This window comes from Gracilinanus agilis, chromosome 1, assembly GCF_016433145.1.
Source record: "Gracilinanus agilis isolate LMUSP501 chromosome 1, AgileGrace, whole genome shotgun sequence".
In the NCBI taxonomy this organism is placed as follows: domain Eukaryota; kingdom Metazoa; phylum Chordata; class Mammalia; order Didelphimorphia; family Didelphidae; genus Gracilinanus; species Gracilinanus agilis.
This window is the reverse complement of record NC_058130.1, coordinates 361,990,983-362,063,071: the sequence shown is the minus strand read 5'-3', so window position 1 is coordinate 362,063,071 and position 72,089 is coordinate 361,990,983. Positions and strand designations below refer to the sequence as shown.

Genomic DNA, 72,089 nt, shown 5'->3' with positions numbered 1-72,089 from the left:
GGGGTCCTAAATCTTGCTGCTCTCAGGAACAGGCTCCGGAGCTGCCAATGACTCTATGGGTGCCCCAAACTTGCTCTATTTCTTTTTAGCTGGCTTCGGAGCTATAGGTGGTGTGTGTGGAGGGGCTTGGGGTGGGGTGGTTGCTCAGCCCTCGATTTAGTGAGAGCTGTTTCACCCCTTTATAGCATGGAAATGCCTCGATTCCACGTACCTTCCACGCTGTGCCCTGTTGTGGGGTTCCTCCATTCATTTGGACTTGTTTTTATGTCTCCTTGAGGAGTTTTGTGTGTTTCAGTCAGGAGAGGTTAAGAGCTGCTTCTTACTCTGCCGCCATCTTAACCCGGAACTCTTCAACGAGCATTTTTTAATGACTTAATGGATGGACATTCAACAACAAAAGTGAACCAGCCCCTTAACACTATGCCTGGCACACAGGAGTCAAATAGAAGGCAACATACTTAGAGTAGGAGGACATTCCAGGCAGGAGCCACAGCTCTCTCCTTGGGTGTCATCCCCTCCTTCATGTGCCTTGTGAATCATTCTCTTAGCACACAATCGTGACCCTTGAGCAAAGCTCTCCTTCCTAGATATTTGGTCTAGTCGCAGTTCTTTTCCTATCTTTGTCCTCTTTAGTCCCATTTCTGCCCTGTCCAGATCCACATCTGGGTCAGTGATATTTGGGTCCAAGTGTGGTGGCTCTCCTCGTATTTGATGTGACACCAAAGGACTGAGGGCTGCTTTGGATTTTTCTTTGGTGTCATGGATGCCATGGCCAATGAAACATTACCAAGGCCAGCCATGAGCTTAAAACATCAAAAGAACATACCTTAGCAGAGATTGGTGGTGTAGAAGCACAGATTGGGACATGAGTTCTCAAAGATAGTGAATGTGGTAATTTCTTTTCCCAGACTATATTTACCATAAGAGAGGACTCTATTTGGGAGGAGGGAGAACTTGGTAAGTAGTAATAGATATGTTAAAAAGGAGAAAAGAGCTTCAGTAAAACATTACATTGAGGAAGGCAGCTAGGTGGCTCAGTGGATTGAGAGTCAGGCCTAGAGATGGGAGGTCCTAGATTCAAATGTAGCCTCAGAAACTTCCTAACCATGTGACCCCATTGCCTAGCCCTTACTGTTCCTCTGCCTTGGAAAAAATACACAGTTATAATTCTAAGACAAAAGGTTAAGGGTTTAAAGAAAAAAAAATTTTTTTAATACATAGAGGAAGAGATTGAGAGCCAGACCCAGAGATGGGAAGTCCTGAGTTCAAATCCAGCTTCAGAAACTTCCTAGTTGTGTGATCCTGGGCAAGTCACTTAACTCCCATTGCCTAGCCCTTACCACTCTTCTGCCTTAGAACTATTACTCATTATTGATTCTAAGATGGAAGGTAAGAGTTTTGTTTATTTGTTTTTTTAATACATAGAGGAAAGGAAGGTGGTCAGAAGGGGACATAGACAAGCAGGATAGTTTTGTTACTGCCAGATTAAATTCAACATGTTCTCTTAAACCCAAATTGTATATAACTGAACCCAAATTGTATATAAATCCCAACTTTTATTCAAACAGTACATAACAAAAGTTCACAAAAATTTTTTTGTTTATCTTTTTATATTGAAATATTTTTACTGGTTAATTTTTTTAGTTTACAATTAAAAATTTTTTAAATTAAAGCAAAACACATATACAGAAAGAACTCACCACAGACTGACTAGTCAGCCTACTGGTAATAACCATCTCCATGTTTACTAAACTGTTGAAGGGATCATGCATATATCATCATGAGAGAAGGGAACAGCATTTATTAAGTGCCTACTATGGGCCACACACTGTGCAAACACTTTGCAAATATTGTCTCATTTGATACTCCCAACAACCCCACCTTCTTTCCAGGTAACGGGTGAGCAGCTGTCTTTATAACTGTTCAGAATTCTGTTTTGTCTAATTAGGAGATATGCTACATTTTTTTTTTTAGATCAGCAAGAATATGCCTTCTTTCTCTCCCAGTCCAAACCTCTCCTCACAAATGGAAGAAAAACTAAGCTGACTCTAAATATGTACTCCTGCTCTAAATATGTACCAGTCAAGCAAAACAAATTTCCCCATTGGGTGGGTCAAAAAAAAGATTTGTCTTATTTCTGCACTCTGAAGCCCTTACCTCTCTCAGGAGGTGGGAAGCATATTTCATCAAGAGTCTTTTGGAATCATAGTTTGTGATTACACTCCCCAGAGTTCCTAATGCTTTCGAAGTTGTCTTTACCATATTTTTGTCACTGTAGAAATTGTTCTCGAGGTTCTATTCACTTTGATGGGCCACATTTACAAGAAAGAAATGAGAAGCAATAATTCAGTGGGTAAAATTAAAGAAATATGAAATGTTTCAGGTGGTTCCACCAGGGGAAGGTTGCCCAAGCAAGTGGTGATGTCAGCTGAGGAGCTTTCAGGATGCCTTCTACTTCTTCTCACACTGTACCACCCAGCAGTGATGTTTGCAAAGAGTAACACTAGCCTGAAAAAAGGTTTAATAATGAACACGAATGGCACTTCCTTTGTCTAAAAAATTCTAACAACCCTACTTCTTTTATTCTGTCTCCCCCGCCCCCAAAAAGGGGAATAGGGGAAGACTAGAATACTTGGTGTGACAGTTAAAAACACAACTTAGCCAGGGAAACTAATTAACTTTTTGTGAGTCCTTTGGGGTTATATTGAGACAACAGGAAATAACATTAAGGGATTTTAATAATGAATAAGGTGAGGCAAGTGGGTAATGGGGCAAACCATTCTTAACAGCTACTGGAGGGAAGAAACAGGGGTTTAGGTGGTTCAGGAAATCAGGGCAGGGAAGATAAAACTAATACTGCACTATACTAGGCTAAATACAAGTTTGACAGGGTTTGGGGATCACACTGCTTTCTCCAACGATGTTCTCTGCTGTCCCAGGGTCCAGGGTGTTGGTATGGTCCACAAACTCCACTGGGTCACTCCAATAGGCTGTCACAGGCCTGGAGGTCCACCCTCCAAAGCTGCTGATCCAGACCTATTTTGTAGTTCTTCAAGTGGGGTTTCTCCAGTGAGATCAGGGCACAAGCTCCTCCACCAGTGGCAAACCTCCCAACTGTCCCAGAGTTCACAAGCTCTGTGCCCTTTCTGCCACTTTCCAAAAGCCCTTAGAATGTTCAACTCGAGCTTGCATTTTCCAATATACTTTTCTAAATTTTACATTTATCTACCTTGCCTTATTCCTTATTACACCCCAAAGCAGATGGTATTTATTAAAAACAAAATAAAACAAAGAAGCAAAGTATTTTAAACAAGGTCGAACCAAGTGTTCCTGCACCCATTCCTAAACTGATAGCTTCTTTCCTGTATCTGTTTCCTTGGTGAGGAAGTGCTCCCAGAGGAGTGTTGGTCGAATGTCGGTAGCCACAGCATTATGGAGCGCCTGGGGTCTCAGTTCCCCAAGATAAAGAGCATTGCTTTCCCCAAGCTGCTTTCTTGTCCACTAGCCCCATTCCTCCTGGTCAGCTTGCCTCCCTGTTAGGGGCTGGCTGTAGACAGCCTGGTTCCTTTGGGTTTGGGCGGGCTGACTTTCTGTGGATGGCTTGTTCATCTGGTGCCGTTTTGTGGTCCTTGTGTAAATAATGGGATGTCCAGGAGATGGCAGCAGAGCAAACTGTTTCTGCAATCTGCCTGGAGTACATAAAATCTCAACGTGTTGCTAGTGCAACAGATTTGGGGCTGGAAGAGCTTAAGATTATTTAGCCCAACCACCACCACTTCCCCTACCCTCCTTTGGGCCTTTTTATTTTTACAGATAGAGAAAATCCAGAGGGACTCAGTGATCAGATAACAAGGGTAGTAGGCAGAAGAAACTGGATTCAAACCCAGGACCCCTAACTCCAAATGAAATCTGTCAATCAATCAATCAGCATTTATTAAGCATCTGTGATGTGCCGGATCCTGCACTGGGGAGACAAAAACAAAAATAAAAGCAATCCCTGTTCTCAAGGAGTTTATTTTCTATCAGGGGAGACCACGTATATCTGTGAGTAAAAATATAGAGTAGTTCTATAAAAATACAGGGTAGAGCAAGAGGGCACTAGTTTTGAGGGCATGGTATAGATAAGAATATGATTTTTAAAGATGGCAATGCTTGTGGGGCAGCTGGGTGGCTCAGTGGATTGAGATCCAGGCAGGTCCTGGGTTCAAATTTGACCTCAGACACTTCCTAGCTGGGTGATCCTGGGCAAGTCACTTAACCCCCATTGCCTAGCCCTTACCACTCTTCTGCCTTGGAACACAGTTTTGATTCTAAATCAGAAAGTAAGGGTTAAAAAAAAAAAAAGATGGTAATGCTTGAGGTGGGTGACAAGGTGGCACATTGGTTAGAACAATGGGTTTGGTGTCAGGAAAACTCATCTTCCCGTGTTCCATCTAGCCTCAGATACTTCCTAGCTATGTGACTCTGAATAGGTCACTTAACCCTGTTTGCCTCAGTTTCCTCATCTGTAAAATGAGTTGGAAAAGGAAATGGCAAACCACTCCAGCATCTTTGCAAGAAAACTCCAAATGAGGTCACAAAGAGTTAGATGGGATTAAACAAAAATGCCAGAGTAGCTTCTTGAAGGAAAAGAGGGATTCCTTAGGGTACCAGGATGCATTTCAGATCTGAAATGTAGTACCAAGGCATGGGGATAGAAGGAGTGTCGTATGTGAGGAAGAGAGAGAAAGACCAGTTTGGCTGGAAGGAGGAATCTAGGAAGGAGAATAATGAATCATGAGCCTGGAAAAATAGGTTGGGGCCAGGCCATGAAGAACTTAAAAAGACAAACAGAAAAGTTTATCATTTTTTGAGACAATAAAGAGGGAGCCATTGGTATTGATGAGGGGAGTGCTATGATCATCAGATGTGAGTTTAAGGAAATCACTTTGGCAGATGTGCCAGAGCAAAGAATGGAATTCAGAGAGCCTGGAGTCAACCCTGGAGACAAATCCCACCCTATTCTCTCCCTTTTTTTTTTTTTTTTGGAAAAACAACTCAGAACTAGAAAGAAAAGATATATCTTCATTTATTTTTATCATTTATTATTTATTTTATTACTCCTTTATTTTACAGATGAGGAAACTGAGTCAAAGAAATAAAATGATACCTCCAAGATTTGAAGACAGATCCTTCAATGCCAAAGCCAGAATTTTTTTTTGCCTTTCTTCATTTTTAATCCTGACTTTTTTCTTCTCTAATAGATGATAAGTTCCTTAGATCCTAGGATCATAGATTTAGAAGGAGCAGAAAGAGACTATAAAAGTCTACTTCCTTCACTTTAAAAAGGATTCACTCACCTAGGGTAACATAGGTTTTAAGTAGCAGAACTGGAACTACAAACCCCTGGGTCATAGTTTTACACAGAGTATGCATAATAATGTATATAATATAATAATTGTTGGAATTGAATGTCAGTCACATCTATGACAACGTCAAAGTCCAGATGCCACGCCTATTCAAAGAACCCATAGGTTGTGGTACTTTGAGAGTGACCTGGATAGGACGAAAGACCAGAGCCTATGATTTCTAATTGTCTTTCCCCTTTCTGGCTTCCAGAGTAAAAGGGCTTGGGCAAATGAGCAAAACTGATGTTCCCCCAAAGACGCTTTGGATAGGTTTTAAAAGCCTGGATATTAGCATTTCTCTGCCTCTATAAACAGATGATTTCAAGTTGCTAGTCATCACAGGGACCAATAGGTGGTACAATGAATGGAGACCAGACCTAGAGTCCAGAAGAAATGAGTTCAAATCCAGTCTCAGACATTTACTACCTGTATTATCCTGGGCAAGTCGTTTAACTCTGCCTCAGTTTTCTCATCTGGTAAAGGAAATGGCAAGCCATTCCAGGAACTTTGCCAAGAAAATCCCAAATAGAGTCATGAAGAGTCAGAGTGAAATGACCAAACAAAAAGAAGAAAATCTCAGAGCAAATTTTAGCCTGAAGAATATTTTAATGATCCCAGAGAGTCTATACATGTGAACTTATCCCATTGCAGATCACACTCTCTCTTACCTCTGCCACTGTCTCGCTTCTCCTAGAATGTGTTGCTTTAATTTCTTTGGGCCTGAGTTTTTTCCTTTTTCAAATGGGAAGATCCAACTTGAATACATCTGAGCTCCCTTCCAGCTCTAAATCTTATTCTATGTTCTTTATCCTATTCAAGATGAAAGGATCATAAATCTCTCCCACACTATTTGTCTCCTATTCTAGCTTTACTTTTCTCCCTCCCATCTTTGGCTCTATAGTTACCATTTGTCAATTGTCAATCACTAGTGAATGTATATCTTGCTCCTTGACAAAGGGGCACTTTCCTTAGAGCTCTGAGCGGTTTTGTCAAAAAATAAAAAGGGAGTAGTGGGGTGGGATTTGTTTCCTGGTTGATGGCCAGGCTCTCTGAATTCTAGTCTACACTGACACATTTGGGAAAGTGATTTCCTTAAACTGAAGTCAAATGATCACAGAACATAGCACAATTCCAATTCTGTTGTTCTCATTCTATCAGTCCCCAACCTTTGAACACCTCCACCTTCTGCTTTCTTTCCCCTTACTCTTATACTACAAAGAACATCTGGAAAAAGTCACAAAATGAGACTAAATTACATGTGCATTCTTGTTACTTCTTGAACTCTACCAAACTCTCACTGAGGCAAGATAATCCTTTAATTCATCTCTGATTGACTCTTCTTAGCAATAGTTCCAGATCTTTCTTCTCAACCTCCGATTTCCACTTTCCCCATCCCCAGCAGGAGACTTTACCTCTTACTTAGTAGGGACAATTAAGACCATTTGTCCTAAGTGTTGGGAGTACCCTCATCTTCTCATCCCTTCCACATCTCAAAACCTCTGTATATCCGTTACTCAAGCTTGTCTCTTACTCTGAAGCAGGTGCTGAGGCAATGTTTCATGGGGAAGAGGTTGGGGAGTCTGCTTCCAGAAAAGTAGAATACTCTGTAATGGAAGTGACTTGTAGAGGCCATAATTATCTATTCTATAGAAAAGAGGGAAAAAATACACAAAAGAAACAGGGGGAATGAGAGCTCATTGTCTGTCACCTTATCCATAGACTCACAGCAGTCTCTTTTACTAGGAAAAAAAGGGACCTATAAACCAAGAAAGGGGTGGTTCAACCTTTACTATATGTGAATTTAGTTTTATTCCACTGTTAGTCCTTCTAGCTAGAAAACCAATTAGAAAACTCCTCATCATTGCATAGGACAAGCCCTTCAGTTACTCATGGCTGTCAATAGGTTTACTAAGCCTCCATGGGTTGTACTGAAGCCAGAATTTCTTTAGCCAGTCCCCAATTACACATTCTCTCTCAGTCTCTCTCTTTTCCCCTTCAAGTATATGTATACACACACCTACAGGTATCCCTTCCACATGGGAGTGGGGTGGGGAGTGGGAGGATTAGGGGGTCTGGTACCCCCATAATCTGGAAAATCCACATAAAAATTTTGGCCCTCTCCATCCCAGAGAAAGCAGTCTGATTTTCCTTTTTTCTTTTATAGGGTACAAACCTAGAGTATCTACAAACCTAGTAGTGGTTTTGCTGGTTTGAACCTCAAAGAGATAAAAAAAAATGGGGATGGATCTATTTGCACAAAAATATTCATAGCCACACTTTTTGTGGTGGCAACAAAAAATTGGTAAATGAGGGGTTGTCCCTTGACTGAAATGGCTGAATAAATTGTGGTATATGATGGTGATGGCACATTATTGTGCTAAAAGGAATGATTAACTGCTTGATTTCTTTAAGAACTGAAAAGACCTCCATGAACTGATGCGCAGTGAAATAAGTAGCACCAGAACATTGTATACAGTAACTGAAACATTGTGGGATGATCAAATGCAATAAACTTTGCTACTAAAAGCAATGCAACAATCCAGAACAGTTCTAAGGGATTTATGAGAAAGAATGCACTCCACACCTAAAGAAAGAACTATGGGAGTAGAAATTCAGATGAAAACATAAGATTTATCACTTGTTTATATGGGTATATGATTTAGGGTTTTATTTTTGAAAGATTACTCGATTACAAAAATAAATAATATGGAAATAGGTTTTGAGTGATAATACATGTATAACTCAGTGGAATTGGGGAAAGGGAAGGGAAACAACATGAATCATGTAATCATAGGGAGGGAAAGGAAAAAAATAGATAATTAACATCATGTGTAAGCAGAAGGTAAGAGTTTTTTAAAAAAAAGAGAAAGTTCTTCAGGTAGGATTGACAAGGTCAGGTTTATGCTTTAGAAATATCAACTGCTAGACTCAATCAAGGTGATCCTCTTGATTGGAGCCCATTCCCTTCTCAATTTGTCTTTCAGAATTCTTAATCTTCCTTCAGTTCTCAGCCCAGGTGCCAACTCCTCACCAAACTCTTTTCTAATTATCCTTCCCCCACCACCACTTAAGTTAGTGCTCACTATATCATCTAATTACCTTGCATTAATACATGCCTGTGCGTCAGCTCTGGGAGGGGCAAGAAAAGAAGGGAGGGAGACAATTTGGATTATATAACTTTGGAAAACTAATGTGGAAATTTATTAAAATTTAAAAAGTTAAAATATATATGCCTTTGCTTTCCACATCTCCCTAGTAGAATGTTAGTTTCCTGAAGTCAGAAACTTGTCATTTTTGTCTCAATAACCTGCAGCATCTAGCATAATTCCTTGCATATACTAGGTATTGACTCATTGTGTTTATTTATTGTTAAAATAAAGGGCCTGAAGACTGACAGTCTAGGAAATGAAATTCTTACCACTTCTATAATGGTGGAAGAAGATTCAGGTCTAAGGAGAAGAGCTAGAGGAAAAGGATAATAAGGGAGAAATTAAGATCAGCTTAACAGAAAGCCTAAGGTTTTATCATAGAATTCTTACCTTTATAATTATTTTACTCAATCCAAGGAGCATTCCTTTAAAAGGTTATGACAGTTTCAATTCAGAAATTATGGAACCCCCATTATATTTTAATGTTAAATGCTTTGCACTGTGCAAACAGGAAATCTTAGCAATAAAGTCACATCTGTTATTAAATAACAGTGGACTAAAGGCAGTCTTAGAATTCTAGAGCTGCTTAGGAGGATGTTAGGGATCATTTAGTTCGATCCTCTCTTTTTGTACTTGAGGAAACAAGTCTAGAGAGGTTGATGGACTTTGTCAGAAATTAACTGTCCTATCTTGTGCAAGTCTCTAACCTTTCTGGGCTTCATTTTCTTCATCTGTAAAAGAAGAGGCATGTACTAAATGGTCTCTCTAAGGTTCCTTCCTATTCTAACACTTCTATTATACATAATGGTTTTGGGGTTGAAATGAAGGCCCCCCTTAAGAGTAAGGGATTAAGTGGAATTAGAGCTTATATTTGTATCTCCTCCAGCAGCTGACAGACAGTCTTGCTTTGCAGTGAGAGCATGGGATTTAGATTTTAGAAGATCTGAGTTTCAGGCCCAACTGCTACTTGCTACCTACAGTTGTGATTTTTATGTTCTTAATTCTTACCTTCCATCTTAGAATCAATACTGGGTATTAGTTCTAAGGCAGAAGAGCAGTAAGGGCTAGGCAAAGGAGATTAAGTGACTTGTTCAAAGTCACACAGCTAAGAAGTATGTGAGCTCAAATTTGAATCCAGGACCTGCCATCTCCAGGCCTGGTTCTTTATATACTAAGCCACCTAGCTGGCCCTCCCATAGTGATTTTGAGCAGGTCATTTCCTCTCTTTGAGACTATAAAATGGAGAAAGGAGTAAGTTGTATTGGAAGATTCCTAAGATCCTTTTCAGCTCTAAATCAAAACTCCTGTGCATACTGGGTCCTGAATGAATACTTGTTTAATAAAAGAATGAATGTGGGGGGAAGAAATGTAAGAAGAAAATCTAGCAGTACCATATTTTAAGCTGTATTATAAAATAGTCATTATCAAAACTATCCGATATGGCTAAGAAATAGAAAGGTAGATCAGTGGAACAGAACAGTCATACAACAAACAGTAGTAAAAGATTACAGAAATCTTGTATTTGGCAAAAATATAGAACCAGGCTATTGGGAAAAGAAATCACTATCTGGTAAAAATTGCTGGGACTACTAGAAATTAGTTTGGCGGAAACTAGGTATAAAACAATATCTTACACCAGTGACTAAGAGAAGATCAAAATGGATACATGATCTGGACATAAAAGGAGCAAATTAGAAAAGGGAAAATATTACAAATCAGATTTATGAATAGGAAAGGAAATTACAAGTAAACAAGAGATGGCTAGCATTGTGAGATGCAAAATGGATAATTTTGAGTACATTAAACTGAAAAATATATATTCAAATAAAACAAATGTTGCCAAGATTAGAAGGAAAGTAGTAAACTGGGGGGAAAGTTTTTTCGTATTCTCTCAGATAAGAGATCTAATACCAAAAATATATAGGAAAAAAAATGTTGTCAAATTTGTGGAAATAAGAGCTATCCCCCAATTGATAAATAGGCAAAAGATATTAACATTTTTAGATGAAGAAATGAAAATCAAATATGCCCCAAATCACTACTGATTAGGGGAATGCGAACCAAAACAATTCTGAGGTACCAACTCACATGCATCAGATTGGCTAAAATGAAGTCAAAATGACAAATGTTGTCAGGGATATGGAAATGTGGGGACACTAATATACTGTTGGTGGAATGTGAACTAATCAAACTATGTTGGAGAGCAATTTGTAATTAAGCCCAGAGAGCAACACCTTTGCTGGGTGTTATTTCCCAAAGAGATGAGGGGAAAAGGAAAAGAACCTATAAGTTCCAAAATATTGATAGCAGCTCTTTGTGGTGACAAAAAAAAAAAAAAAAAACTGGAAAATGAGGGGCTGTCCATCAATTGGGGAAATGGCTAAACAAATTGTGGTATAGGGTTGTGATGGAATACTACTGTGGTAAGAAATGAAGAGCAGTTGGTTTTGTGTAAGTGCTTTTACAAGGACCAATATGGAAGTGTTTTGCACTATAAAAATATATTTTTTAAAAGAAACTATGAGCGGATGAATTTTTTTTAACTTGGGAAGAACAGTATACAAAAAACGAAATGAGTAGGACCAAGAACACATTTATACATGGCTATACATTTAATATTTGAAGAATAACTGGTTGGCCTCCAGAGAATGAACTGAGAAATAGAAACACGAGAGAAATAATCTACATATTTTGTTTGATGATGCTTTCTATGGTGTGGTGAGGAGAAGGAGGGATTGAGTGAAAAAAAATTTTAATTGAAAAAGAAGAGGGGGCAGCTGGGTAGCTCAGTGGATTGAGAGCCAGGCCTAGAGACAGGAGGTCCTAGGTTCAAATCCGGCCTCAGACACTTCCCAGCTGTGTGACCCTGGGCAAGTCACTTGACCCCCATTGCCTACCCTTACCAATCTTCCACTTATAAGTCAATACACAGAAGTTAAGTGTTTAAAGTTTAAAAAAAAATCCATTAAAAAAAAAGAAGAAGAAAGAATGGACGAGGAAATACAGATAAGTAAAGGAAAAGTAGGGAATGTATATGTAAAACCAAAACCAAATCCATACCAAACCCTGCTTACCCCGGGATACAAAAAAATATGTTCACAAATAAATATAAACTATATGCATCGTACTATAAAATGTACTATATGAAAGAAAAAGGAAGACATTTTATCTACGAGGTAGTGGAGTTCGGACTGGAACTCAGATCTTTTAAAATCCAAATCCCATGCTCTTTATACCAAGCTAGGCTCTCTACCAGCTGCTGGAGGAGATACAAATAGAAAAATGATGTTCGAAAGAAGCTGGGGGTTTTAGGAGACAAAGGAGGGGAAGGAGTCTGTTCTGGTACATGTCTCTTGAGCAGAGGTTCAGAGGAAGGTGGAATCTGTTGTGTGGTGGGACGGCTGCGTGGCTAAGCGGGGCAGATAACAAAAGCTAGCTGGCTTTTTCGCTAGGACAGAGTGGGAAGGAGAACAACGTTAAGTAAGATTACGGAAGTGGTTTCTCTGAGAACAGACCGAAATCGCGAAAAGAAGACTGATGGGAAGCGTAAAGAAGTTATTGGACAGCATTTAAGTTGCTGAGGGCGAAGAGAGGGAGGATCTGAGGATGGTTCTGGGGACGAGGAGGAGCCAGGGATTGACTAGACTCTAAAAGAGGTGGAAAAGGAGGAGCTGAGGAAAATCCAGGGAGGAGGAGGAAAAGGAGGATTTGAGGATAGTCCTGACAGTAAGGGGAGGTGCCAGAGAAGGTTGAGGGGATTGGGATGGGAGGAGTGAAGGTCATCATAGGGGTCGGGAGTGGTCCTAAGGAAAGGGGGAGGAGCCAGGAATAGTCCCGTAGGAGGGAGGAAGAGGGAGGAGTCAGTAATGGTTGGGCTGGGATTGGGGTTGAGGGGAGTATCCTAGAGAAGGGGAAGGACGATCTGAGAATAGTCCTGGGGCAAGAGAGGAGCCAGGGATAGTTCTGACAGGATGGGATTGACAGGGGAGTACTCAAAAGTTGTCCTAGAGGAGAAGGAGGAGCCAGGAATAGTCTTGCAGTTGTTCCCAAACTTTTTTGGCCTACCGCCCTCTTTCCAGAAAAAATATTACTTAGCCCCCTGGAAATTAATTGTTTTTAAAATTTTAATAGCAATTAATAGGAAAGATAAATGCACCTCTGGCCATCACCGCTTTCCTGGATCGCTGCAGCATCCAACAGGGGGCGATAGCGCCCACTTTGGGAATCACTGGTAGGGAGGAGGAAGCGAAGGAGCTTACTGGGGAAAGAGGAGGAGGAGCCTGAGATGGTCCTGGGGTGGAGGAGGAGTCGGAGGAGGAGTCGGAGAAGAGGGGAAGCCGGAGAGGGGGAGGGAAGAGGGCACTCAGTGGGTGCTCCATGCTGTGGCGCTCCCTGCTTCGGGTCTTGCGGCAGCGGTGGCACCGCTACAAGTACCGCTTCGTGCCCTGGATCGCACTCAACTTGAGCCAGAATCGGAGGTGAGGACCATGTTCCTCCGGGCGGGGCGCCCTGCCCTTGGCCCCGGCAGAGCTTAGCTCCTGCCTCGGATCTGCCCGGCTCCACACGCACGGCTCTGGCCTCCCTGGGTTGCTGAGCAGGCCGAGAGCTCCGGGCAGCGCCCTGCGCTGCGAGCGTGACTGAGAGCGCGGCTCGGAAAGCAGGGGCCCTACGAGAGGATAGGACAGGGAGGATGGGCGGGACTGGCGCTGGGGACGCGCCGCTCTCCCTGCAGGCTTCCAGAGCCCCCACTTCCTGACTATCCTTCTTGCTCTTAAGATCTCAGATTTAGAGCTGGTTTTTTGGTTGGTTGGGTTTTTTGTTGTTTTTAAACCCTATCTTCAGCCTTAGAATCAATACTATGTATTGGTTCCGAGGCAAAAGAGTACTAAGGGCTAGGCAATGGGGGTTAAGTGACTTGCGCGGGGTCACACAACTGGGAAGTGTCTTGAGGTCACATTTGAACCCGGGACCTCCCGTCTCCAGGCCTAGCTTTCAATCCACTGAACTACCCAGCTGTCCCCAGTTGGTTGTTTTTTTTTTTCATTTAATATAAATGCTTTTATGGGAAGGATAAAGGGGAAAGAGACAATGGAAAATATAAGTCGATGTAAAACTCAATTAAATAAAAATATGTTTAAAGATTAAATAAAATTAAAATGTATTCTAAAAGATTTTTAAAATACAAATATATTTTAAAATTTAATTACAATTTAAATAAAACTTATTTTAAAGATTTTTAAATGAAATTTATTTTAAATTTTATTGTAAAAATTTTCAAACAAAATTTTTTTTTTCTAAATGAAAATTTATTTAAAAAAAAAAGATTTGGAGCTGAAAGAGACCTCTAAACCCAATGCAGTCATTTTACAGATGAGGAACCTCAGGTACTCAGACACTAAAGTAATCTGCCAAGAGGACTGGCAAATAAAATGGCAGTGGGGATTAGAACTCCTATCCTGGTTCTGTGTTTTTCTGCAGCCCCATGCCTCTGTTAACCCCAGCCAGATATGTTACATGAAAGGTTTTGACATTAGTGAGCTTCCAAGTAGAACATTGTAATCCTATCCCTTTTGGTCTTGTTTTGGAAAGATAATGATACTAAGTTTATATCTTGATTTGTAGAGCATTTTCTAAAAACCTCCTAGGAAAGTACTGTCCCTGTTTTACAAATGGAGAGGGAAAGAAGCTCAGGAAGCTGGAGTTATTTCCTCAATGTCACTAGTTAATAAAACATAACTCACTAATATATGTATTAGTGAATTAGAGAATATAACTTACTAACACCTTAAAGTTTTGCAAAGTGGGATTAGTGCTGTGATTTTATTGGATCAAGTGGAAGAAATAATATTTATACAGCACCTCTATGTGCCAAGCACTGTGCTAATCAACAGGGATGCTGTTAATTGAAGTGCTATTTCATTTGAGCTGACCCTGTGAGGTAGGCAGGCAGGCAGTTCAATTATTAGGGGAACTTTACATTGAGAGCTTAAGCTCAAGTAACTTGTCAATCATACAGTAAATAGACTTGGAGTCAGAGCTAGTCTCTTCTGGCACCAATATGCCTCTTTTTTTTGGAGGGAGGGTGTTAGATTTTATTGCTGTTGCCTTTTTTTTTTAACCCTTACTTTATGTTTTGTTTATTTATTTATTTAGCTGTTTATTTATTTCTTTTATATTGGACCTTCTGTCTTAGAATCAAGGCAAAAGAGCAGTAAAGGCCAGGCAATGGGGGTTAAATGACTTGCCTAGGGTCACACAGCTAGGAAGTGTCTGAGGCTAAATTCAAATCCAGTGTTTCTTGTCCCTGTGCCTGACTCAAATTATTGAGCCAGTTAACTGCCCCCCAGGCTGTGCCCTAGTTATATATATTCCTACCCTTCTTTGTCCCCACTGGAAGCTTTCCCTATCTTCAAAAGAACTTCCAAGTAAGGCAGAGAAAATTGCATTTCATTGAAAAGGAAACCAAGTCTGAGGACTTTTTGCCCCTGCCACTTATCATCAAAATCAGGATCATAGTTTTGGGATTTCCTCCCCAAAAGAAGACACTGCTCTCTTCTACAAATAATAAATACTAGTTGGCATTTTTACAGAATCAAGGCTCTGTTTTAAAAATCCAATCCAATAAACATTTATTAAGCATCTACTAAGCAAAGGGGATACAATTAATAAAAAAGAATGACAATGCCTGCACTCAGAGAACTTACTATCTAATGGGTGGAGGGTAGAGGATGGAGGGAGACAACACAAAAGGAGGCAAGATTTACATATGAGCTCAGATCTAAGGGAAAAAAACTATTTAAAATGTAATCTTAAGATTTAGAGCTGTAATGGACTTTTAAAGCTTGTTAACTTACTTCGACCTCTTTCTCCCATCTGGAGAGATTAATAAAGTATGAAGAAAGTCCCAGACCCACAGCCACACTAAAATCTAAAATCAGCATTGCAATTGTATAATTCTTATACTATAGACACAGTCATGAAAGCAAATTAGATATGATAATTGGAGAAGCATAATCATTTCTAAATAACGATAAAGGATTGATAGATTTTATTGGATAATTTGCTCAAGCAGAAGAAGTAAGCTGAGGGCTAATCAAATTGGGCAGCTAGGTTGGTACAATGGATAGAGCACTGGGCCCAGAGTCAGAGAAACTCATCTTCCTGGGTTCAAATCTGGCCTCAGAAATTTCCTAGCTATATCAATTTCCTCATCTGTAAAATGAACTGGAGAAGGAAATGGAAAACTATGCCATTATCTTTGCCAAGAAAAAAACAAATGGGGTCATGAAGAATCCCATGGGACTGAACAATGAAATCAATCAGCTGATATTGATTAAACACCCACAGTTTGTAAGATCTGTTGGTAAGACAGGGTCTCTCCCTTAAGATGTCTATGGTCCAGTAACCTGTAGACAATATTTAACTTTGGACTTTTACAAACCAGATGCCCACAGTATAGTTTTGCAAAGATATCTTGCTTCAGAAATCAAATAATGAGTCTGGGGCATAGGTATAGTTGATATTTTAGGCAGAAATTACCTGCCTTTTAGAAAGAATCTAAAAAAACTAATTTAACTTCCCCAAAGTCAAGCAGATAGAACTGAGAAAGAATAAAGTGAAATAACTGACCTCTTTCAGTGCTTTGAAAGAATCTATGATTTCATTGGGTTCTTACTCCACTAACACCAAATGTGAAAGGTTCAAGACTTCCCAGTTTGTGGTGGAAAAATTCCAGACTCTGGGACCAACTTTCTGGTCATGAGCATCTCCATCCTCAAATTAAGCTGGTCCTCAAGAGATATATACTGAACACTCCTTTGCCAAACTGCATAATCTGTATAACCGGATCCCTAAGCTCTCTTCCAGCTTCAAGTCATCCATTTTGTTCCAAGGAGATATTGTAGGTCTCTGAGTTCCCTTCCAGCCCTAGATCTCTGATCGAATGATTTTATTCAGAAATGTGATTTCTCTCCTCTGTGGTACACTTACAACACGTTTGCAGAAAGATGTCCTGGGATATGAGGATCCCAGACTGAAGGCATGAAAGCTCATTTTCAGACCAGGGGTTGCTGTTCAGACTAACTGTAGAGTGAAGGCAACTTCAAGCTATTCTAAATAGTACTAGACATTCTGATCTTCGCATGCTTGAGCATCATGATCCATTATCCCACTGAGAAAGTCTAGCTTTTTTGAAGGTTGTATTTTCCTTTGGTTCCTTGGCAGAGAATAGTGAATGGTTGATTTTTCCCATTTTCAGGACCTTGAGATATGTTCCAGACAACTCCAAAGACAAAATTATTCCAGATGAAGATATCTTAGGAGCATTACTCAAAGTCTTTCGGGCTCTGTTCATAAATGATTTCAGTAAACAAACAGACATCCTTATCTTGCTTCCAGAATCCATTAAATCAGAGTATCAGGACTTTCTGGTTTCTCATCATCCAAGGACAGAAAAACCTGGAAACAGAATTCAGCAACAAAAGCTCTACAAGCCTGGAGAAGTTCTCTTTAACACATTGGGCTTCAGTATTTCCCGAGAAACTAGTTCATTGATTTCTGCTGGAAAAGGTGTTTTTGTTACCAGAGGATTTGTGCCAAAAGGAACAGTTGTATCTATGTATCCTGGTACTGACATATTCAGTTGTTTACTAATACATTCTTTTCTTTTAAACCCTTACTTTCTGTCTTAGACCTGATACTAATTATTGCTCTCTTCCAGCTTCAAATCCAATGGACTCAAGAGTCATCTTATTGTTACAAAAAGATATTGTAGGTCTCTGAGTTCCCTTCCAGCCCTAGATCTATAATCAAATGATTTTATTGATAAATGTGATTGCAAAAGAGCAGGAAGGGCTAGGCAATGGGGGTTAAATGACTTGCTCAAGGTCACACAACTAGGAAGTGTGTGAGGTCAGATTTGAACCCAGGATGTCCGCATCTTCAGCCCTGGCACTCTATCCACCAAGCCACTAGCCCTACCAATACATTCTTGATACATAGTAGGTGCTTAATAAATGCTTATTGAATGAATGAAATGTAAATAGATTCAATAAAGTGGCAAGCACCTGTCCAGAAGTCATTGCCTGGCCCTCTGTTGTCCATAGATTATTCTCTGAGTTCAGAAATTTATTGTGCATTTAACTCTAGTCTCGAGACAATATAGTATGCAGGAGTTTCAAACTCAAATAGAAATAAATCCCCAAAGGCCATATATTGACTTTGAAGACCAGAAACTAACATTATCTATATCACTTTGTACTTTTATTTATTTTGTCAGACATTTCCTAGATATATTTTTATCTTGTTCTGCTGTACCGGGTCTGCAGACCCAGACTTTGACACTGCTGAGTAGTGAACAGAGTGCTGGACTTGCAATCCTAAAGACCTGAATTTAAATCCTACCTCTAATAACCTATAAATATGAATTTCTTTATTTAACATTTAATGCTCTTCATTACCTGTATCAAGTCTGCCTTTTCATGTTTCTTATATATTATTCCCTTCCACACATGGTTGCAATCTAGTCACACAGGCCTATTTGTTATTATTTTTTTAAGCCCTTACTTTCTGTCTTAGAATAAATACTGTGTATTGGTTCCAAGGCAGAAGAGTGGTAAGGGCTAGGCAATGGGGGTTAAGAAACTTGCCCAGGGACACACAGCTAGGAAGTATCTCAGATCAGAATTGAACTCAGGATCTCCCATCTCTAGGCCTGACTCTCAATCCACTGAGCTACCCAGCTGCTTCCTAGCAGAATACTTTTGGATTAGCCATTTAACATTCTGTGCCTCAGGCAGTTTGCTAGGGCATGCATGCTAAGTCACAGAAGGGTCATGGACTATTATGATAGAAAGAGTTCTAACACTGGGAGTTCCCCAGGTTGACAAGATGACATCTCTTTCGGATATTCACATAAAACTCAAGTTTTATGTTGTATCTATTAGACTGAAGGGACTCATGGACAATATTTTGGTGTATTTATTATAATATTTTTATTGCTCCTAAATTGTACATAAGCTCAGGAGAGCATTCTGATTTCTACACTGACACATTTATGTAAGTATTTGGCAAACAGGAGAAAAAGCCATAGAAATGTACCTACTTTAACCTGAATGTATAGATGACAATATAGAAAATAGAGTTAATGCCTCATGAGTCAGTTCATAGAATTTCTAAATTCTTTTTGTATTTGGAAAATGAAGCATATTTTTTTATATAGTTATAGAGTTCAATGAAAAACAGTGGATATAGAGGATAGAGGGCTAACCTTTAAGCCAGGGAGACCCGGATCAAAGTCCTTCTTCTCAACTATTAGATGTGACCCAGGGCAAGTAGCTCAATTCCTCCAAACAGTTACCCCCAAACGAGTCTCTTAAGACTCTAAATTGCAAATTATCTTTATCACTGGAAGGAGTTTCCACACTACAGTGATTACAGAATACTTTCTTCAGAAAACACACAGTGTTTTCAGCCTTTTTGATTATTAAAGGTTTTTTTTTTCTTGAGTGTTTTTGCAAATAATAAACTTTCTCAGAGTTAAAATGGTCAGAAATCTCCATTGTGATTTTTGTTTAAATTATTTTATTAAAAATAATGCCTGCTATAGTCCTTTAAAAAAAATAAACCTTACCTTCTCTTAGAATCAGTTCTAAATACTGGTTTCCAAAGTAGAAAAGTGATAAGTGCTAAGCAACTGGATTTTAATGTTTTGCCCAGGGTACCGTAGGTAGGAAGTATCTGAGGTCATATTTGAACTCAGAACCTCTTGTCTCTAAGCTTGCTTGGCTCTCTATCCACTGAGCCACCCAGTAGCCCTATGATAAAGTGTTTTTAAAGTTTGCAAAGTCCTATAAACATCTCATTTGATTCTCACAGAAGCCTTAAGGTTTATACTTCAGGTTTTCTCTGCATTTTTGAGAAGACGACAAAACCAAGGCTTAAAGAGTTCTAAGTGACTGGCCTATGATTTTAGTTAGCAATTGTCAGAGATAGGATTAAATTTACATTTATTACTGACTCTAGAAGTGAGGCCGCTGCTGCTTTGTTTCCATTTCCTCTTCCTCCTCCTCCTTCCTCTTCTTCCTCCTCTTTTTATTTGGATACATCATCCTGCTTCCCTTGGGGTGGCTAAGTAGCACAGTGGATAGAGAACCAGGCCTGGACTCAGGGAAACCTGAGTCCAAATGTGGTCCCAGAGACATACTAGCTTTGTGACCCTGACCAAGTCACTTTACCCTCAGTTTCCTAATCTGTAAAATGAGCTGGGAAAGAAAATGGCAAACCATTTCAGTATCTTTGCCAAGAAAACCCCAAATGGGGTCAGGAAGAGTCAGACACGACTGAATAGCTCATTCCTTTCTTCCTTCAAATGAACAAAATTCATTTCTCAAAAGTTTCATAATACAAACGAAATGCTCACCTTTTAATAAAAATGAACCCTAAATTTGAAGTTAAATTGTCAGTTGCCAAGATAATTGTTTTGTATTGTTGGATTTGCAGGATCCACTGCCATGTGATGAGACAGTTTAACATCTCCCAAAAACCTGTTCAGAAGTCAAAGTTTTAATGTTTTAACAGTTTCTATACTTTTTTTCTTTAAGAGGTAGAGAGTTGAAGTAAAATCTACCAACAAAAATTAGATTCTTACATACAAGGCATTCTGAGCTCTTTCAAATCTCTTACAAAAGGCCAGAATATATTAGGGAAAAGGAATAGCCTTGAGTTTCCCCTCAAAATAAAGCTGTCCAGATGTTTGTGGATTTAATATATTCATGTTCCTGTCTTGTATTAATAGGTACAGTGTATCAGCAGCATGAGCCAATTTTTTTCCAGTCCATTGGAAATCCATTCATTTTTAGATGCCTAGATGGGATGCTTATTGATGGAAATGATAAAGGAATATCAAAAGTTGTGTACAGGTAAGTTGGCGATAGAAACAAGAAAATAACCATTTTTAGATTTCACAGCAGAAATCCAGACATTTCTATCCTTTTGCCACACAGCATAGATGCAGGTAAACATTTCTTATTAAGGCAATTATTAATGGCATATTCTATATTATAGAATTTCTCTTCAGCTACTGATGCTTTACTTGTATTCCTTCGTCTTTGGCTAGCATACTCCCACCTCTTCTATTCTCGCCATCCCTGTGAGTCTGAATTCCCCAGCTATCAATTGACAAACCTCACTATCCATCCTCCACTGCCATCTTTTGCAGGCCATCACCCCTATACTGACTATACTCTTCATTCTTGTCTGTCTTGACCTGTTGATGAACCAGTTCAATGTTACACTGTCTTCTTCACAAGAGTCCCTAGCTCTCTATCCTCTCGCCCATTATACCTTGCCAAGCCTCACCTTTAGAGGACTTCTACCATCTGTCTCCCCTCCTATTCTCATGGTATGTAAGAAAACCACGAAACCATGATGGCCTGGATCCACTGTGGATTCATGTCAACAAGGCTCTCATTGCAGCCAGACTATCCTTTTTAAGCCTCCCTAGTGGAGTCACTGTCCCACTTTATTATAATAGCAATTCCAGACCTTTTCATCTCTTCTGAAGCATCCCAGAGGAGCCCTTCCCAACACCCTTTTTCATCTAAGGACCTTGTCTCATACCTTTCTGAAAAACTTGAGACCATTTGATTAGAGCTTCCTTTCATCTCGTCCTCCTCCTCTTCTTATTTCACTCAGAAATCATCTTTCATCTTCATGCTTTATTCTTCTTCTTCCTTCCTTCCTTCCATCATCTCTTCCTTCACCATCTTGCATGAAGGGGTGGTCCTCCTTACCAAGACAAACTCACGATCCAATTCCATTGAATCTGCTCCAGCACTTTCTGTTTTAATATAATAGAATAATATAACATAATAATAAGTAATAAAATAATAGGGTTTATCTATTTTCATATTTTTTCTTAGGTCTTAGGAATTGTCTTGGATCGTTGTATAGAACAGAATAGCTGAGTCTTTTACAATGGATCATAATGCAATATTGCTGTTACCATGTACAACATTCTCCTAGTTTTGCTCACTTCTCTTTGCATCAGTTTGCATAGAAATCTTCCCAGGTTTTTCTGAAATGATCATCTTTTTTTTATAATAGTATTTCATCACAACTTGTTTAGCCATTCCCATAATGATGGACAGCTCTTCAGTTTCCAGTTCTTTGCCACCAAAAAAAAAAAAAGAGCTGCTATAAATATTTTTGTACATATGGGCCCTTTTCCTTTTTCTTTGACCTCTTTGGGACAGACTTAATAGCAGTGTGGCTGGGTAGAAGGATACGTATAGTTTTATACCCTTTGAGCATAGTTCTAGATCATTCTCCAGAGGGGTTGATACCATGTCTGAATGCCCCCCCTCCTCCCCTTCACCCCTTGCTTCCTTCACATCTTGCCTCCAATCCTACCTTCTTCAAAAGTCCTTTTCTCAGTTTCTCCCATCACTACTTATATTGTATTTTAGGCAGTCATTTATTTGGTGGGGGGGAAACTCCACTATTTTTTATTTTTATTAAGTGGAACATATGAAAGGAAACATATGATGTCTTGTCACTAACACTTTTTAAAAAAGTAAAAAGAGATGCTGATTTCCTATCAATTTTTTTTCTTTGTAGGAAGTATTGACCCCCATAGTTCATCCCTTCTCTTAGCCTAAGTGTAAGAAGGCACAGTGACTTAGCATTCTATGTAATTAACTCTCTCCAGGGAATAATATTCATAATATCTGTTTTGCTAGCCTCTATACAGGAACTGGACTATGAAAAGGTGGCATCATTTAAAGTTACATCATTAGAGAGATGATCTTAATCTGTGATTGTATTTTAATAGATTCTAAGGATTAATGAAAACAAATTATTTTTTTAAAAAGAGACTAACAAAAATAACCTATGTACAACTTCAAATCTAGTTGGTAGGATATTCAAAAATCACTTTTTTGTCCAATAGAGTCTGAAATATGGAAAAAACTTACAAATATACATTCTATATGATAAAAAATATTTCTATCTTGTTCATTCTCTTTCATGCACTAGAAAATCCATATTAAAGGAGGCTCAACTTTCCAGATTTAAAAAAAATAAAAGATTGGCAGAGTTAATACCACATGACTCCCCCTACTATATCTGTATTTATATGGCAAAGGATGAGACCACCCACACAACACATACAAAGTGGTTCTTTTAGCAATGATACAAAAGACAGAACACCCCACATTTGCCATTGTGAATAAAGGTAGGAATGAATTCTGCACACATGTACACACACATTCAGGTTCACAGTGTTTTAAACAATTAGTCATGAATTAAGCAATGATGAAAAAATATTAAAATGTTAATAATATATTAAACTTCCAAATCAGACACATTTTTTCCTCCAGTCTCTCCAGTTACTGTTCATTTAGATATAAACAGAATAATACTTTTCCTAATGCTTTTAAAATACCATAATTGAACTACTAAATACTACATTTTTTAGATTACTTATCATTTATATTTTCTGTATCTTCTATGTACATAGAAAATTTTTTGTTTTGTACATTGTTCACTGGTAGTCTCCCCACTTAGAATGTGAGTTCCTTGACAGTAGGGATTTCCAGCACTGAGTAGTGTACCTGGCACAAAATAAATGCCTAATAAATACTTGTTTCCTGACATAGAATTTGAATTTAAAGGACCTTAGGAATCATCTAGTAAAACCTCATTTTTATAGCAGAAAAAAATGGAGTCTCAGAAAAGGTTAAATTACCCATGCAAGATGGCCTAGCTAATAAGTAGTAGAGGCAGGATTTGAACACATATCTTCTGACCCCACATTTAATACTCTTTCCACTACATATTATACTTGAATTAAAAATTCAGATAAAGGGGCAGGCAGCTGGCTCAATGGATAGAGAGACCTTAAGACAAGAAATTCTAGGTTCAAATCTGTCCTCAGACACTTCCTAGCCACATGACCCTGGGCAAATCACTTAACCCCATTTCCCTTAGTCCTTGCCTTTCTGTTTTAGAGTTGTCACTAAGACAGAAAGTAAGGTTTAAAAAAAATCCAGGTAAAGAGCTTCTCTGTATCACCTGCCTTAAGAAATAGATTAGTAATCTGATTTTTTTGATGTTTTTGAGTGGTAGAAAATATTTTCATTAGAATTCTGTTTTTAATGTTTGATAATATTAATTTAATAATGTTTAATGATACATTTTCAAATTCCGTTCTTTCAAGTTAGATGAAACCAATCTTTGAGTTAATATGTTTACCTGTTTTAGGTCATGCAATGGGAGAGACCAACTCGGCCCTTTTAAAATGAGTGACTGTACATGGCTGACTTCGGAGGTACAAAATCCACTGGCTGTGGGGCAGTATGTTAACAATTGCTCCAATGGTAAGCCATCATGAACTTTTGGGGCATATCTGATTTGTGCTGGGTTTCTAGAGAATGGCTGAATGTGTAAATGAATGTCTTTGCCATGGTAGCTTATGTTTTTCTAGCATCTTCTCAAGTGCTCCGCATATATTATTTTTGAAGCTTGATAAAATCTTAGAATTAGAAAGGATCTCAGAGCTACATCCTTTGACTCGTATATGGAACAGGTCCCCTTCTGCAAACCAAAGGGGTCCTAGTCTAGCCTTTCTTAGAAGACCTCTCGGGGCAGCTGGGTGGCTCAGTGGATACCAAGCCAGGTCTGGAGTCAGGGAGACCTTGGGTTCAGATCTGGCCTTAGACATTTCCTGGCTCTGTGAACCTGGGCAAGTCACTTAACCCCCATTGCCTTGCCCTTGCTGCTCTTCTGCCTTAGAATGTTAAGGTCAAAGGTAAGAGTTTTTAAAAAAAAAAAAAAAAAGGACCTCTAATGAATGGGGATGGAGAACAGTGAAAAGGATGGGAAGTGGGGAACCCGCAGCCTTCTAAGGTGTGCTGTTCCACCTTGAGATAGTTCTAATTATGAGGGAAGGTTTCCTATATCAGACCTAAGTTTGTTTCTGCTTCTTGTTCCTGCCTTTGCTTTCTTAAGTGAAACCAAGAAAATCTAAAAGCCCATCAGATACTTGAGGACAGCAATCATGCATCTACCATCCAGGTATTCTTTTTTATAGTCTAAGCATTACTAGCAGTGTGACCCTAAGTAAATCACTTCACCCTGTTTGCCTCAATTTCCTTATCTGAAAAATAATCTGGAGAAGCAAATGGAAACCATTCCAGGATCTTTGCCAAGAAAACTCCAAAATGAGTCACAAAGAGTAGAACATGACTGGAAAATGACTGAACAACAAAATCTCTAGTTCCTTCCTCTGATCTTTATTCAACATGATCTTGAGGTCTTCCTGAGAATCCTTGTTGTATGGAGCAACCATACCCTTCTGTAGGATCCAGCAAGGTCTAGTGCTATCAGCTCTAGCTCTGGAGTTAGAGGATCTGGGCTCAAATTTTGCTTTGTTGCTTAACTACCTGTGTAACCTTAGGTGAGTCCCTGAATTTGAATTTCCTTGAGTATTGCTGTCATGGCAGCTAGGTGGCACCAGACAGAAGTCAGCAAGACCAGAGTTCACTCAGATACTATCTTTGTGGCCTGGGCAAGTCAGTTGACCTTTGTCAGCCTCAGTTTCCTCATCTGTAAAATGAGGATCATAATAGCACCTACAATCCCAAGCTTGTGAGGATCAAATGAGATAATATTTATTAAAGTGCTTTGCCCACCTTAAAATGCTATATAAATGGCAGGTATCATCTTCATCATCATCAACCAGCAACCTGTAAAATGAAGGAATCAGACTAGGTGGCCTCTGAGGTCCCCTCTAGTTCTAGACCTCTAGTTTTATTAATGTTCCTCTTTAAATATGGCGCCAGAAGCCAAACTCAATACTCTGGAGATAGTAAGTCTGACCAGACTGTTAGCTCTCTTGTTTCTTACTGGAATCTAAGGACAATGAGCTTTTTTGAAGCTCAGGTATCACGTTGTTGCCTCAGCCTACAAGCCATTAAAATTTCTCCCTGGAGCTGTAATAAATGAACATCTTCCCCTCCCCAGTTCAGACCGTTGATAGGAAACTCCACTTTAAAAGATCTGCTTACCTCCAGCATCATTGGTTTAGAGCTGGGCAGGACCTTAGGGCCCTCAATGTCTAGACCCTCCATCGTACACATAACTTTTCAGGGTCTTCTTAGATCCCCATTCTTTCATCTAGTACATTCGCCTTCCTACCCTGGCCTTGTGCTCTCTGCATGTGAGAAGAGTGCTATCTGGGCATTTATTGCCCATGTGAGTCCTCTGACAGCCCCCTAAGGTCAATGGCATGTCATCACTCCTTTCTCACAGACGAAAAAGAAAAGAAAAATGGATTAAAAAGTAGCGTAGACCTCAGTAAAACCATCTTGGCAGTTGGCTAAAGCAGGCTGAGGGTCATTGGTGAGTTATCCCAAGCTTGTGAGGACTTTCCCCAGTAAAATGGCAGACAAGAACAATTTTTTTCAGCGGCCATGAAAGTGGTGGGAGCATTCACTGTGTTAAGGGTTAAATTTTTGGGTAGGAGTTTGACACAAATGAGGAGAGCAGTTTGATAAAACACAAAACACTTAGATTATTCTTAGAAGAAGTTCAGATAGCAAATAAGAAAGAGGAAAGTGAGATTATTACTCTAATATCTTATAACTATACCTAAATTCCTAAGCCTACCTAAAATTTCTAAAAAAAACCCTACTTTAACTATCTTCGAGGACAGGTCTTCTGCCTGAGCCAGGAGAGGCCTAACTTAACTACACTGTCTACCTAAAATTATATTCATTAACTACCTAAACTAATCAATAAATATTAATCTCCCACAACCTCCTTAAATTCTGTTGCCTATATCCCAACTGTCAGTAGGTTTAAACTGCCAGTCTGACTGAGACAAAAACAAACCAACCACCTGCTCTCTATGGAATGCACAGGCAAAAGCCCCCTCTCGAAACTGTCTCTTTCTTAAATACTTTCTTAGTCTCCTAGGGAATCTTAGAATAAGAGCTCTCTACTGCTCTTATTTAGAAATGTTTCTGTTCATGCCTCTTTTCTGCCTCTTAAAGAAACAGATGGAGAGATAAAGAAACTCCTTTTAACAACTGGAAACAAGGGGAGCTTGGTGAAACATCAAAGATGCTAGGGTGATCTAGTGCATCCCCGGCCATTGCCAGTTGTCCTGACTTTTGTCTTGCTTCTGGTCTTAGATGACTCTGGAAGAGAGAATGAGTCTGATGACTTTGTGCAATTCTGCCTCACGTCCAATTTACATGCAAGTCAAGACATCACCCCGTGATGATATCACTGGTCCTCTCCAAAAAACAAGGACAAACAACAACATCACTCCTTTCTTAGAAATGAAAAAATTGCGCTTGTCCAGGGTCATATGGCTGGGAAATGGAGCTAGGACTGGAACCAGGGTTTTCTTTGAATGATAGTTATTTCAGAGCTTCTCAAGACTATGTAGCTAATAATATAGTTAAAGATCTTGGCCAATTGGAACTTTTTTTTAACCCTTACTTTCTGTCTTGGAGTCAATACTGTGTACTGGCTCCAAGGCAGAAGAGTGGTAAGGGTAGGCAATGGGGGTCAAGTGACTTGCCCAGGGTCACACAGCTGGGATGTGTCTGAAGCCAGATTTGAACCTAGGACCTCCTGTCTCTAGGCCCAATTGGAACTTTGAACACTATTTTATTTTCTTGAGAAAATGTCGTGGGTGACAAAGGCTGCCAGGAGAATTGAAAGGGAAACTAGATTCATATCCATAAGTTTTGTGACTGGTTCTTACACTAACTGAGAATCTCCAAGGGTCAGGCAGGCTTTGCATGGTTGGGAAATCACCAAGATCCCAATCCTACAAGTGTGGGCGTGAAGAAAACAGAAGTTGAGATTGACTAAAGGGACATAAGAAAGAAATATAATGTCAGAAGGCAGGTTTCCAGGACGCAGAAGTTGGAAGGCTGTGGCAAATCTGGGTATAACTCCAAAAAGCCTAGAGGGGTGGGAGAGAAACGAGGGGTAGTAAGTAGGGTTATTTTTGGTGATAGGGAATGAAGCTGGGAAAGGGGGAGAACACAGAAGTTAATCCATCTCTGAATCTTTTACACAGACATGGCACATTGTTGTGAGGGTTTATTTAGTCATTTCTGCTCTCCTGAAAAGTATGATAATAGGGTAAATCATCCTACCAAATGGCTTTTTTAATTTTAATTAATCAATTAGTTAATTAATGAAGGATATTTTTCCATGGTTCCAATGGCTTTTTTTAAACCTGTAGAGAAATAAGAGTAACAGAGGGCAGTGATCAGATGAAAGAAAATGAGTGAATTTTTTAGGTAAAGTGGATAACACGTTGGATCTAGAGTCAAGAAGACATAAGTTTAAATTTGGCTTCAGATCCTACATGACCCTGGGCTAATCACATAACCTCCATTTATCTTAGTTTATTCATCTATAAAGTGGGGATAATAATAACATCTACCTTCCAAGGTTGTTTTGAGGATCAAATGAGCTAATAATTATAAAGCACTTGGCAGAGTGCCTGGCACATAGTAAGCACTATATAAATGTTAGTTATTATTATTAGCTATCATTAAAACTTCAAGAATGTACTCTGTGGCCAGTATACATTCAGATCAGCCTAGGATGAGTTTGGGTTTGGGTGTCCAAAATCTTTGCCACTTACTAGTTGGGTGACCTTGGGTAAACCACTGAATCTCAGGAGTCCTATAAAATAAGAGGACCAGACTTAACCAACCACTTTTTTTTAATTTTTAAATGAAAAATAGGTGCATTTCCCTTCTTATTAAAGTGTCCAACATCTTCTCCAACAGCCCAGAATTTATGGGTACTGCATAATTCTAAACCAATGTTTTGAGATTCTGTCAATTTATTGCATTAACTGAAAGTATTGTGTTGCCAAATTCTTTTGGGAAAAGTGTGAAAGAATTCTGCTCTATGCTGTCTACTCCTTTATCATCAACCACTTTTTTTTAATGCACAGACATAGCTTTAGTTGAGCAGGTAGACATCTACAGACAATAATTTATACCTCCCCAGGAGTCCCATTCTCCAGCCACATCCCCAACTAGGCAGGAGGAACCCGGTAGTATCTGGGAATGTTGGTCAAGCGACTGAGCGATTCCTGCTAGTGTTAGCCACCTGTGAGTCTTATATCATTCCTATAGAAGGCACAGTGATGATTGCTGTTCATAACAAGGCTCCTGACTACAGCACTGAAAGGTCCTGAACCATCAAAGAAGGATTAAATTATGTTTAACAGATTGTACTGATGAATTGGATTCAATATTCAGTTGTACATGTTCCCACTGTGTACAGAGTGCAGCTAGAAGCTTGATGAGATGCAATTAATTTCAATTAGGCAAACATTTATTAAACTCTGTGCAAGGCACCATGCTAAGCCCTGGAGATACAAAAGCCCAAGCCAGTCCCTGATCTCCAGGAGTGGGTGCATCAAGTTTAGATAAGACAGGATTTCTACTCCCTTGTGGAACTTATAATATCATAGTGGGAGATTCAGTTCAGGTTAGCAAAGGTGTATAAAACTTCCTGTGGAGTAGGTGCTAGATACACAGAGACCAAAACAAAATAATCCCTGCCTGAAAGGAATTTTTGTTCTACTTAGGGAAGTAAAGGGGTGGGATGGGAAGAGACAGCATATATGCAGCTAATATATAATATATTTGAGACATATCAAATAAAAAGTCATTTTGTATTTGGGCAGCTAAGTGGTACAGTAGATAAAGTGCTGGACCTGGAGTCAGAAAGCCTTGAATTCAAATTCAACCTCAAGACACTTGCTAGCTGTGTGACTCTGGGCAAGTCATTTAACTTCTGCCTGCCTCCATTTCTTCATCTATAAAATGGGAATAATAATAGCACCTACTTTACAGGGTTGTCATGAGGATTAAATGAGATAACAATTGTAGCACAATGCCTGGCACCTAGTAGGTGCTATATAAATGTTAGTTATTGTTGTTGTGTACAGGAAATAGCAAGTAGGCAAGTTTGGAATGTCAATTCTGTCAGAAGGAGAAATGGGAAATCAGACTCGAAAAATAGGTTTAAGATAGACTGGGAAGAGTCTAAATGACAAACAGGTATTTGTATTTTCTCGTAGAGGTAACAGAAAGTTATTTTGAGAGCAGGCATGATCCTGGGCAGATTTGTCTGCCAACTGTGCAGAAGTTTTATTGGACATTAAAAAGACTGGGTGCAGGGAAATTAGTTCCAGGTAAGAGGTGGTGTGGTCCAATAGTAGAATGGTGTACACAAACCATGTAAGTGAATGGAGAGAAGATGATTGAGACAAGCGATGTTGTGAAGGTAAAATTAAAGCAGTTTGGAAACTCATTGAATGAGGAAAGTGGGAGCAGGGGAGAGAAATAAGGGAAAGGAAGAATCAAATACTATAAAACTGGGAAATCAGGAAAATGGCAGTGCCCTTGACAAAAATAGGGGAGTTAGGGAGAGGTGTGGATTTAGAAAGAAAGACGTTAAATTTTGAGTGTGTTAAGTTTGAGATGTCTATATATACAGGTAGAAATATCCAAAAGACAATTAGTGTTTGGGATGGGCACTCAGGAGAGATTTGAAGGCTGTTTATGTTGTCATCTCCACAAACATGGGAGCTGATGAGATCTCCAAGAAGAAAAGAAGCTTTATACCAGATCCCTGGGATGAAGTCCCACATAGTGGCCAGGATCTTGATGATAACTTAGTACAGTCAAGGAGGTCAAAGAAGCCAAGGAGGGTAAGGAATGAGAAAAGGGCATTAGATTTGGCAATTAAGAGGCCACTGGTTCCTTTGGAGAGAGCTGTCAAATGATGTGGTTGGAAACCACATTGTAGAAGGTTTAGAAAAGAATTAGAGGAGATAGAAGGGGACCCTGAGTTTAGAAAACCATTTCAAGGAGCTTGGCCAAGAAGAGAGAGATAGAGATGGTGGATAAGGAGCCATCTGATCAAGTGAGATTGTTTTTTAAGGATGAGGGAGAGAGAACATATTTTGTAGGAATCGGAGAATAGAGAAAACACTTATCCCAATCAGTAGACAAGGAGAGATTGTAGATTAATCAGAGACTGGGGATGAGAATAGGGGCAATCTGCTAGAGAAGATGGGAGGGAGTGGGACCAAGGGCCCATGTTGAGGGGTTTTGACTTGATCAGGAAAAGGGCCACATCTTCATGTGATTCAGAAGAAAAGGAGTTAATGGGAGAAGGCAACTGAGAGATGTATGATAAGGAGGAGGGGAGCTTGGGAAATTGCCTTGATTTCTTCAGTCTAGTAGGAGGCAGAGTTTGTAGCTGATGGGAGTGGGGAGTGGAGGTTGGGGCTATCACCTTCTTAATAAATGTCTTCTCGGTAGGCTTCCAAAACATTTCAGCCTATGGTTGCCCTTCCCTTTTTTCCCCTTTGTTTCCTCTTTTCCTTCATGCCTCAGAACTCTTCTTTCTCTGTACAGTGTTCTTTAGCTTTCTTATCCACTCTGGTGGCTTCTGTTTTCAACCCTATGAAAATGATTCTCTTTTCAGCATCTCTGCCTCTGACCTCTCCACTCCTACATTTCCAACTTCCTGTTAGCACTCTCTCTTTAGGAATGCCCTATTGCTACCTTAAACTTCCATTGCCCAGAACTGAGCCCCTCACTCGCCTCATCTTGTCACCATGCTTCCTATATCATCATCTCTGCCACTCTCAACCTCTGACTCCACCTCTGGGTCTCTCAGCACTAAGAGGTAAGCTTTTGCCTCATCATGCTAGGAAACAGATCTCTAAAAAACTTCATAGCCATCATCTTTACCTTTCTTCCCTTCCTTTGCTTTCCAGCTTCCCTTTATACATTGTCTTCTCTCCTTTAGAATGTTAGTTCCTTGAGGGTAGGGATTATCTTGCTTTCTTGTATATTTGTATCCTTTGCACTTCACACAGATCTTGGTACATAATACATGCTTAATAAATACTCTGTCTGTTAATAATCCATTTCCATCTTTATCTCTTTCTACCTCTATAACATATCTTTCTATCTCTATTGTCTGTATTATCCATTAATCTTCTATTTCTTTCCACCTCTATTTCTACCAATACTTATCACTTCCTCACTGTCATCTATTTTATACTCTTTTTATCTACCATTTATGTATATCATCAATCTATCTCCATCTCCCTCTTTTTATCTCCATCTCTATATCTTTCTAACTCTATCTCTGTTGTCTGTCATCTATCTGTAGCTATTTATCAGTAATCTATCTCTTCCTATGTCTGTCTTTTTCCATCAATATCTATCTCTTCTTCTCTATCTCTGGCATCTGTTGATATATCGGTCTCTCATCTGTCCTCTATTTCTTTCTACAATATCTTTGCCATTTATCTATCATATTATCTGTCACTTATCTCTTTCTACCTCCACTTCTTTCTATCAATATCTATGTTTTCCTCTCTGTCTCTAACATCTATCTATATCTATGTCTGTATCTTACCTATCATTTATTTATATAATCTATCATCCATCTTCCTTTATTCTGCCAATACCTATCTCTTCCTCTCTCTCCATCATCTATCATTATCTCTGTCTCTTATCTGTCATTTATCTATATCATCTAACTACCTCCATCTCCCCTTTTTTAATCTCTCTAATCAATCTGTATCTTTTAACTATAGCTGTTGTCTATCATCTATCTCTAGCTATTATCTATCAATTATCTATCTTTCTTTCAATATCTAACTCTTCCTCTCACTCTCATCTATCTCAATGTTTGTCTCTAATCTATCATTTATCTATCTCACTTATATCTACCTATCTCCATATCACTTTTTTATTCTTTTCTATCTCTTTTGTCTGTTCTTTATCTAGCTATTGTCTATTAACTAATCATTAATCTCTTCCTACTGCTGTTGCTTTCTGTCAGTATCTATGTCTTCCTCTCTGCCTCTGTCTTCTATATTTATATCTCTTTTTCTTGTCCATCATGTAAATGATCAATCATCTATCTCTATTTTATCTCTACCATCTATTTAATTTGTTATCTATCTCTAGTAATTATCTACCAATCGTCTATCCCTTTCTATCAATCTCTTTTCCTCAATCTATCATCTATCTCTGTATCTGTCTTATCTATCATCTTTATCATCCATCTCTTTATTTTCTCTATTGTCAATCTATTTTTGTTTCTGTTTTTGTCTCTATCTGTTCCTCCCTTATAGTCTGTTCCTTTCTCCAGCATCACTACCATAATTGGTGCTACTATGATCTCCCAGTCACAGGTTTCTACATCTTTCTTGATTTCTCCCTCTTTATCCCCTATATTTGGTTCATTTCCAGGTCCTGTTGATTCAGACATTGCAATTTTTCTCTCTCTTTTCTGATCCCATTGCAACCACCCTAGTTCAGAACAGTGTTACCTCTTAGCTAGAAAATTTTAACAACCTTCTAACTGCTTTTTTTCTTGCTTTCTATCTCCCATCTGAAATCAAATCATTCATACTCCTGAGTAAGCATTCAAATGAACTCCTCTCATCATATCACCTATTTTTTTTATTTCAGAAGCATTCAGTGTCTGGCCATTGCCTACCAATAAAAGTATAAAGTCTTTCTGCTGCCATTCAAGGCACTTTAATGTACTCGGGTCTTCAACCTGCCTCTTCAACTTTGTCTTAATATTATTACCTTTGTGTAATCTCTGTCCCAGCTAAACTAGGACCCTCTCCTGTTCTCATTGTGCCCTCTCCTGTGTTTGGACTTTTGTTTAGGCTCTCTCTTCTCCTTTTGAAATTTCCATTGTCCTTTCAGGCCCACTTTAGTCATCAACTCCTTCAGGAGACCTTTACTGATTTCTCCTTCCCAGTTCTTTGAACCTCTCCTTGTATTTCTTGGGAAGGTAGTATGGAAGCTAGATGGTACAACATATAGAAAGCATTCAATCTAGGATCAGGGAGACTTGAATTCAAATCTGGCTTCACACATTTGCTGGTTATGTTAAAACTTAAAATCACTTAATAACCTTTCTACCTCAATTTCCTCATTTGTAAAAAAGGATTTAAAATAGTATCTGCTTTTCAGCGTGGTTGATTTTGTTATGTGTAAATTAAATATTTAGGGGACCCCCAATCCCAGAATACTCACCCATCAGGCATCACAGAGTCATGTGTTTTAATTTGCCATTGTAGCAGTAGCAGGCAAGATTTCTGGCCGATGGAAGACAAGGGTTGTCATGTGACAAGACTGAAGAGAAACCCTGGCCAACTAGACAATCTCAGGGGAAGGATTTAGACTAAGCTGAAAAAGCCAGCAAATAAAGTGGGGCAGCTCACTCTCTCTTGACCATTTTTTGGCTTGTGGAAGAAGTTCTCTCTGGAGAATAGTTCTGGCACTTATCGTGTAAGCCATCTCTGGCAAGCTTGAAGCAGGGGGCCGGGACAGTGCTGGGCCAGCAGGGACCACATGCCAGGCTGGAAATCCGGGAACTCATGCTCTCTTCTTTGGCTCCAGTCCCTTCCTGAACTCAAGCCCATTCCTTGACTGGCCTTAATTTGTCTGGAGCTGAGCCCCCTGGCCACCACTTGTGAAATGGACCAGGGCCCATGGTGGAATCTAAGACCCGATGGAGCAGAAGCAATGAGGCTGGAGACTTTGGATAGTTAGGTTGGTAATACCTTCTTCTTTTTCTATTTCATTCTCTTTACTAATAAATACTTATACATTTAGTATAAAGTCTCCAAGATTAATTTTTATTTATGTTATAAGAATAAAGTGAGCTGATATTAATAAAGTGTTTTGGAAACAAAGTACCTTATAATTGCTGGCTATTATTTGGCAGCTAGGTGGCTCACTGGATAGAGCACTGGACTTGGAATCAGAAAGACCTAAATTCAAATCCTGCCTTAGTTACTAGCTATGTGACCATGGACAAGTCATTTGACCTTTTTTGGACTTAGTTTCCTTATCTGTAAAATGCTGATAATAGCATCTAAATAGGAGAGTGATATTTGTAAAGCATCTTTGCACACCTTAAAATGGGAGATGGGATAGGATAGGGGAGAGCAAAGTAGTAGAGAGATAGCGAGTTTCTTTCTATAAACTTCGCCTAATAGATCTAGAAAATGCAACAGATTCAATCTTGATGAGGAAATCCAGAAAAAGTCACAGGGAGTCATTTGTCCAGTTCAGCTCAGCAGAAGGAGAGAGAGAGACGGAGCAGTCTGTGGATTGACATGAGGTTGGCCAGGAACCTGCACACCAAGGAGCCTGGCAGCACTCAGTTAGAGGCTGTGTGCCAGGAGAAGAGGAGGACTTTTGCCAGAGCACCCACAGACTCATTAGAGCATTGGTATAGAGGCAGTGCCAACTTCCAGCTATATTGCCCATTCCCTAGACCCAAGTTATAGATCCAGGACAGAGTGAGGAGGGGACCCCTACACAGCAATAGTGTTCCTGCATAGGGAAACCCAGGGCTGAGCACTGAGAAAGGAGGAAGTTTAGAGGCAGACAGCAGCAGTGGCAACAACAATGGGACAGCTAAATAACAAGGTCTGGAATCCAAGAACCAAAGGGAGTCCACTGTTCTGCTGCTCTAAACTAACAGAATTTTCCACCCAGCCAGTGGGGACCAAGTCCAGCAGCATCTATTCTTCTCAGATCCAAACTTAGGTTAGGAACTTGCAGAGTTCAGACCAGGGAGTAGCAATCAAATTGTTGCCTGGAATCAGATTGTTTGGGGAGTACTGAAAATTTGCAGGTTCCCAGCCTGTACTTGAGAGCCTAGAATAACACAGAACTCAGAACCCCAAGAAAGCAACAACAGAACCATTCCAGCACATCCTTCCAGAAGTATCAGAGCCCAGCCCTAACATCAAGTCCAAAGCCAGGAAGTAGGCTGGAAAAATGGAAAAAGAAGACCATCATACAGAGCTATCATGGTGGCAGAGACACAAATACAGAAGAAGAGAATGATCCCCAAACATTTATAAACAAAGCCTCAGAGAAAAACACAGCTTAGGCACAAATTTAACTAGAATTCCTGAGTTTAAAAATATGTTTATAAATGGTATGAGAGTGCTTGAGATAAAAACTGAAAAAAATTAAAGTTATGGAAGAAAGAATTAGAAAGGAAATTAACAACTTGACTCATGAGGCATGAAATCTTGCTCAGTAAGAAACTCTAAATATCTGAACGGACCTAATAGAAACCAATGACTTTATGAGGCAACAAGAAATGCTAAAGCAAAGTCAGAAGACTGAAAAAAAAATTGGAAGAAAATGTTATTTATTTCATAGCAAAAATAACTGACCTGGAAAACAGATCGAGAAAAAAATTAAGTCATTGGTCTATGTAAAAGTTCTCTCCAGGAGGGAGAGAGAGAGAGAATGAGATTAAAGAGAGAGAGAAAGTTCAAACATTATAATTCAAGAAATCTAAAAAAGAAAATTGTCTAGATCTCTTATAACTAGAGGACAAAGTAGAAAAAGGAAAGAATTGACAGTTCACTTCATGAAAGAAACCCCAAAATGAATGCTCCTAGGAATATTGTAGCCAAAATCCAGTGTTTCTAGGTTGAAGAAAAAATACTGCAGGCAGCTAGAAAAAAAGAATTCAAATACTGAGAAGTCAGTTAAGGTCACACTGATTTAGCAGCCACCACTATAAAGCAACAAAGAATTTGGAATACAATATTTAGAAGCCAAAGGCTATGGATATACAAGCCAAGAATCGCTTTCCCAGCAAAATTAAGTATAATGTTACAGGGGAAGAAATGTGTCTTTAATGAAATAGAGGACTTCCAAATATTCTTGATGAAAAGGAGAACTACAGAAAACCTTTGAAGTACAAACACAGGAATAAAGAGATGTATAAAAAGGTAAACATGAATGAATAAGGAATTAAACAAGAGTAAACCGATAACATAATAAGAGATGACATGGGTCCCTTCTGAATGCTCTCATCATCAGGGATTGTATAGAGTAGGTCTAATTGGACAAAGCCTGGAAGTGTTTCTATTTCTGCTTTGATGATTTTAAGAATGGAAAAAGAAAGGAACAGGAATACATTGAAAAAGAATAGTTAGGGTACACAAGTAGACATTTATACAAATGAGGCAGTGAGGGGGTACAGCTGAGCAATGTCATCTGCACTAGTCAAAAGAAGGAAGAGTACACATGCATATAATTGGCTGCAGAATTCCATTTCACTCTGTAGTGAAATAAAAGAAAAGGAGAGAAGAGACAGTAGGGTATATCAAAGCAGTGATCTTGTGAAGCTTGTTCTAAGATGTACAAAAATATTTATAATTTTTTTAAGTGGCAAAGAATGGGGATCTGAGGAGCTATTCATGAAATGGTGAGCAAATGAAAAAGATATGATATATAAATGTGATGGAATATTTTTCTGCTGAACTCTTATCACCATAATGATCAATAAAGATTCCAAATAACCAGTGGTGAAACATGCTTCCCACCTCCTGATCAAGTGATGAAGGATTAGGATGCGGAATGAGTCTCTTTAGGGTATGGCCAATGTTGAAAGTTGTCTTGATTGACTATTTATAATGTTTATGATGGGTTTTGTTTTTCATATTCTCAATTGAAGGATAGTTAGGGTGGGAAAGTGAAAAGGTCTTGGCTGATTAAAAAACAATCTCTTGTTACACACACAAATGCACATGCACACACACACACACACACACACACACACACACCCTTCGGAATTCTAATCAACACAATGACCAACCATAATTCCTGACTACTCATGATGAAACCTGAAAACCTGTTGCCCCATCTTTTGACAGAGAGGTGATGGACGCAAAAGCACAAATTGAAACATTATTTTAGACATGGCCAGTGGGAAATTATATTTTGTTTGACCATGCATGCTAGTAAAAAGTGTTTATTTTTCTTATTTTCCCAAAGGGAAGGATGGGAGGTGTGAAGATAGGAGAGAGAGAAGGCTGATCTTTGAAAATAAAATCTACTTGAAAAAACTCCTACAATACTATATAAATATTATTATTGAAACAGTACTAGATTTGGAGTTAGAGAACCTGAGTTTAAATATCTAGCTTTCATACTTACTACCTATGTGAGCTTAGGCATATTACTTACCCTAGGCCTCATTGGTAAAATGAAGAGGATTTTTTCCTTTTTTTAATGTTTATTTTTGTTTTTATATCACCTACATTTTTCCCAGATATAAAAAAAGAGAGGAGAAATTTTCAGAAAACAACACATTATATCAAAAAAAGTTCCTTCTTCCTTCCTTCCTTTTTCTTTTTTCTCTTTCTTTCTTTCTCTTTCTCTCCTCTTTTTCTTTTTTTCTTTCAAATTCTTAGCATCTGTCTTAGATTCAATACTGTGTATTGGTTCTAAGGCAGAACTATCAGGGCTAGGCATTGAACTAGGGTCATACAGCTAAACCGTGTCTGAGGCCAGATTTAAACCTAGATGAGTTTATGATGTTTTTTAAAATGGTACATATCCATAGTTCCCCACCTCAGCAATGAAGAAATAGGGATTAGGCTAGAAGATTTCAAAGGTTCCTTCCAACTCCTATTCTATGGTCATGTTCTGCCTTGTGTCCCAGTGATTTGTGTGCATATAATATCCCCTCCCTCTTGGATTGTCAGCTCTTGGAGGGCCAGGTCCCTGTATTATTTCCTCTTTGCATCCCTAGTGTCTAGGTAGGTACTTGATCACCATTTGTTGAGGTGAATTGAAATAGTGGCATTTTTAAAAACAAGGCCGGAAATTGAAAGCTTTCTTTAGTTCTCAACTGCCAGGTTGCTAAGTTGGCCCCTGTCCATAAGCATTCTCATTAACAGAACTCTTGCAGCTAATTTTTGTTTCAAGAATTTGAAAATAGCTGGCTTTCAAAAGAGTCTTGTTTAGGACCACAGGCATAAAACGGGCCAGTTGCTCTGATAGGAAGCTTTTGCAGCCATGCAGGAGGCAAGTCCTGTGAGTAGGAAAACCATGTGCTGGCTTTTCCTTTAAGGCAGGATTGCCACGTGGTTAGACTAGTAAACCCATTGATGACTCTTTTAAGAGGGTGGCATTTTGGGTGCTCTTTTCAGCAGTCATATTAAGGTCACCTACACAGAAACCCTATTTTTATCGTTTTTGTTTTATTATTGGGAAGTGAACACCCCCCTTGTCCTTATTGACCATGATATTTTGACATTTCCCCGTTCTTCATAATAATCTGCTGGTTATTTTTTTCCTGACTTTACATGATATATTGAACATGTCACACTAGAATTAGATCTCTGCAGTCTTGTTAAACTGGACTTTAGCTTCCCATGTGGCTTTGATCTAGTCGTTTACCTTCTCTGTGACCTGCAGACCATGGGAAAAGGAGAGGCTAAGTTGGTTTAGCCATTTATTTTATGTGATGCTTTTTACTGTACAAAATATTACAGTGGTTATAAGAAATGCTCAATCTCCTTGTTAGGTTTTTTAAAAATTCTCATTCAGGTTCAGTAGAAAACACAGGCAAGTATGCCAGGTTGAAAATAACCTGCTGAATTTCTTGTAACCTTGGAGGGAGAAGCAGGCTATGTGTCCATGGTACTGCCTTGTGGGTTTGTTGCCAAATCCTCTTCTTGCTTTGTGTTTTGTATGAGGAAATGCTTATCATATTTGGTTAAGTTCAGGAAAAAAAATAATTACTAACTCACAAAATCTTTCTCCTTCCTCTCTCCTCCCCCTCCCTCTCTTCCTTTCTTTCATTCTCTTTGCCCCTCTCCCTCTTTTTCTTTCTTTACCTCTCTCTCTGTGTCTCCCCCTCTCTGCCTCCCTCTCTCTTCCTTCTCTCTCTCCCTCCCTCTCTCCCTCCCTCTTTCTTCCTTCTCTCTCTCCCGCCTCTCTCTCCCTTTCTCTCTCCTCCTTCTCTCTCTCCCCCTTTCTCTCTCCTGCCTCTCTCCCTCTCTCTCTCTCTCATTCTCTCTCCTTTCTCTCTCTTTCTCTCCATCCCTCTCCCCTTGTTCTTTCTCTTTCCCTCTTTCTCCCCTACCTTCCTTTCCTTCTCTTTCCCTTTTTCACCTCTCTCCCTCCTTTTCTTTCTCTTTCTCTTTTCTCCTCCCTTTCCCTCTTTGCCTCTTTCTTTCTCTTTCCTTTCCTTCTTCTCTCCCTCTCCCTCTCCCTCTCCCGTCTGTCTCTGTCTCTGTCTCTGTCTCTATCTTCCTTCCCTCTCTCTCTTCCTCCCCATCTCTCTCTTGTCTCTCTTTCTCTCGGTCTGTCTCTTTCTTTGTTTTTATCTTTGTCTCTGTCTTTCTGTCTCTGTCCTCCCCTCTTCTTCCCTCCCTCCCTCCCGTCTCTGTTTCTCTGTCTCTCTTTGTCTCTTTCCCTCTCTATCTCTCCTCTCTCTCTCTTTCTCTCTCCCTCTCTCTCTCATTCTCTCCCTCCTTCTCTCTGCTTCTGTGTCTCTCTGTCTCTCCCTTTCCCTCTCTCTGTCTCTCTCTCTACCCCTTCTCTTTCTCTCTCCCCCCTCTTTCTTTTTCTCTCTGTCCCTCCCCCTTCACTGACTCCTTTCTCTCTAGACAAGGCAGCTAATGTGTGTTATCAGGAATTCGATGTGCCTGAACTTTTCCCCATGGAATTGAAGCAGTATCTTCCAAACATCATGTTCAGCCGTGACACACAAAGGTCAGCATCTCTCAGAAGAGTGGTTTGTATCTATCTCTTGCCTCATGTTAGCCATTTTTCTGAGGAAAAAAAAAGCTGTGTCACACAGCATTTCCCAAATTAATTTGGCCCCCCAACTTTCTTAGGGTCTGAAATATAATGATAAAATCCACAAATGCTGGTTTGGTGTGGGAAGGTGGGAAAGGAGAAATAAACATAGGGAGGGCTTCCCTGGGATTAAATACTGGGGGGAAGTTGGAGGAAACTTTGAATAAACAAAGGAAATTAAACTTATTCTCATACTCCCCAAATTGTTACATAATAATTCATACAAGAGTTCATAGTGTTTTTTAGCAGAACACAGTGCTAGCTTTGACGTTTTACCTTGGAATTTTCTTTCAATTGAACAGAAAAGGAGATGGCCTTTTTCTTGTAATAGAGAGCTTGGAGCCAGGAAAGCATGGATTCAAGACCTGCTTCTGATCCATACTGGGCCAGCTACTTAACTTCTCTGTTCTAGACAGCTCTGTTAAGACAATAAATTGCAGAGAAAGTGCCAACTTGCATTGGTCAAAGGTTTTTTCACCACGGAGTTCTCTGTACCAGAGAAATCACAGGTCCTGGCCGTTTTGCTCTCTCTACTGAACAGAACACCAGGATTCCGTGGGGCATATTTTGGGAAAGACTTGGAGCTTTTGGCCAAAGATAAAATAGTTTAGCCAGAGCAAGAATCAGACTTTCATCTTCTGGAACACATTAGCATTAGATGATAATGGGGATCAGAATTAGGTAATTACTTAATTCTCCAGCAGTTCAGTGGATAGAACTCTGGGCCTAGAGTCAGAAAGACCTCACTAGCTGGGTGAGCCAGGGTGAGTCACTTAACCCTATTTACCTCAGTTTTCTCATCTGCAAAGCTGGAGAAGGAAATGGAAAACCACTCCAGGGTCTTTGCCCATAAAACCCCAAACGGAGTCATGTAGAGTCAGATGTGACTGAAACAACTGACCCAGATGACATAGAATGGCTTTATTTGTCCAAATACAAATTCCTATGGAAGCAAATAGATAATAGTTAAAGACAATTATGCTGTCCCTTACCTGCTTCCCTGGTTGTTGTGTAAAACATACGGCTGTTTGAAATGAAAACTGCTCCCTCATAAAGGAAAACAGTCATCTCTGTGGCCAGAGTTCCTCCTGTCCCTTCTATTTTAGCCTCCAAAACATGTTGAAAAGTGGGCACGGTGAAGCAGGACCACAGGCGAGGTAAAATGAGTGTCTAATGAAGTGTTAGAGGGTTTAGAAAAGACTGCAAATCGGAATGGTGATTCTGAGACTATTTATGTATCTAGTGTGTAGATTTCAACCTCAGATCCATTTCTGAGGTGGGGGGAGGGGGAATAGATAAAATGCATAAGCTGTGAGCCAAAAAAATATCTGTGTTGCTCAGATGGGGTTACTTCTTTCAGTTCAGTCAAATATCATAGTTAGCTGCCCCTGTTTGGAAATTCACAGTAATTTCTGTGTCAGACAAAGAGGGGCTTCTTTTGAATAAAAGGTATAATTTATGAAAGATATGATTCTCTTTAATAAAAGAATTTCACATAAATTGGGATTCTTATGGTGCATTATGACACAATGTAGGCCTTTGGGAATTGTAATTTTTAAATTAACTTCATTTTTGCCCTTTGGTTAGTACTCGTTGATAAAATAGACATCCTTAAAAAAAATGACATTTCTTTCCAAGTATTCTCTAATTCTCTCACCCTTCAACTTCTTCAAATGAGGTTTTACTGTAATCAATTTAAAGTATCTTGCTCCCCATTTCCCTTGGGTTCATAAACCCACACTTGGGAACTCTGAATTGAGGAAAGGGACCGACTTAACACTAATTATGAATAGTTTCTTTTTGCCCATTTAAGTAGCTGTTAAAAATACAGTATAGAGGAAAGAATGAAAACCAGAAGACATGCTCTCTCTTGAAATCGAGCAACCATTTTCCAACCATGCTGAGCCCACAGAGGTAACATTTTGTAGGCCAATAGAGTGAGCATGCCCACAGAGAATCAATTTCCTTAGAAGTAAGCTTATGATATTGGGAAGGAAGGGTTTGGAAATGCATTTCTATAGTACCTACCATATACCAGCATTGTACTAATTTAATTTATAAATTTTATCTCATTTAATTTTAATTTTTAATTAATTTTATCCCATTTAATATTTTTCATCTCATTTCATTTTTATTTTTAATTTTCCCATTTAATTTAAAATTTTATCTCATTTAATTTTTATTTTAAATTAATTTTCTTATATAATTTACAAATTTACATCATTTAATTTTTATTTTAATTAAATCATCTCATTTAATTTACAAATGTTTATCTCATTTAATTCTCACAATAACCCTGGGAGATAGGTGCTGTTAATGTCCCTTTTTTTACAGTTGAGGAAACTGATGCAGAAGTGTTAAGTGTCTTGCCCAGGGATACCCCGCTAAGTAAATGTCTGAGGCTGAATTTGAACTCGAGTCTTCCTGACTCTAGCTACAGAATTGGTATAGAGTAAGTGCTTGAATTGTGTCCAAAAATAGCTTTCGTCTTTATTGAAGTGAGCTTTTAGCTGGGGGCCTTTGTGAAGGAAGAGAACACATGCACACATTGGAGAACATACTAATAAAGTCATTTAAAAATGTAACATCCAGAGCACAGTTTACAATTGTGAAAACTTGTGATCCTTAAAATTGGTTTGGGGCACCAGAAGACGAAATCCAGCCTTCTCAGAGGAGGTTGTAGATTACCAGACAGACTTGTGAAGCTCTCCACAAACTCTACAGGGCAGAGCGGAGGGAGCTGCTACCTGGTTGGTTCTGAGATTACTGACTGTGTTTTCTAACTTGTCAGTTGGGGAAGCAGCATGGTGCAGTGGAGAGAGCTCTGACTCTGAGGTCTGAGGAGCTGGGTTCCAAATGTGACTCTGTTATTTAGTAGCTGTTTGACTTTGGGTGAGTTGCCCAGCCTCCTTGGATCTCAGTTTCCTCATCTGTAAAATGGGGCTATTGGACTAGATTGCCTCATAGGTCCCTTGCCATTCTGCTATGTACAAAATATGTGGAGACTTCCAGTTCCAGAGCCAAGATGGTGGAGTAGAAACAGGGTAGCTTAAACCACTCTGAGAATTTTCTCCAGCCAACCTTAAAATAATGTCACAAAATGAATACAGGAGTGAAAGAACAAAATATATGCAAACTGTGAGATTGATATTTTATCTTTGCCTAACACTAAGCAAGTATTTATTAAATTCTTAAGATATGTGCTTTTGTTGGTCAGTTATCTCAGTCATTTCTGACTCTTTATGACCCCATTTCCATTTGGGGTTTTCTTGGCAGAGATATTGGAGTGGTTTTCTGTTTCCTTCTCCAGCTCATTTTACAGATGAGGAAACTAAGGCCAATAGCATTAAGGGACTTTCCCAGGGTCACCCAGCTAGTAAGTGTCTGAGGCCCCCAGTTGCCTAGCCCTGGCCTTTGAGTCAATATCTAGTATTGATTCTAAGAGAAAGTAAGGGTTTAAAAACAAAACAAAAAAAGTAGTTCTGTGCTAAGTCCTGAAGAAAGCAAAGGATTCTGGGAGACTAATGATGCTATTCAGAATGATGCTTGTCATGTTGCTCTATCATGTATCAGTGAAGAAGTGTAAAAAGCTTCTGCTCTCTTCTGAGTTAATTATAAAATTAAATTTAAAAATTAAGATGTTAACGGGGAAACGGAAGAAACGTTTCATATGTAATTTTTATCTCAGCTACATTTGTATTGAAAGATGTAAACCCAGGCTACTCTTAATTGATGTACCACATTAATCAGAGTTAACTTAATCAAATCTCAACTTTCCACCTTGGTTTCTCACAGCCTGTTGCGATGTGTGGTTCTTGTGGCACTCAGGGACATCAAGCAAGGAGAAGAGCTTTTTTCCAACTACTACACGATTGTCAACTAACTTGATGAAATTGGTTTTTCTATTTAACTATTCAGTTGGCTCAAGAGAGCTTTTCTTAGTGAATTTCTCTGGGTTGCGTGTGGTGGAGATCTACCCTTTGAGATCTCATTAGACTGGGGATTTTTGTGTTCATCTAAATATTGCTTTTATATTTTGATGCAGTGATAGAAGCTGTTTGCTTCAGTGACTTTTTAAATTTGTCATGCTATTTCAAATTAAATTGCTTTTTACCAAAATGCACAATAACTTATTAAATTAAAAATAGCTTCCTGAATATATCCCTTCGCAGTCTCTTTGTTTACTTGGTTTCCCCATGATGAAATTCTAATGTTTAAACATTACCAGGCAGAGACTTGACAGACCTCATTTGGTGCTGGAATGACATTGTTCACCGTTTTGGTGGCTTTGACATGTTCCAGTCTTATCAGAAATCTTGTCTTCCCTTTTAGGGGAAGATGAGATTGGGAATGGGATTGCTATGGCTGCCATTGGGTCACATGGGTAAAATTTAAATTAATATCCAATAACTCCAAGTATTATATTTTATAAGATTTATTAATAATCACTTGAAGTAGAAGAAATAAAAGGACAAAAGTAAAAGCCTGAGTAAAACCCACTTTCCCAGCCGTGATCAGGGGAATAAAGAGTGAGAGGCAGGGCTGCACAAAACTTATATCCTCCCTATTAGCACGTAATGCGAGAAGGAACATGGGAAGCTGGGATTTAGAGTCCTGGGGAGCAAGTTCTAATTATACACACAGAATGTGAAATTTAAAGAATTTCTTCTTACTTGGCTCAAAGGAGCTTAGGAGAAGGAAACTGTTATCTATTAAACACCTACTTTGTGCCAAGCACCATGCTAAGTGCTTGGCAAATATTGTCCCATTTGACCCTTGCAGCAGGTCTGGAAGAAGGAGGTGCTATTATCCCTATTTAACAGTGGAAGAACTGAGGCAAACCAAGGTTAAGTGATTTGCCCAGAGCCATCCAGCTAGTACGAATCTGAGGCTAGATTTGATTTCAGGTCTTTCCAATTCCAGACCTGGTGCTCTATTGCCTTTGCCATCTTGTCTTGCTGCCTAGAAGCCAAGAAGAGTTACTGCAAAGCCCTGGATTATTGACGTCTTGATGCCTTTGCTTTAAAGGGGCAGAAAATGACAGTATTAGCATTTGAAGGTTTACAGAATGCTTTATGTCTCCATGGAAGGAGGACGGGTTGGAGGAAGGGAGAGCATTTGGAACTGAAAATAAATACTAAAACAATAACAACATAATGCTTCCCCTATGTCATCTCCTCTAATTTTTCACAGAAATCCTGCCTTTCCTCAGTCTCCCTGAGAGCTCTGAATAATATTGGCTTGTCTACTGTCTTCTTTTTTTTTTTTAACCCTTGTACTTCGGTGTATTGTCTCATAGGTGGAAGAGTGGTAAGGGTGGGCAATGGGGGTCAAGTGACTTGCCCAGGGTCACACAGCTGGGAAGTGGCTGAGGCTGTGTTTGAACCTAGGACCTCCTATCTCTAGGCCTGACTCTCACTCCACTGAGCTACCCAGCTGCCCCCTACTGTCTTCTTGATGAGGCACATAATCGCAAAATAATTGGCTCTGGACTCTAACAGCTTTAAGTGTTGCTTAATCTTTGTCTGCCTCAGTTTCCCAGCTGTAAAATGGGGATAACACCTTCACCTACCTCGCAGGGTTGTAGTGGAGCTCAAATGAGACAAGTGTAAAGAGTTTGCTTAGCCCAGGGCTCAGCACATAATAGGTTCTGTATAAATGTTTATTCCCTTCCCTTCAACTGTCATTTCTACTTCAATTTGCTCCTTTCTCTCCTCTCATACTGTCACCACCCTAGTTTCTTCCTGATGATTCACCCGGGCTACTGTAATAGCCTTCTAATTTTTCTCTTCATCTTTGACTCCTATTTGCTCTAATTCATTCTCTATTTATCTACCAAAATCATCCTTTTCAAGCATGGACCTAATCATGGCACTCCTCTGCTCCTAAACCTTTGGCAATTCTCCATTGCCTCTTGGGTAAAATACAAAAAAAAAAAAAAACCCAGTTAGTACTTTAAAGGCCTTTTTACAAAAGATCTGGCTGCAGTCTACTTTTTATCAGTTTTATTTCACCAATCTCCCCTTCATTTGCTTTCTCAAATGCCACCAAAATTGTCCTGCTTGAATTTCCCTAAACTGATATTATCTTCAGTGGTCTTTGGGCCTTTGGCCAGTCTGTCTTTGATGCTTATACCAGGCTTCCTCATTATTGTAACTTCATGGAATGTGTATTTTCCTTCGAGGCTAGGTTCAAACACCACTTCTTATGTATAACATTTCTTGATTCCCTTAAAGTGCTTGATCATTGAAGCACACTGTTTTTCACTTTATTTCCTTCATGAGTTTTTTCTTGAACATGCAATATGTGCCTTTTTTCACACCGTGATGGATATGGAAATACGCACTGCACGACAGCACATATATTACCTACAGCAGGTTACCTGCTATCTTGAGGAGAGAGGAGGCAAGCAGGGAGAGAATTTGGGTCACATAATGTCAGAAAATAAATGGTAAAAATGGTTTCTTTATGTAATTGAGGGAAAAAAGTAAAAAAACTAAAATAGAGTGCTTTATCTCTAAATTCTTCAATTTACTTTTAACATGTTATATTCTCCAAGTAGAATGTAAACTTTTTTTTTAACTGTTACCTTCTATCTTAGAACTGATACTAAGTATTGGTTCCAAGACAAAAGAGCAGTGAGGGCTAAGCCATGGAGGGTTAAGTAACTTGCTCAGCATCACACAGCTGGGAAGTGTCTGAGGCCAGATTTGAACCTAGGACCTCCCATCTCTGGGCCTGGCTCTCAATCTACTGAGCTACCCAGCTGCCTCCAGAATGTAAACTCCTTTAAAGTAAGAATATGTATTCTTACTTTAAAGTAAATAATATTTAAAATGAAATTTATAAAAAATATATATCATATGTAAAGTATATGATATATACATATATAATATACACACATAAAAGATATACATGCATGATGTATAATATATAAATGATACACAAACATACACATACATGTATACAAAATGTACATCACACACAAAATATGTACACACATGTAATACATGTGTGTAAAATATGTGCACGTGACATAGGTATGTTATATGGTATGAACACACACATGATATATGCCTATAATATACATGCTGTGTGCATAAAATATATGCATATAAAGCATACATATATGATATATGGAATCTATATGATATGTACATATATAAATGATATACACATAAAATATACACATGTATAAATATATAGGCATAATATATTCTATGCACGTATAACACATGTGTGATATATATGATATAGTACATATTATATATATACATATGTGTATGTATTTGGTCTTCATATCCTCAAGACCTAAGAAAATGTTTAATACATAATAGGCTAATAAGCATTTAATAAATATTTGTTGAATTAAATTAGGAAATGAGATGGCAATATCTGTGTTGAACTTTTAATCAAATATCTTGAAGTATAAATAACATAGTCTGTCCAATGGGAAAAATCCTGGTCTGAGTCAGGAGACCTGGGCTTTAGTTCTAACTCTCTAGCTAATGAGTTATATGGTCATGAGCAAATCACCAACTCCTTGAACCTCAGTTTCTCTATAAAATGATGGAATTGGACCAGATTATCTCCAAACTCCTTTACAGTGAATAAATATTAGCTCAAATGATGCCAGATACAGCTTGTTCTACCTCTGATCAATAAAAGAGATGCTGATATACCAAATAAGCAAATACACCTTGGAGAATGCCGAGGAACAAGAATGAAGATGTGAATCTTTTGCCAAAACACACAACCTGCTGTTGTTAGCCATTCTCTCCTCAGCTGCCGTAGTTAGCCTCCATTCACAAAAAAGGGTTCCAGAGGGGACGGTGGGGGATCCACTATTGAATCTTCCCTCTCTTGCCAGGCAAACTGGTGGAATCAATAATGGGCAGGATCACTTGACATTTAAGCCACGGAGGGAATGATAGCATTGTTTCTAGGAGGGAAAAACATGCCTGACTAATTTGTTATTTTTCCCAGAGGACTTTGTGGGTTAAAGGAGAATCCGGGAAAATAATCCATTTAGATAGGCAGAAAGTCATTAGCAAAATTGTACACTAAAGGCTATTTTAAAAATTAAGTTACCATGAGATTGGATACAGAAGACTTTTGTCACAAATAAAAAGGTAGGTCCTTCTCTGAGTTGAGAAAGCTATACGATCGGGTTCCCCAGGGATCAGTGCTAGATAGGACTGACAAGCCAAGTCAACAACAACAACAACAACAACAACAACAGCCTATAAGACTAGATGAGGGATACCTAGGGAGCACATTGGATAGAGTCAGGAGGACCTGGGTTCAAATCTAGCCTCAGACACTTCCTAGCTGTGTGACTCTGAGCAAGTCACTTAACCCCTTTGCCTAGGTTTTGCTGCTTTTCTTAAAATTATATGAAGACAGAAGGTAAGGACTTTTTTTAAAAAGAATAATTTATGAAAGTATGGGAATGGGCAAAAAAAATGAAAGATGAGGTTTAATGTGTAAGGTTATTGAGACAAATATAGTGCTGATTAGGAATCCTGATCCTGATTTGCCCGTGTGACCTTAGTCGAGTCACAAATTTTCTCAGCATCACTTTCCTCATCAGAAAAATGAGGGAGTAGAAATAGATGATCTCAAGGTCTGTCCTAGCTCAGATATATGAACTTGGGAATGTTGGGCTTTGGATTTTGACTCAACAAGGATTTTACTGTCTCGAGAATTGTTTCAAGTCCTGCTAATACAAAGAAAAGCTAAAATATAGTCCTTATCCCCAGAGACCTCACATTCTAATAAGAAAAAAAAAGGAGGCAAATGTGTATGTACATAGAAGATATATACTCTGTAAGTCAAAACAGTTTCAGAGAGAAGGCACTAGCTATGAGGTGAGAAAGAGCCTAGGAAAACTTCCTAGAGAAGGCAAGATTTGAGTTGAGTCTTGAAGGAGGCCAGGGAAGGTAGGAGGCAGTGGCAGGGAGGGGGAAGCATTCTAGGAATGGGTGACAACTATTAAAAAAGCAGAGTTGGTACAACCAAGATAGAAGAATAGCTGGAAGAAGTCATACAGGAAAGCAACTTAGAAAGACTGAGAGTGGTTCTATTCTATCTTGATAGTCTTTAAAAGAAGAATGGAAAAGCAAGGAAAGAGGAGCATTTACTGGGGAGGGCAAGGAAGACGGGGAAATTATCTCAAATAATTGAGGTGGGAGGAAGGGAAGAAGGGAAGGAAGGAAGAAAGGAAGGAAGGAAGAGAGGGAGTGAGGGAGAGAGGAAGGAGAAAGGAGGAAAGGTAGCAGCATTTACTAAGTACTTACTATGTGCCAAGGCACTGTGCTAAGTCCTTTGTAAATATTATTTTTATTTTGATCTTCACTATAACCCTGGGAGGTAGGTGCTATTATGATCCCTATTTAAAAAATTTTTTTTTTCTAAAAACCCTTACCTTCCTTACTATGTATTGGTTTCAAGGCAGAAGAGTGGTAAAGGCTAAGCAGTGGGGGTTAAGTGACTTGCCCAGGGTCACACAGCCAAGAAGTGTCTGAGGCCAGATTTAAACCCAGGACCTCTTGGCTCTCCATCCACTGAGCCTTCTATCTCCCCCCAATATCCATTTTTACAAATGAGGAAATCTAAACTCAGGTCTTCCTGCCTCTGAGCCCAACATTCTATCCACTGGGCCACCAGCTGCCTCTGAAAGGGTTTCAATGTCAAAGAGAATATCTTATATTTCATGTTGGAAGCAATATGGAGTCCCCTGGAATCTACTGAATAATGAGGGTGACACGGTGGTTGGGAAGGAAAAGAGATTAGAGGCAGAGAAAGCAACCTGAAGACTTGTAATAGTCTAGAAGATGTGAGGTGATGAGGGTTCTGTCAGGCTGGTGGCTGTGAGTTAAGAGAACAGCAGGGCCAGTGGCAACTGGATGGCTTGGTGGATTGAGAGCCAGGAGATCCTGGTTCAAATCTAGTCTCAGACACCTAGCTGTGGGACCCTGGACAAGTCACTTAACCCCCATTGCCCCTTCCAATTCTAGATATGTCATTTTAAAAAAATACCCTTACCTTTTGTCTTTTAGAATAAATACAGTTCCAAGTCAGAAGGGCAGTAAGGCTTAGGCAATTGCTCTTCTGCCTTACGATCAACTCACAAGAAGGTAAGGATAAAGGGGTAAAGAAAGAGAGGGAAGGGGATCCATAGGAAGACGTTGCAAAAGCAGAGATGACAAGACTTGACAAGAACTCCAGTGGCTCTAAATGTAATTAAGTATAAAATCCTCTGGCTCAAAGTCCTCCATTACCTCCTTAGGTTTCTCCCTTCTTGTTCCCTTCCCCAGAATTGCATCTCCTTACTCCAGGGATCCTCCCTGCAATTTTCTCCCTTCTCCTCTAGTCTCCAGCCTTACTTCAAGTTCCATATAAAATCCCTGTATGAGGTTCTAATTCTCCTTAGTCCTAGCATCTTCTGTTGATTTCCTTCCTCGGCTGTTTGTCCCCCATTACTCGGAGCTCCTAGGGAGCGCATCGCTGTGCCTACCACCCTTTTGTTGCTTAATAGGGATTGGCAGCTGTATGGGGTGAGGAGAGGAGGATAGAAAGGTTCTTCGCCTGGGATGGAGAGTGAAGGCACATTGGAGAGAGGTGGATCTGAGGGGGAAATGAGTTCCATTTTGGACATGCTGAGGTTGGGATGCCTGTGGTGCATCCCGTTCGAGACAGACCAAAGTGAATGTGTTCTGAGGACCCCCAGGAGCTGATGAGATGACCACGGAGAGCATAAAGGGAAGAGAGGGCCTGGGATAGACCCTTTGGGGACACCTGGATGAAGAGCCACCAAAGGAACAATCAGACAAATAGGACTCTGGGGGAGACCAATGTCAGGAAAATCTAGGCATAATATACCCAGGAGGAGAGGAGTGATCAGCATGGTCAAGGGGCTACAGATGGATGAAGAACGAAGACTGAGAAAAGGTCACTGGATTTGGGAATGTGATAACTGGTGTCTGGAGGGAGCAATTTCAGGTGAAAGAAAAAGGTGGGCAAGCCGACCGCAGTTTGAGAAGACTGAATAGAGGGAGGAGATAAGAGGCATTGGGGGGAGACTTTCTCAAGTTTAGCAGAGAAGGGGAGGTGAGATAGAGGTCCATAGCTGGGGATGGTCAGATCAAGTGAGGCTTTTTGAAGGAAGGATGTGTGCAGGTGATAGAGAAGGAGCCAGTTAATAGGGAAAAACTGAAGATTAGAGAGAATGGGGATGATGGAGGGGGCATTCAGCTGGTTCTAGTTCCTACATCTCAAACCAGAAAAAGTAAAGAAAAAAGAGAAAATTTTCAAAAATATTTAGTTTTACTTAATTGATGAATTGAGTAAAACTGTAAATATTCTTGAAAAAGTAAACACTTACTTATTCACTTTGAATATTCTATGTGTTTTCTTGAAAAGTTTGTAATTACTGTCATTCTGCACGAACACTATGTTTTTAGACTGAAACAATTGTTCAGAGGATTTAAAAGTGTTTTAAAACTATTTAAAAATTTAAAGTCGTGGCAGGTAGGCATTCTGGTTTGAGGGCTGGCTTTGGAGTCCATCACATCTGGATTCGAGTCCTGCCGCTAACACAGACTGGCTATGTGACCATAGGCAAGCAAGTTAATCTCTATGACTAAGGTAATTCTCTAAGATCCTAAATTATAGAGGAATTACCCTTCTTCATGGAAGAAGAGCCCACTGTGGGAATTCCTCACACCAATGAAATCATAGCCTATTTCTCACTACTTAAAAAAAATCTCTCTAAACATTTTAAGAAACCAAATTGACTACATTTACCCTAACTCCCATTTATTCTAAGAAAATAAGCATTTCTGAGATTGATATAAAATTCCAAGAGCATTAACTTGGTATACTGGCATATTTGGGATGTCTGGCCCCTTTAATCAACAAGTCCCCCACTGCAAATACACAGACGAACCAAGGGAAAAAAGATTTCCAGACTTTTATTTCTGGAACTGTACACCAGGTATTAAAGTACAACAAATACAAAATAATGCTCAAAAAAATCAGTGTTTATGTACAAATATTAAAATCAATGCAACAATAGCGACTTCCTCTTGAACATCTGATACTAAAACTTGTTCTGATTGTCACTAATTTATCTCATACTCACAGGGTACTTATTTCAAACTGGGACAATTGGAATCACTGGTCGTCTAAAAGGAATATTAATACCTACCATATTTTAACAATATAACTGCTAAGAGTTTCCTCCTTTTAGTGAAAAATTAGGAACTTTTTAAAAAACATAGTAACCATGTCAATATTTTTATAAATTATTTTCAATTCCCATTTGTAGACAATGTGCTTGTAACTCTGGGCAAATAATCTCCTTGTTGGTCAGGCTTGTTCATTAGTTTACATTCAAAGTTGAAATATTTACTAGAGACTTTGGTTAAATTAAATAGTATCACTATGCTCTACTAGATCTGAAGTTCTCACACATTTATGACCCTCAATTTTAAAAATTAAAAAAGAAAAGGAAACAATTGCACAATTCTTTGACCTAATTGTACACACTTCTGTATTCTTCAGCAAACAGTATTGTACATCCTTCAAGTAAATTCAGCAGTTGACCATGACAAGAGGAAAACTAAACATTTAAAAAGCTAGCACGGAAAAAGATGAAATATGACTAACAAAAGAAAAGTATTGCTATCGTCACAGCACCAGTTACACTTCTAAATGAATCAGCTGTCCTTGTCAGATTCCCTGTACACAAAGATATCTACCAACACTGCAATTGCTCATCATGGATTTTTGGTTTGTTCATATGAAAAAAAAATGTGGCAAAGGAAAAAAAGAATTCATCACAGTTTGTTATAAGAATTGTGCTTTAACAAGTAAGAATAAAGGCAATAGAGTTTCTTCATATGATTGCAGCTCAGTTTTCTTCATGCTAACTCTTAAACGCAATTCTTTTAATAAACAGTAACAAATTCTCCATTAAGATGCTTAAACTGAGAGAAAAATAGATAAGTCCAGCTTTTAAAAGAAAATTCAATAAATAGCTATTTTACATGGATAAAGTCATAGTGGTACAATTTATGAATGTCACATCAGGCATGCACAAAAATGGTACTATACATGGCAGAAGTAGTCAGAAAATATTGAATTAGATATCTAAAAAGATATGCAGAATTTACATGTATATACAAAATCTTGCAAATTATTGCCTCATTTTAACAAGGAATTAAAAGTAAACGTTACCAGCTAGCTACTAGCACTCCGCAAGAGGCTAAAATCAGAATTGGCATTTAAAAATCTATTATACTAGCCGGAATTCATTTTTCTCTCATACCATTTTCTGGATTTTGGTCAAAAATCTTTATTAAATAACTAAAGTGTCCATTCAACTTGCTGACAATCCAAACTTTAGATAAGAAACTAGACCGTCTCCATCTACATCAAGATCCCAGCAATGCATAGATAAACTGAATATATTACTGCATCAGCTACTGAGAATGGGCATGTTCATTTAAGTGCAACTGGTATTAGCATTCAGTCATCTTTGTGTAAAATGATTTTATACAGACCAGCCACTGTAAACCCAGAGTTAAAACTCAAATGCATAACAATGGAAGATTATGGCCAGTATTTACTAAATCACATAAAATGTGTTGATTCTTAACGAAAGAAACAAGGAACGAAGTTTAGCACAAAAACATAGCAACAAGAAGCTGACAACTTGGCTAACGATGTCACAGAGTACAACACAGGGCCCAGGCTACCCGCCATTACTGTGTACTTACAAGAATTGTTATGTATTTCATTCAGATGGATGCTAAGTGAACCGATTTGGAAAGAAGTTACCCTTTTAACTACTTTTGTCCACTGTGCTAAACTAATGTTTATGGTAAATGTGCTATGCGGGAGCACTTCACAAAGCAAACTTCATTTCAAAAGCTGTAAAGAAAAACAGGACTGTGCTTCATCCAAAATTCAGGATGTCAATGCAGTTCACAGTTTGTATAATAAATACCCTCCCTTTGCCACACTACTGTATAAGGTCACTAAATCCTACTCACTCAGCACAACCTTGAAGCGCCCTATACTTACAAATATCACGAATGCAGCCACACTTTTAAGGTTTCTCTAAGCAACACAACTAGTGGCAATCAAAATGTTATTAAGACAGTGCAAAGAAAAAAAAGTGAAGGAATCCTACTATTGCATTTTCAACTAAAGAAATCTTTTTGTCTAATGTGTGAAAGCTGTGTTCTGTACAAAAAGCGTACCACACACTGTTCTAATCTAATCTGCCCGGTCAGTCATCTCTTGGGTATGCAGGTAGAAAAAGCAAAGCAAAATCACCAAACACAAAGTTTCTGAAGATAACTTTTCATTTACAATGCATTTGGAATAAAGTGAAGGTAAAATTGACTCTAAGATACATTTGGACATCTATCATTTTCCAAACATTAAAGTGGCAAAGTACCAGATTTGAGTGAGTGACTCTCGTTTCATTTTCCAGGGGTAACTTAAGCTCCCAAAGAGCTCAAGTATACTTCAAGGTTCTACTGCATAATGTGTAAAATCTAGACGGTCCCTCCTAAACGCAACACTTAGAACTGCAGCACTTCCAACAATTCACGAGGTGTCCCCAAATGTAAACCATGTCCGAGTACCCTCCTAGGCTCTGCAGACTATGCCTCTGTATGGCAACTGCCTTAGGAGAATTTAAGTAACACAAAATAACCTGTGTAATCTGTCATATTACAATTTTGGAAATTGTGGACAAAACACCATCTAACAAATTATCATGAAGCTTCAAATTTTAGCCTGTAAGTTAAGTACACAGAACCTCCTGGCAGTAAAATGACTTCTTATGTGTAAGGTAGGTATAGCCAGGGCCTAGAACTTCACAGTCTCATCCGAGCAGGGGTCTTCACATGTCGCACACACAGCCCCTTGTGCTGGCTTCTGAAAAGATGGACTTGCTGTTTTGTAAACCGAAGTGCTCTAGTTTAGGATCACATGAGAGAAGTTTCCATTTAAAAAACATCCTTGCATGTTTGTGCAGTTTAAATTAAAGAAACCTGCCCCTGCTTTTATTTAAGAAATAAAACAACAAAACCAAAAAATGCTACATTGCGCAGGGATCAGGATTGGTACCTGTAAACATTGTTATTCCACTGCATCCATTACGGCAAAAGGAATTGACTCTAAAAGAAGCCACCCCATTCAGCTCAGAACTTCGGTGCTGGTTTTAAGATGGTGGCCCCTGTCTACAGGCTTTAAAAGAAAACACAAAACAAAACGAAACACGAAAAGGGGTAGAAAAAAAAAGGAGAGAGAAAAGCAGAGCTTAAAGCTGCGCCACAGAGTTCAATCTTAGTCCCAAACTCTGCTGAACATCATAGTTCATTTCCACATTTATGGATTGAAAAATGAAATTACTCTTGATAAATCAAGATATAGTTCTATACATACAAAGACATCACTGATGTCATAGTGAAAAAGGTTCAAACTTCCAGTGAAAGACTAAGCAAACCTGATAGCTTCCATCAAGTTTACTGGTACTGCAGACCCACTGTTTTTGGAGTTTGCCATTGGGATCACTCTGAGTGGAGGGCAGTGTGTTGATGGAGAGTGTGGGAGTTGATGAAACCATTTGTCTCGTTTGCAGATAGACTGCTGAAGTCAGCCACTGAGACGGCCATTTTGGCACTGGTGATATGATGCGTGTGATTTTCAAAGTCCACACCCAGATTATTTACAGAAACATCATTTATAAAAGCTTCAGGGACCGCAATGCCCATTTTTAATCTCTTTGCTGGTCTTTCGGACTCTTCGCCACAGATGTTCATGGGGTTTAGCTCTGAGTGATAAAATCCAGTCTCAAATAAATTAAAACAATCACTTTCACCATTGCTAGGCAGGTTAAGTAACTCTTCTGTTACAACAGGCACATGATTTACTTGTCCCCGAGGCAAATTGCCCAGTGGAGGAAAGTTGTCATCGAGGCAATTCACGTCTGTAGAGTTGCAGACTGTAGCGACACTATTGGTCAATGCTGAAAGAGAAGTGGAAAGAAATGATTCTATTTCATCTTACTCATAAAAGAACTCACACAAAATCTGGCCTAGCTAAATGTGTAGCTAAGGAAATAGATTCGAATGTTGACTTTACCTGTCAAGTCACTGGCAGTGAAGGAGTTTAGAATGCTTAGCTGCTGGTCAGGAAGAGGATCGGTCCGGTTAGATGTTAAGGCTGAAGAATTTACTGCTCCCCCAAGAGCTTCTGTTTCATCTACCAAACGATCCATGTAGTCCCTAGAAATGCACATTCGTCCTGCATTAACTATCATGAATATGGAATAGAATTAAAAAACATGAAATTACATGCATTCACAATGGTGAGGTACCATATCTCTACTTACGTGACTCCAGGATGATGATTATATCTTTTTTTCCCAAACCTCGTTTGTTGAGCAAAGTAATCGTAACGTTCTGATTTCTTCCACATGTAGTAGAATGCTACACATTCAGCAACGGTTCTAGTCCTCACCTAAGGAGAGAACATTAGAAAATGTCAATCTTTAGGAAAACCTTTCTACCTTAACTGGAAACTGCATAAAATGTCAAGACTGGAGATTTTTTAGGCTGACCCTCCATCTGATAAAGGAATGAATCCCTTCTCGAACTTCCCCAACAAATGCGCGTTCAGCCTCTGCTGAGACATGGAATCATTACCTCATGAGGCAACATAATTCTATTTTCAGACAGTTCTGACTGCAAGTTTTCCCTTGTATTAAATTGAAAACTGCCTCCCTGTCACTTCCATGGTCTAAGCACTGTCCTCTGGAGCTACTCAGAGTAAATTGAACCCTTTTCAGGTTCCAGAAGAGGTCCTGGGACATTTGGGATCAGCCAGCTATCATGCAACCTTTCTGCTCCCTAGACTAACAAACCCTTTACTGTTTTGGTTGGCTTCCTCTAATTACACTCCTATGGTCAACCAAAACTCACTGCCCACTGCTGTCCTTAATTTTCTGAACCTAAGTGTAGAACTTTATATCTATCTGTATTCCATTTCACTTTGCTATCATATCCCATTATTCTAGCCTGTTGAGGACCTTTTAGAGTTTACATTTAGTCATCCAACATGTTGCTGAACCCTCCCAGCTCTGTTATCCAAAAACTTAGTAAGTGTGCTATCTCTATCTTCATCCAAGTCATCAATTAAGACATTAAACAGAATTTCGGTTAGAGGTCTGGTTTTTGATATCGTCAGTTCACACGTTTCCCTACTAATGGCTATTTAATACTTGCATGCTAACCTCCATTGATCAAAGGAGTTTCCTCACCCAGGTGTTCCCTATACAAATGATATCAACAAGTCTCTGGTAGTCTCTATCCAATAACTGTATGTTATACTTTAAACTTTTAAGAATTAATTTATCTTATCAGCAACTTGGAACATTAGAAATATGGTTGTTGGATAGAGCCTGGAGACCTATGATATCAAACACACAGGGAACTCCCAGGTGAGGCAACTTTTCACTAATGCAGGTTAGTACCTTCTGTGCAACCTACAAACTTAGAAAGTTACTCAGAGCAACCAGAGTTCAGTGATTTGCTCAGGTCACAAAGCAAGCATGTATCAGACAGAAGCAGGGCTTAAAGCCATGTTTTCCTGGTTTCAAGGCCAGTGCTATCTACTGGCCCATGAGGGTTCTGCATAGTTGTTGATAGTTTATATTCCTTCTTTTGAAAATGGCTTTTTCTACTGTCTATTGTATTTGTATTGATTCTCTATTTGCATTGGATATTAAACTTAGAATAGCTTCTACATTTAGCCTATATTAATTCCACTCATGGAAAATCAAATCTGTCTATTTTGTCTTTTGCAATTACCTCTTTCACTTGTTTGCTTTATGAATTTATCCTCAATCTAACCACTGTAACAGTTATCTTCTTCTACTTTCTTCTAACTTTTCAAAAACTTTAAATTTAAAATTTTAGATTTAAATCACATCACTAAAGAGTTTATTATGGTATATGGTAAAAGGTTTCATCTAACCCTACTATTTAGCAAACTGCTTTCCAGTTTTCCCAAAAGTTCTTGTCCTAGGACAATTATATTTTAATTATCTTACTCTCCAAACAGTTTGTGCCCTTGGGTTCATGATATATTGGGACTACTGTATGTAATCTCTTTCTAGGTATTTCTTATCTCAAAGATTCCGAAGAGCATCCTTTTCTATTTTTTAGCCAGTAGCATAAAGTTTTGATAATTACTACTCTATAATTTGAGACTTGGTAATGCTAATGCTTCTTTGTCTTCCCTCCTCACACACCATATATACATTACTTTCCATGAATTTAACTTTTCATTTATCGACCTCATCATTGTAACTTTATCAATTTCTAGAAACTATCCACTTAGAATAACATTACATCCATCAACTAATTTAGATATAATTTTTTTTTATGTAGGCAGAACCTAGCCACGAACACTAAATATGGTTCCAATTTAGGGATTCCTTTATTTTTAAAGGGTTGTATAGTTCTACTTATATATGTCCTAGATGTCTGACTAGTCTAATTTCCAGATGTTCAATGCATTTTGTATTTATTTTTAATGGGATTCTGGGTTTTGTTAGTATTATACAAAAAGGTATTAATTTTTGTGGATTTATTTCTTATTGTACTTTATTGGGCTATTAATCATCTGTTAGTTGTTTTGACAATTTCTTTAGAGTTTGTTTCATAAGTAAGGCATCATACTGTGTGCAAATAATTTTTCCTTTTCCTTGCTAATGTTTATTCCTTTATCTTATCTTGTTAAAGTAGCATTTCTAATACTACATCAAATCATAGTGGAGAAAAAGACATTCTTGCTTTTGTCATATACCTACTGAGAAAGCTTCCAGTGTTTCTTCATTACAAATAATGCTAGCTCTTGGCTTTAGGTAAATGATTTTGGTATATGAAAGGCACTTTCATGTCTATTTCATGTCTATAACCTTTTTAGAGGTTGTTTTACTTTTTTTAAAAACCATAAATGAATGCTGGATTTTGTTGAAAGCTTTTTCTAAATCCACTGGCACAGTTATGTGGGTTTTATTTATATGATCCATTAAGCTAATTTGAATCATAGGATTATATATTTAGAACTATAAGATATCTTAGAAGTCATTTGGCCCAGCACTCTCATTTTATAGATTAGGAAAACTGAAGTCCATAATTTTAAGGATTTGTCCTACATAACACAATGAGCAAATAGCAGAGCTGGGATTCAAACCCAGGTCCTCTTAACTCCAAATCCAGCATTCTTTCCATTGCACCATGCCAGCCTTTTAAGTATTTCCTCATGTTGAACCATCCTTTCAATCCTAAAATAAATCCAACTTGATTATAACAATTTTTTGGCATACTGCTATAATCCTTTGGCTAAAATTTTACTGTCAATATTAATTTATGGTAATGGTCTGTCGTTCTCTTTCTCTGTTTTAGCCTTCCTTTACACTATGGACATCAGGATCTTCTGTAAATCACAAAAAGTCAAGGCAACAAGCATTTGCTTAACAAATGGTAAGCACCTGCTATATGCCAGCCAATGTGCTAAGCTTTGAGGATACAGAGAAAGGGAAGGGTAAGGGTCTGTATTTAAGAAGCACATAAGCATTAATTTCACTTCTAACTCTTTTCTTGCCATTTTTACCAACTTGTCCTTCTTTGATTTCCTTTATTTGAAGAGGCTACAGATTAAATGGATTGAAAGAAATTTAGTTTCTCTTCTTTGATATCCTATGGATGCTATCACTCTATACTTTATACTTACATAGTTTGAAATTCTTGGTCAATTTTGTGGTGATTTCCCAGTTCGTTAATAGATCTGAGATCCCACAGATGTGGGTACTCTCTCCAACAATGCAGATTTCAAACTATCTATGCATGCCCATTCTATGGGACCCCTGTCCAAAGCCTCCTCTAACTGTGATTTAAGGTATATATCCAACCTTTTCTCTTGAATTAGGTGGATATCAATGGGGCATTCAGGATATCTATTATTTATTCCTCAATCTTATTATGTGACCAACTAATTTTCCCCTGGTTGTTCATTTCTCTGATAATTTCTTTTATATGTCCTTTCTTTTGTGCAATTCTTCATCTGTAATGTACTGCCCTTTGGATATCCTGACCTTCAATTCTTTAGAAGCCTTGGTATTCCACAACTAACCATTAAACAGCATTGGAACAATATTAGTGTTAAAAAATGGGCCTGTTTCAGAGAAGATTAAGATAATTAAAAGACTTAGAATTTTCCAAAGGTAGTCCCATCCTATTCTGGACCCAGCTTATCATCAATTTGCAGTGTTCAAGATTGTGTATCTATCTATTTATATCAATATCTATGTAGATATAGCTATCCACAGATATACACACATACTGACAAATGATCTGATCTCTCTCTACAGGTTTTTTAGTAATAACTTTCTTAGATAGATTCTTCCTTCTTCCCTCCTTTGTTTTATTCTTTTGCTCTTTTCAGATGATGTAGGGAAGCTGGCTTTGGTACAATTTCTCATGCAGCCATATTGCTGGAAATCCAGCATTAAACTCTCTAAGGCAACAACAAAGTATAAAACTATGCATTTATCTGCTCATCAAAACATTTGAGAAGACTGCTCTCCCTACAGAAAGCACACAGAGATCAAGTTAAACTAAATCCTTTACAACATGGTTAGCAAGTGTCTTTTCTGTAATTCTATTAACTAAGAAGGGAAGACAAATATAAATTAGGTTTTTCTTTATGTGATATTTCCTTTCCAAATTACTAGGATAATAAATATAAAAGTATTTATAGCAGCTGTTTTTGTGGTGGCCAAGAAGTGGAATTTGAGGCACTGCCCATCAAATGGTGAATGGCTAAACAAGTTAAGAGTATATGAATGTCACAGGACATTATTATGGCATAGGAAACGATGAAAGGGATGGCTTCAAAAAGACCTGGGCACACTTGAATGAACTAATGCAGTGAAGCTAGCAGGAGAACAACCTACATTTAAATCAACTGACAAAGACTTAGGAAATCTGATCAATACAATGATCCACCAAAACTCCAAAGGACCCATGATATAAAATGCTATCCACTTCCAGAGGGAGAACTAAAGAATTATGCATGCAGAATGAAGCATATTTCCCCCTAGAACATGGCTAATATAGAAATTTGTTTGACAGGTTTTCATTTGTATAAAAGATAGCTTATTTCTTGACTTCTTGGTGGATGGGGGAGGTAGTAGAGGAAGAGAATTTTGAAATAAAAATTAAAATAAAAAATTTTAAACTCCAAACTCAGGAAAGTATAATTATCAACCTTTCAGGAAATAAAGGGCTCATTGTTGAAGACTGTTGAAGATCATTTTAGACATGGCCGAAAGTCTTTGAGTGATTAAGGAAATAAGGACTAAAAATCAGGCATCCCTCCTGGAAATATAGAACAAGTTCTGAATATTCAAATTTATGTGTTACTATAAATGCATACGTGGAAAGATATGTGAAAACAACATCCATGCTTTTGATGACTTTAAGGGTGAATAGGTTGTGACACCTACAAGTGAGTTCTGGGGATGTTTAAAGAAAAATCAGAATATAAATGATAAGAAAACAATCATCAGTTGGTGCTTTTTTCTGTTCGTGGCACTGTCTTGATAAATGAGTTGCTTACATAGATTTTATATTACTAAACTCCCTCTGTGTTCCTATTTGCATAATATTTACCTTATTCTTTTGTATAAGATGAAAATCTTTCCCATAAATCAGAAGAGCATGCTCAAAATTTCTGCATTCTTCTTCTGTCCATGCTGTCATCTCTTCTGGAGAAGACCAAAGCACAAAAAAATTATTTATAACAAACTACTTTATGTGAATTACTGACTCTCAGAATGATTTTACTATAAAAGGTTACCAAAATCTGAGTTCCCAAAAGAGAAATTCTATCTTTTAGCATAATTTAATTTAGGATCTTTACAGCTGACAAAGTCATAAAATATGTTAATGTTAAATTCTGGGCATACACACTTGCCATTATTTCCTTATGAAATGCTAATTCAAAGTAAGGAAGGATTATTATATCAGTAAACCAAATTATTTTGCTAAATTTTGCTTTCATTTATTTCTATAACTCTCACACTTAACAGACTTCAACCAAAAACACACCTTACAATAACTTCAGTGTGTGAGGGGAGAAGGGGGAGTAGTCTGTCCTGTTAGATTGATACAAATGGTAAGATTCTGATTAGGGATTCTGGGCCATCTTTATCTAGGAGGAATACAATATAACAATCAACATCCAATTTAGTGGATGGGCATCTACCACAAGTAAGACACTATCTGAAGTCTAAAGATATGGTTCCTGAACCCGAAGAACTTGAAACACAAATATTCACTAGTACTCAACAAAAGTCCAAATATCATGCAAACAGGGTGGCCATTACCATGCAAAACAAGGCCACCTAATATTGAAAATATTAGGTAATTAAAGGGCTTAAACACAAAGAGAGGAAATTACAGAATCTAGAATCTCCTAGACCCCAGGGCATTTATGCCTTCATATAGATTTGTAATCTTATCAGCCAATTGGTCAATAAACATTTATTAAGCACCTTCTAAGTGCAAACTGTGCTAAGACCTAAAAATAAAAAGCAAAGCAGAAAAGAATGAGGCATGAGGAATGACTGCTACCATAAATCTCACAATCATATAAAAATACATAGCATCTAACACAGATGCACGTGCACATATGCACACATGCGCGTGCGTGCACACACACACACACAGAAGACAAATAAAAAAACAATCATGCAGAAATACCAATTAAATTAAGTTCTACTTTCCAATGATTACTTATGATAACAGATTAAAAAATGTGAGTGGGGACACAAGGATATTGTTTCAGACTCTAAGCTTCTTCAGTGCAGGGACTGTTTTTTGGTTTGTCTTTGCATGCACAGCACATGGAATGATGCCCTGTATATTGAAGGTTCTTAATGAATGTTTACTGAATTAAATTCTGTTCTGCCTGAGAGACAGAATAGACTCACTTTCCTATCTACTGTCCAACATTTCCCCCTTGAATTTCAGTTAGTACCGTGGCATGGACAACACAATTTGATTCACACTCGCACTTATTAGGTACACTGTTCTGTGGAAGATAGAAAGTTTAAATAAGACATGGCTCTCGTCTAAAATGAAAAAAATCAAGTTGCCAAAGAACTGTACTAGCTCCCTTGAGTTTTGCTTCCACCCCTGGGACCAGCACATGCTGCTCCACCTGGGCTCAAAAAACGAGCAATAATTTAAACTAGCAATCGATGTCTGCTTCTGTGAGTCAAAAATTATCTGATGCTCTTTTAAAGACAGCCTGTTACAGGCTGAAATAGTTCAACAGACTATCTCTAATTGCTGGTTCCAGCATACCATTTCTGGTTTTCCTATTTTCCCCAAAAATGACGTATTGCTTAGCATTACTGTGATTGCACATTTCCAATGGCACCTAAGGCACATGCATTCCATTTGTAAAATGGAAGCAAATAGTGAAACAATGATTTTTAAAAATGCAACATAAAGCCTTTCTAAGGGGCATAGAAAACAAAACTGGAAACTAGTGGTCATTTTATTACAGTACCATGCTTTAGCTTTTTGGAGTTCATAATCTGGCAAAAAAAATTTATTCTTTATATTACTTTTGAAAAACTCATTTCTAATGTTTGCTTTACTCTATAATTCTTCAAGGAAATAGCAGTGAGAGTGATGTTAAAATTTTATTTTGATAATTTCTGATGTGAATAAAAATGAAGAACAGATGAAAATTAAAAAGAAAAAAATTAATGATGAGGATCAACCATTAAAAATTTTCAGTGGATTTCAGCTACATTGTTTAGGGAGATCAAGAATAAGCAATGAATTCTTAGGAAGGGTCTCTGATCCTCCCATCATCTCTTTCCCAGTGCTTTTTTTTTTACCTTGAGATGCTTTTCCATTGCTGCAGTATCTTTCAATCGCTTCTTTTACATTGTGATTACATTTGAGAAGTTCATATAGTGCCTAAATCATAGAGAGAAAAAAAACTAAATGTCAATCATATGAAATTTCTATTTAACTCTGCAATTAAGAAAACATTTGAGCATTTGCTCAAACTAACGTCAAAGGAAATTAGGCTGAAGAAAATGAGCTTGAACTTTCTATCGCTTTACAGCAGTTATTCTGTCAAACTCTGTCCTGTCCTTTCATCTCTATCTCAGTTTTGCAGACAAATTTAGGCAGCTCTGAGAAAGCAAGTGGAGTTAGCTAGAATCTTGCTCTTCCAAATACATTCAATCTTTCCTTCCATCCCTCTTGAGGGGAGAGCATCACTGCTGCTCCTCTCAGTGCTTCTGATGATGCTGAAGGACTCCTTCAGAGCTCCCTCATCCAAGGGATGAAGGCTAGGTCAAAGTAGAAGTGGTAATGGTGCCAGTCTCTATGCATCATGAGGGAAGGTGAAAACTGTAGTTGCTGGCTACCATCTCCCCATATTTATTTATATTCAAGATCTAGGAGGAAATAATAAGCAGAACTGGTCTACAGCATGGCTCCCAAAGACATTACTAGCTGAGGTCTCACATAACACCAACTATTTACTTAAAATGTAAAATATACCAGTTGTGAGAATTTTCCAGTTTATTGCTGGGAATTTATATGTGAATCTGTGTAAAGATTTTTCTTTATGTTCCCTCTAGCTGGTGACAAAGAAATAAAAATAAGTGGTGGGTATGACTGCAAAAGTAGCTTGAAAGGAAGAAGCCCTTAAGCATACTATGGGGTTTAGAATGTTGTGGGAGCTCAAATAGTATGTTGAACTTGCAGACAGCATTTTCTCTCAGAAGATCAATTTGATATAAAATAAGGCTCAAAACAAGTCTCTATCATACAAAATACTTTGTTGCTAATCCCAAGAAAACTAAGAGCATATTCACTACTCAAAAACAAGCTTCTTTACTATTTAGACATGATGCATTTCAACAGAAAATAACCAAATACATACTTGTTCATTATCCCTTGTGTGTGTTCCCTCAGAAGTCTTATCCATCGTTTTTTCATTTCCAGTTCTTAAAGAAGTCTCAACAAGGTACTCTTTAACTTTGCTCTCCAGAACCACATCAGGAGTCCAGAGTAATTGATCTTCATTTTCATATACTGGTAAAGAAAGTTGATTTGTAAAGAAAGAATCCACTTATGAAACATGCGAACTATTCCTTAACTTACTTTATAGGAAATGTAACCAGAGGTGGATTTTGGATACCAGTAAGTTGCTCTGCTCATTGCAGAGCTCCTCTCACATTGGAAAGGATTGCCAATGGCTACTCTGGGTAGTTTTGTTGTTGTTTTGTTTTTTGGGTTTTTTTGGGGGTGGGGAGAAGGTGAGATAAGAGTGGAAACAAGGAGCTGTGGAGAAATACCAGGAAGAAGACTGAATGAACCACAGTGACTTCATCTTGTGAATCAATTGTGGAGCTAGCTCAATTCCCTTTCTATTTTATGGGTCTCATCTAACTTCTGTCTTGTGAACAAACCTTTTATAATCATGGGAAGTGGCAGAAAACTGTATTTCATTGTTTGAACCTACCCTTGCATAGCTGAGAAGCTGGACTACCTATTCCTTAAGAGATCCATAACCTACTAAAAATACAGTCAAGACTCAAAGACTGTTATAAGGAGTCTTCTTAAAATTTTACAACTCAAGTAACCCACATCTTTTCTGAAAACTGGTCCCATACTGGTCAAATGGTATTGTTTCCGAGTTCCTTTAATGGTTCAGAGACATTAGGGAGAGTGGGATACCTTTTTCTGAATTTAGGTAATTGCATCTTTTCACTCTTCCCCCTCACAACTTTGAAAGTCCCCAGTCTTTCCTCCAATTAGAAATCAGATGACCTAATGTTTCCTTTTAATTGGCCTTATTTGATTGTTTTTAATGTATAAAAGTCTGTCTCCCCATTTTCAGAGTCTATCCCTAAATCAAAGGGGAGGCTTGGCCCAGATTAGTTAGACAACTGGTATACTTTACTTAATACATCAAAATGCTCCAAAGCTTGAACCTTCATTTCCTCAGGCAATTCATTGTTTCTTATCTTCTCACAAGAGTGAGGGGAATACATCCCAAATTTTATGAAAATCTCAATAATAGGAACCCTTATAATATATAATAATATAATAAAAATAAACTGTGAAAATTCTCAGCCAAATTCCCTAGAAATTTGTGTCTTGTGAATTCATTGGGAAAATAAGAAATCAATCAACACGACCACACAGATGCTAATAAATTTGGTGGGATTTAAATACTCAAGAAAAGTATATTTCTCCTTCCCTAAGTTTTCCCCAACAGTCTTAAAAATTTCTTTGAAATTAAGATGTGATAAAGTATTACTCTTCTTAGACATCCCTAAGAAAAGTCAGTGCAATGAACTGACAAAACTGTCAGACCACAACCATAAAGGATAGTCATCACTGTACTTAAAAGGGAGTTCTTAAAAGTGACCAGGTAGTAAAGTAAGTTGGCTGATTTTTCACATGTAGCTCATAGAATGACTTATTAATTATACAAGAAAACTATATAAGTATTCAGTTCAAGTCAGACCTCTGGGAGAATAAAGGTAAAACCAATGAATTCAAAGAAAGTAGGCAGAATGTCACTTCTGACTTTTTGACATAAAATCATTCTACTGTGACCCTAGAGAGAACAGCTAGAGTCTGACACAAAAGCCACATTATAGCTTCTGTCAAGGCAGCTTTTCTCAACCACCTTGGAGCAGGAGAAGAAAAGCACGTCACAAGTGGCTGATGATGAAGATTCTGATTCTAAGACAGCCATGTTTCCACTGATCTAAATGTAATCCTGGCTAGAAGGTAGGGTCTGGAAGGGCAGGTAAAAAAAGAAGATTTTCCTCCTTCTCCATCCTCCTGACTCCTGTGCTCAGTAGTGTACATTATTTTTGATTTCCTGAGTTCAAAGGGGAAAAACAAATCAAGCTCAAGGAAATAGCACTAAATAAGATAGAGAAATATATCTTTATTTCCCACTATCTCACTGTAAAATTAAAATCATTCATCCCTTATTGTATTGCCATGTTTTGTTTTGTTTTGTTTTGTTTAAACTCTCACCTTCCATCTTAAAATCAATACTACGTATTGGTTCCAAGACTAAGGGCTAGGCAATAGAGGTTAAGTGACTTGTCCAGGGTCACACAGCTGGGGAAAATCTGAGGCCACATTTGAACTTAGGACCTCCCATCTCTAGGCCTGGTTCTCAATCCACTGAGCCATCCAGCTGCCCTCTTGTATTGCCAACTTTTAAATCAAGTTTACATTCTGTACATATTCTGATGTGAACAGATACAGAGAATAAGATAATTTCAAATTAAGTGGGGAAACATGGGAAAAGAATACTCCCCCAATCTTGAAATGTGGGAACGAACTAAATTAACTAAGCTAAATGAAATTAGCATTTTTAAGTACCTAGCAGGCGCTATGCTAGATGCTGGGCTTCCAAAGATAAAAGCAGCCTCTGCCAAATGTTCTAAACTACATGAGGACTAAAGCCAACTGGGTTGTGTATAATAATTTGGCGAATTTCCCTGATGGGAGGGCTACCACGCTGCCTAAGAAGGTATCAACCTATCGAGGCCAGAAAAACAGAGGTTAAAAACTTCCATATTGATCAGCACTAGCACCTGGTCTGGGAGTAGCTACTGTACTTCCAAAAGAAAGAAAAAGGAACAACTAAAGCATTTATGCTTGAGCAGCAGGTTAGCAGTGTGCAAAAAGTGCTCAACTGCAGTTGGTAAGTCTTAAATGGCAGATCTAACCATCCCAATTAAAATTAAAGCATCTTAGAAGCAACAAAGGTCATGGAATCTACCCCAAGCCTAAACAGGTATCTCTCCTGCCACACTCTCAACTAGGAAACACTTTTGAATAATTCTCCTGTTAGGAAGATTTTTCTTACTTTTGAATGGAAATCTGCCTTTAAGAAAATTTTTGCACTTTCAGTGCTCTTAGTTCTACCTCTTGTGGTCAAGGAAAGGAAGTCTAATTCTTCTTCTGTTCAGATATTTGAAAGCAGTGATTTAATTCCTTATTATTCCACTTGCCATTTCCCAAAGTCTTCTCTTCCCCAGGCAAAATTTTCTTTATACCTTCAAGTGATCCTGGGATGGCCTGATTTTGAAGCCCTTGACAATTCTGAATGTCCTTATCTGGACATACTCCCAGATTGTTAGGGTTATTCCTAAAGAGTCATTAAACTCTGAACCCCAAGCACTTGCCTGCTTAGCTTCTTCCTCCCTGCTCTATTTATGGGGCAACAAGTAGATTTTCCCTGTTCTTTCTTTTCAAGTGTCTTTTCCTTAATAAGTACTCAGAATCCACTGAAAAGATCATAGCTATAACATTCTCGAAACCTTAAAGATGATTCAAATCTGCCATTTTCTATTGGAGTGCAACTATGGAGAAACTTCTGTTGTACTAATTTGATATTTATGGGACCGCCTGGGCACAATAGTAGAAACATAACACTTGGATAATCAGGTTTTGAATTTGTTGGGGTTTTTTTAAGTTCCATTTGGACACTTTCTATAATGTTCGGACAAATCTAGGGCTTGGTACAAAGAAAAGCTTCCTAATAATTAGAAATTTCCAAAAGTGAAATGGGACTGTCTCAAGAGGTAATGAGTTCTCCACCCTTGGAAGTCTTTTAAGTAAAGGTCATTTGGGGAAATGATGTAGAATAAGTTAGACATGATGGCCTGATGTCCCTTCCTTCTGTGCTATCCTGCGATTCTGTGACTATCTTGACACAGCCATATATCATTGATCTGATTACCTAGCATCTGTCTTTATACTTCTGTGGCAGTTGGGCCATTTTTTATCTATAAAGTTTCATAGGGGTGAATTAATCAAGCAAAAGCCTTCAAAATCCGGAACCTTACCCTTCTCATTACCGATGTACTTTCCAAGATAGGGTGGAATTTCGGCTTGATATTGTAAACCCACCATTATTTCCTAAAAAAAAGGTTAGGAGGAAAAAAAGAGCTTAGTGTTATGCTGAAAATAAATATTCACTATCAAGTAACTTAAGAAATACAATTTCACACAGTTCAAAAAAGAGAAATTATATTTTTGTTTTAAAACTAGCTAAAAAAGACACTAAAACAAATGGTCTGACGTGATTATTGGTCATTCCATTTACCTTCCTTAAATCTTCAGATGAATTACCAGCATCTGCTTCAACATCTTCACCCTCTGATTCTTTATCACCATCATAAGTAGTGTTAGCTTTACACATGCCAGAAAAAAGAGAAAAAAAGTTAATTTATCAGTTTAGAAGGAGCTTATGGACAATAACACAAAAGCACAAAATGTTCTGACTCTAACAGTCTAAAAGTATGTCTTTATATATTAACTAATACGGGACATTAAACATGCCAAGAAAAAATATTCTGTTCTTATAATAAAATAAACCTAATGCTGTGCAACTATGCATATATTTTTTGTAAAATTAAAATCAAGTCTGCATAATATTTATTTAAAATTTAGAGCACTCTAAATTGTTATTATAACCCAGAAACTGAGACACCTACTATTAGAACACCCTTATGCCCTTCAGAATAATGTTATTTCTAACTCTTTAGAAAAACAGCTGGATAACTCAAATTAATTTTTTACACTTTGATATAAGGCAAGTCAGATAATTTTATACTACATATGAGGAAAGATATAAGGGATATTGGTGCCATTTCCATTCTAAGACTTATTTAATGCTTTTGAGCTTTGATATACTCCAACTGGTATACTCTCAACATTCAGAGAAGAAAGAGCCAAATAAAATGGCATCAATAATAAAGATATCATTTTGAACACTGAAGGATTTTCAAAATCAAGGTAGTAAGAGGGCTTTTCTGCACCAACAAAAAACTTCTGTGAAATTTCATGGTTGAACCAAGACTAGTTACCATAGCAACAGATGAGTCTGAGGACAGAAACATAAAGATAATACAGCAAGACTAGGTTAATTTATTTATTTAAAAAGGCATCATATTTTTCCTATGCCATGACAAAAAAATAAAATATTTGAGTTATACTAGCATTTGGGTGGAATTTGAGTAGTCTTTTAAGAATCCTAAATATAAAGCTACGAAACCCAAGAAAATTTCATCAACCTACAGCAATAAAGCTATAATTAACCAATAATTATTAGTTTTCCTACATCTTAAAGGCCGAGGGAAGAAATCTGTAGCTTCATGTGAAGTCACTGATGGCGTTAGATCATCAGCAGAAGACTGCGTTTCTTCATCATCACCTGACAAGAGGTCTTTTGCTATTTCCTCCTACATGAAAAAGGCAGACTACAGTTAGAAGTGAGTAAATTTCATTAGAATTTTTTAAATCATCTCTTAAAACGTCATATTCTGTACAAATTAAGAATTGCTTGAAACTAACTAAGCTTTGAAAAAAGAGGATTACAAATTCTCCTGTAGTCTTGGTCTAAGAACTATAACTATGATCTCAACTGAAGCTTAGTTATATTTCGCCAACTTACTGTATTAATTTCTAATTCTTGAAAACTCTGAACAATAGTATTCTTACTGTTGAATCTGCAAAAATTCAGAAAGTAAGCCTGAAGCAGTAAACTGATTTTTAAGATGGACTTCCATTAGAAACAATACCTAACACACAAACGTGAAATGAAAATTGCCCAAAATCACCAAAATATTTTCAACTATCAAAAAAAAAGGGGGGGGTGGGGAGTGGTCCTACGCAGATGTTTAAAAAAAAAGATGAAATAAAAGTTACAATTATTCCTTACCTTCATATGATATAACTTCTACCTTATACTGTAGTTTGAAGATTTATCAGACTACAGAAAAAGAGCCAGCTAACTCCATATATCTGAAGTCCAATTGAAATCCCCTTTGGATATTAAAAACCTGATGAATTCTTATCAATTACCTTTAACTGTATTTAATTCAATATTTCAATGTTACCATTTAAGACTTTAAAACTTCTTTATAAGCACAACACAAGTAATCTGTACCTTTAAAAAACACAGAATTATGAAGCAATAACTTTATTAATGGACAAGACAAATTCAAATGATGAACATTATTAGAAGCTTCATTAATGACATAAAAATAACCCAGGAAACTTGGAGTGTGAAATCTTTTTCCTTCTCCTTCCTCTGTATACAGATTACAATTCTTGAATTTTGATACAATGAGAAGAGGGATGCTATTGCTGCCTCTCTTTAGAATGTCCTTTGTGTACAGGGGTAATCTAGGTAGCATCTCTCTGATTTTGAAGCAATTAGATCAAGATATTTTAGGCCAGTAGCTATTACATTGGGGAGAGGAGGGGAAGGTTATGTCCTGTTGGGAACATTAAGAGGGACTTGAATCTGAGAGAACACCAACATCTCCTACTTTTGGACCAGTATGTCACTGATCCAAAGCTGAATATACTGGATTTTTAACTTGCCTAAACCCCATCAACTGGGTTAAAAGTTTTATTCCTAAAGGGCATGTTAATTTCAGTTATCACCATACTTGGGTTTCTTTAAGATTATAAATTGCAGATGTATCTAAGTTTAGATACATTGTACCCATCATAATGACGCCCAAGCCATGAGTGAATTCACAAGCTCAAGTTGAATTGTATAAATAATTACTGTCTATAAATTATTTGTGACCAAAAAAAAAATCCATCAATCAACAAGTATGAAGTACCAACTATGTTGCAGGTACTGTGCCA

At 38.2% G+C, this 72,089-nt stretch overlaps 2 protein-coding genes across 2 annotated transcripts in view; one reads left to right on the top strand and one right to left on the bottom strand.

The window, feature by feature from the left end:
• The first annotated feature begins 12,402 nt into the window (after window positions 1-12,402).
• SETD9 (SET domain containing 9) lies at window positions 12,403-44,409 on the top strand. Its single transcript, XM_044663868.1, has 6 exons — window positions 12,403-12,422; window positions 16,794-17,161; window positions 20,331-20,454; window positions 23,798-23,913; window positions 40,071-40,176; window positions 44,059-44,409. The coding sequence occupies exons 1-6, from the start codon at window positions 12,403-12,405 to the stop codon at window positions 44,144-44,146; spliced, it is 822 nt and encodes a 273-aa protein (XP_044519803.1). The 3' UTR covers window positions 44,147-44,409.
• An 11,444-nt stretch (window positions 44,410-55,853) lies between these two features.
• The window catches only part of MIER3 (MIER family member 3), a 37,572-nt gene continuing 21,336 nt past the window's right edge, over window positions 55,854-72,089 (bottom strand). The window contains exons 6-14 of the mRNA XM_044681054.1: window positions 70,549-70,669; window positions 69,532-69,617; window positions 69,272-69,344; window positions 65,329-65,480; window positions 64,268-64,349; window positions 62,025-62,119; window positions 56,678-56,805; window positions 56,428-56,570; window positions 55,854-56,311 (exon numbers count right to left, since the gene is read on the bottom strand). Coding sequence (XP_044536989.1) covers window positions 55,854-56,311; window positions 56,428-56,570; window positions 56,678-56,805; window positions 62,025-62,119; window positions 64,268-64,349; window positions 65,329-65,480; window positions 69,272-69,344; window positions 69,532-69,617; window positions 70,549-70,669 — 1,338 coding nt within the window. The remainder of the gene's footprint in view (window positions 56,312-56,427; window positions 56,571-56,677; window positions 56,806-62,024; window positions 62,120-64,267; window positions 64,350-65,328; window positions 65,481-69,271; window positions 69,345-69,531; window positions 69,618-70,548; window positions 70,670-72,089) is intronic.

Bases quoted from the DNA above. Each gene is read 5' to 3' on its own strand.
- SETD9 (XM_044663868.1), top strand. From the start codon at position 12,403: ATGGTTGGGCTGGGATTGGG. The intron at 12,423-16,793 runs GTTGAGGGGAGT...TCCCATTTTCAG, and splicing joins ATGGTTGGGCTGGGATTGGG to GACCTTGAGATATGTTCCAG. The intron at 23,914-40,070 runs GTAAGCCATCAT...CTTTCTCTCTAG, and splicing joins TGTTAACAATTGCTCCAATG to ACAAGGCAGCTAATGTGTGT.